The sequence below is a fragment of the Hyaena hyaena genome, unplaced genomic scaffold (assembly GCF_003009895.1).
Source record: "Hyaena hyaena isolate Hyena2069 unplaced genomic scaffold, ASM300989v1 scaffold_220, whole genome shotgun sequence".
In the NCBI taxonomy this organism is placed as follows: Eukaryota; Metazoa; Chordata; class Mammalia; order Carnivora; family Hyaenidae; genus Hyaena; species Hyaena hyaena.
The window spans coordinates 1,719,990-1,792,078 of NW_024080852.1; the positions used below are offsets into that span (position 1 = coordinate 1,719,990).

General features: G+C 44.9%; 1 protein-coding gene across 1 annotated transcript; it reads left to right on the forward strand.

The window, feature by feature from the left end:
- Positions 1-1,575: 1,575 nt before the first annotated feature.
- TCAF2 (TRPM8 channel associated factor 2) lies at positions 1,576-29,792 on the forward strand. The gene is made up of 8 exons (XM_039243068.1): positions 1,576-1,740; positions 4,368-5,036; positions 20,762-21,753; positions 21,970-22,067; positions 22,995-23,208; positions 23,533-23,772; positions 24,621-24,958; positions 27,793-29,792. Exons 2-8 carry the CDS (start codon positions 4,414-4,416, stop codon positions 28,045-28,047), a joined length of 2,760 nt encoding a protein of 919 aa, XP_039098999.1. The 5' UTR covers positions 1,576-1,740; positions 4,368-4,413; the 3' UTR covers positions 28,048-29,792.
- The last annotated feature ends 42,297 nt before the right edge of the window (positions 29,793-72,089 follow it).

The window sequence follows — 72,089 nt, forward strand, 5'->3', positions numbered from 1 at the left end:
CAAATCGCCTTCCTTGTATAGGTTTCTCCTTGTGGCTTCTTTCTGAAACCTGATTGCATTTGGTCCTCTGCCAAACAGATTTCTGCTAGTCCTCCAAATCTCGGTTATTTACTAATTCAGCACACATTTCTTGAACATTCCCTATATGCTTATTGATTTATTTAATCACACACTTTTACGTGATTACTAAGAAACAATAAGCCTACTACGCGACAGGAATGAACCCTGGCAGTGAGGATGCAAGGATGGACACGACGGAGACAGACGGCACTCACAGCAGGAGAGGCTATGGGAGGAACCAGCGGTAATCAGTGGTCATACAAGCGAGTGTGGAATTGCAGCCTGGGAAAGAAGAGGTGTCTAGTGTAGTCGGGAGGAGGATTTGGTGTAATCTGGAGGTTAGGAAATTCTTTCCGAGGCAAGTGACGGCCGCGCTAAGGTAAGAAAAAGCGTCGCTTTCTAAGAGAAGAAAATTTTGTCTTGCTAGCAAGGAGTGCTGCACACGGAATACACATAATAAAACTCCTGACACAAGAATATCTCTGGCACCGATCTCTCTTCGACTCCCAGACCTAGTTCCCTAGCTGGAGTGCCCTGGACAGCCTGGAAAACTCCACGAGCACGGGCTGCATGGGCGGGTGAAGACCACCAGGGGGCAGCCTTTCAACGCAGAGCCTCTATTCTCTGGCGCTGCAGCCCACCACCCGAGGGGAGGGACGCGCTTCCACGCCGTGACCCCTCGGCCCTGGGTTTCGCTGTCGTCGGGCGTTGCTTGCCCCGAACCTGGTTTCCTGGAGACCTGGAGTTTGCTTTCCGGCAAAGCTCCCTCTCGTACCCCGGAACTCTCGGAGGGCCTGAGAGAGCCGCTCTCCGCCCCGCCCCCCGCAGATCGAGGAAACCCGCCTCCTGGGAGGAACGCACCCAATAGAGCCCCGCAAGCGGCAACGCCACCCCAAGTGCAGCGGACCGGGAGGGGCTTCTCGGAGGCGACTCCGGGGACACAGTGCCTCGCCTCCCTCCCTGTCTGTCCCGCCCACGAACCGCCCCAGCCGCGCCGCGCCCCGCCTCGGACCGCCCACCGAGCCCCGCCCCCCCATCCCCAGCCCGCTTCAACCCCGCGGCGCCCCGCCACACCCGCCCCCTAACCGCTCGCCACGCCTGCCGCGCCACGCCAGCTCCGCCCCCTGACCGCCTGCCACGCCCCTCCAGCTCCGCCCCCTGATAGCCTGCCACGCCCCTCTGGCCCCGCCCCTGACCGGCCGCCACGCCCCGCCAGCTCCGCCCCCTGACCGGCCGCCACGCCTCCCGCGCCCCGCTAGCTCCGCCCCCTGACCGGCCGCCACGCCTCCCGCGCCCCGATAGCTCCGCCCCCTGACCGGCCGCCACGCCTCCCGCACCCCGATAGCTCCGCCCCCTGACAGGCCGCCACGCCAGCCGCGCCCCGCCAGCTGCGCCCCGCCAGCTCTGCCCCTGGACCGCCCCCTGCGCCCCGCCCGCCCGTCCCAGGTTCGCCAGCCGCGCCCCCTCCACTAGGCGCCCTTCCTCCGGGACGCCCCACCCATGCCACGCCTCACCACGGCCGCCTCTGGGTCCCACTCCGCTCCTTCTCCACCGGACCCCAAGACCGCCCATCGGCGCCCCGCCCCGCCTGCCTCCTCCCTCAGGCCCCCAGACCGCCCGCTGCGCCACTGCTCCCGTGCCCCACGCCCGGAGCTAGCGCCGTGGACCCGACTACTGATCGTGAGTTTACCAACCCGAGAGGGTTGCGAGGGGGGGTCGGGGGCGGAGGATCTGGGCTCGCCGCGGCGCCGCTTGGTGCCAGAAGCAGGGCCAGGAACGTTGCTTCGGTTGGCGAGTTTCTCCCTGCTTCGGTCCCGGGTTTCGTTTCGTGTACTCAGTCTGGTGCTATTTGCTGTTTTTCTCTCAACACCTTTCTCTCGCCTCTTTGAACCTGTGAATCGAGAATTTGACGAAGATGGATACCTGTGTGTGTGCGCGTCTGCACGCGCGCGCGCACCTACTTCTAGGGAGTTGAGATCAGAGTTTGGAGTAACTCTTATTACTCATCTCTTGGGGGTTTTGTCTGCTTTTCTTGTTAAACTAGAGAGGCCCAGAGTAGTGAAAGACTTCCCTTTCCAAGGTAGTTAATTAACATCATCTTGACCTCAGGCTTCCTTCTTTCGCTTTTTCCCTAGTCCTGAACCAGAAAGCTGAGATCACTCGCCCAGCCTGCCCACGATGCTCGATGTGGGTACTGACTCACTAGTGTGAATTTACTTTCCTGGGAGCATAACTGAGAAAGAGGTGGTTAGGTGGGACGGGGAGTCAAGGGGTGAGCAGGAGCTTGACTTCTACAGGAAATACGGGGCATGCTCAGGGATGCCACGCCTGCTGGTGGTTTGCAGAGAGTGCAGCAGGGAAAAAGTCTGGAACACGGGAGAGCCCAGACCATGGAGGCCTTAAAATCCAGGGCGAGGCACTCAGCTTTTACCTTATGGAGACTGGGTGAAATCGGAGGGTTTTTATTACAGAGAGAAGTGGGTAGGATGGCTTGAGACGATCGTAGGTGAGAATCCATCCTGGGGCTAAAGCCGGATCGGTTTAGTCTGGATGTGAACACAAACGGAAGGCGCTCACTCATGTGTGAGAGGTGGCCGGCTGTCCCTGGAAACAGGAGAGAGGAAGGAAGGAGGCAAAGGGAGAGGAAAGCTTTGGCGACTTAGTTTCAATTCTTCCCCAAAGTGAAGCCTGCTACAAGGACGTAAGTCGGGTAGTCTATCTGGGAAGTGAGCCCCAGTGCCAGTGAGGGAGTGGGGAGGGGGAGGCCAGGAAGGAGGGAAAGGCAGCGAAGGGCAGGGGGCTGGGCTGCTCACCGCTGTGGGCAGCTGGAGCTCAGGTCCTCGGGTGCCTGCTGAGGAGCTCCGGGACGCACCTAGGGACAGCCACTGGGGCACGCAGCCCCGACGCCCTCCACGTCCCCCTGTGCACCTGCCGAGGTGAGAAGGCGTCTGGGTGCTCAGCTGAGGAAGTCGGCGGTGGGGCCAGGGGAAGGGACAGGCACCCAGAACATGGCCCTTGTCACTTAGGGAAGTTAGAAAGGTCAGCATAGGGACAGACCCTCATGTTTTCTCAGCACTCACGCACTGTGTACCCAGAACGAGGTGTTTTAATATGTTTTCTCTTAATCTCCACCATCAATCCTCCAAGGAATGTATATTCTTTTTATAAGTGAGTAAACTGAGGCTTAAGTAATATATCCAAGAAAGCTGCTTTAAGGATAAGAACAGCTCAATTTTAGGCGCACTGTTTTTTTTTTTTAATGTTTATTCATATTTGAGAGAGAGAAAATGCATGAATGGAAGAGGGGCAGAGAGACAGAGGGAGACACAGAATCAGAAGCAGGCTCCAGGCTCATAGAGCCCGAAAGAGAGCTCGAACCCTCAAACCATGAGATCATGACCTGAGCCGAAGTCGGATGCTTAACAGACTGAGCCACCCAGGCGCCCCCGGCATACTGAATTTTAAATGACGCCTGGATGGGGCGCCTGGGTGGATCAGTCAGGTAAGCATCCGACTTCGGCTCAGGTCATGATCACACGGTTTGTGGGTTTGAGCCCCGCGTCCGGCTCTGTGCTGACTGCTAGCTCAGAGCCTGGTGCATGTTTCAGATTCTGTACCTCCCTCTCTCTCTGACCCTCCCCTGCTCATGCTGTCTCTCTCTCAGAAATAAACAAAACATTAAACGTAAAAAATAAAAAAAATAATAAAAGATGCCTGGAAAAAGAAAGCTACCCACACAGAGATAGGGAACTCTTAGGGCAGATATGATAAATGGGGGAGGCGTTTCAACTCACTTAGTCAAAACTGTCCCCAAAAATGCAGTTTTCTGCAAGGTCACATGACCGTTTTACCCACAGAGATGCAGCACAACACTAAGTCAGCTCGTGCACACTGGCTGTCACCCTGTACCAGGCCGTGCAGGACCCAGCTGCCCCTCAACCCCCACCCCGGCCACTCAGGTCCTGTTTGGCCCTGCCCGGGGCTGCTCTGGGCTAGCATGCTCTCCCATGTCTCAGCTGAAACGTCAGCTTCCAGCTTGAAGGGCACGTCCTCATTGAGGCCTTTCTTACCAAACAATTTCAAGTGACTTTCCAGTTGCTTGATGCCACGTCACTGTCTTAAGTTTCATCCTAATGGTTATGAATTGCTTTGTTTCTCTACCTGTCTATTTACTGTCCTTCCCCTGCTGAGGTGGGAGATTCATGAACGGGAGGGTCTTGTTGGCACGTGCCTTGCTGTGCCCCCCCCCCCCCCGGTTTTCATTCGAATGCATTTAGTCGCCGTGTTTTCACTTGATCCTTCCCCAGTTCTGACCCAGTGGAGTCGTTCATCTCTGCCGCAGCTGGTTCAACCATGGCGACAACTCCGGCCGGTGCTTTCGAGGCCCTCATGGATGGAGTGACAAGCTGGAATGTCCCCAAAGACCCCATCCCGAGTGAACTTCTTTTGATTGGAGAGGCCGCCTTCCCAGTGATGGTGAATGACAAGGGCCAGGTCCTCATTGCCGCCTCCTTCTATGGCCGAGGCCGCCTGGTGGTGGTGTCGCACGAGGGCTACCTGCTGGATGCCGGCTTGGCTCCATTCCTTCTCAATGCCGTGGGCTGGCTCTGTCCCTCGCCTGGGGCTCCCGTTGGAGTGCACCCCTCCCTGGCATCACTAGTAAGTATCCTGCAGGGCCGTGGGGTTCAGGCACACATTCAGCCAGAACTGGGGGCCCCCTCGGGGGTTTACTGCATCAATGCCTACCAGGACAAGATGACTGCAGAGCTGATCCAGTTTGTGAAATGTGGAGGCGGCTTGCTCAATGGGGGCCAAGCCTGGTACTGGGCCAGTCAGCACGGTCGTGACGACCTGCTGTCTAGGTTCCCTGGGAACCAGGTGACAAGTGTGGCCGGAGTGTACTTCACCGACATCTATGGGGACAGAGGACGGTTCAAGGTCTCTAAGAAGGTGCCCAAGATCCCACTCCAGGTCAGGTGAGTGGTGTTTCCCTACGGGGAGTCTGGCACGTGGTGATGAGAGACTTGATCTCCCTCTTCGAGGGGCTTCCATTCCCACACACGTGGTTCTGCACCCCGTTCTGGAAGCACCACAGGCGAACACAGGGAGGGCGGCTGGGTTCTCACCACCACCCTGTCCTGTGTCCAGATAGAAACGTTGGCCTTGTTCATCTCTCTGGCTCCCGTGTCCAGTGCCGGGCTGGGGAGAGTGCGTCTCAAGATCTCTTAAACAAATGAAAGAACACTGGCTCGTTAACGTGAGCTCTGCGCTGTGCCAGGCCCCACACAGCACACCGTCCGGCTACCTGCTCATTTATATGCCGGTGGAGAGTTAGGCAATTCAGGAAACAAATAAGTATAAACTCTAGCAGGTGTTGATAGGAGCCACAAGGGAAGTAAAGCAGGAGAAGTGGACGGTGACAGGGAAGGGAGTGAGGGCATTTAGGGTCATCAGGGAAGGCTGCCCAGTCAGGCCCAGTCGGGCCCAGTTGGTGTTTGAAACAGAGGGACTTAATACGAGGACTTGACTACGCAGGTGAAGGAAGAGCTGGAAAGCCACACAAGCCCCAGCATGGCCAACAGAGGGAGGTAGTTCTGTCACTGGAGCCCAGGTGCTGAGTCACCTGGTGGGAGCCTGTGTAGCAGGATGGGGACCCCAGATGGAGGGGCTGTCTGAGGACCCAGGGTCCCAGAGTCGACACGGTGAGTGCCAGAGACACAGCCTGAAGAGAGAGACAAACAGCTGGGCTCCTTCCTGTTGCCTGCCTGCCTTCAGCCTTCTTCCTGCCTCTGCGTCCCGTGGGCACAGCCACCAGAAGCCGGGGACGAGGAAGCCAGGGAAATGCGGTTCCCCGAAATGCGGAGCATGTCCGAGGAGCGTGGGGAGGGGACAGGAGTGCAAACAAGAAAACGGCCAGCTCAGAAGGCTTCTCTGGCCTGGTCAGGTGACAGCTACGAGATCTGAAAGAATTTCAGGAATGAGCCGCATGGACATTCGTGAAATGAGAACCTGGGGGGCACCTGGGGGGCTCAGTCTGTTAAGCGTCCTACATCTCTTGATTTCAGCTCAGGTTAAGATCTCATGGTTAGTGGGATCAAGCCCCACATCGGGCTCTGTGCTGACAAGCATGGAGCCTGCTTGAGATTCCCTCTCTCTCCTCTCTCTGCCCCTCCCCAACCTGCAGGCTCACACACACACACACTCTCTCTCTCTCTCTCTCTCAAAATAAATACGCTTTAAAAAAGAAAAGAGAACTCAGGCGGAGGGGGGAGCAAAGGTGAAAGCCTGAAGCAGAAGCCCGCCTGGTTCGCTGCAGGATCACCGAGGAAGCCGGTGGGGCCGGAGCCGGGTGGAGGAGGGCTGTGTGCCAGGACGCGAGGTCATCCATGGCAGCGCTTCAGGCCCAAAGGGAAGTGAGAGGATTTGGGTCGGAGGACAGCAAGTACTTGTATTTCAAAAGGAACCCCCTGGTGGTGGAGAATAGGCTGTAGGAGGCAGGGCTGCAGCAGACCAGTCAGGGGCTCGTGACACAGACCCCCTTAGAGGTGCCGGTGGCTCACACTAGGGTGATCGCCGTGGAGCTAGGGGTGAGACTGGGGACCCAGCGGGCATGGCTGATGGATGAATGTGGAGCGAGAGGGAAAAACAGAGTCAGGAGTTTGGGTCTGAGTGCCTTAAAGACCAAAGATGCCATTTATGGAGCTGAGGAAGATCGAGAAGGCAGCTCAGAGGAGACCAGGAGGTTAATTTTGGATACTTGGGGGTGGGGCGGTGATTAAATCAGTGACAGGTAACAGAAGCCTTACCACCGTGGATTAACCACACAGGAGTTAATTTTTCTTGTGTGGCACAAAGTTCAGGTAGATAAGCCTGTGGCAATGACTCCATGATGTTCCAGGTTCATTCATTCTCTCTCTCTCTCTCTCTCTCCCTCCCCCCCCCACCATCGTGGAGTATCACCTTTATCTTTATGGTCACAATGCTGCCCCTACTACTTCAGGCACTGAGTATACCTAGGATAAGCTGGGATATCCACACCTGCTGAGTAGATCCCTTTTAATTCAGAAAATAAAGTAGTTTTGGAAGCCCTGACTTCCGGTTATAGGTCAGCAGCCAAATCAGCGGCCAAAACCAGCTTGGCTGGCCAGCTCTGCTGCCACAGGGGCTGAGTATCTGTTAAATGGGTACTGGCAACCCTGAAGAAATCCCGCTGCTGATGCCAGGGAGGGTGTACACCTGTTGGGTGAGCAGCTAGCAGTGCCCTGGGCCGTCAGCCCCAAGCCCGGGAGCCCTTGGACCTGTCTCCCTCTGAGACAGACAGGAGGGGATGGTCACTCAGAAACATCAGGTGGATGTGATCCACTCTGGCTTGTCTTTGATTCTAAGGGACAAACAGGAAATCCCATGAGCCTGATTCCACTTAATTGTTCCAAAGGCTCTTGACCAGCAAACTAAAGCTATTTTTCTTCACCTGCGTGTACGTTTGTCATCTCTCTTGCTGAATCTATGTTTTGTGTTTCTTTCAACTTTTAATTTTTTTTTTTTAACATCCATTCATTTTTGAGAGAGAGAGAGAGAGCATGAGCAGGGGAGAGAGGCAAAGAGGGAGGAAGGCACAGAATCTGAAGCAGGCTCCAGGCTCTGAGCTGTCAGCACAGAGCCTGATGTGGGGCTTGAACTCACGAACCATAAGATCATGACCTGAGCCGAAATCAGATGCTTAACCTACTGAGCCACCCAGGCGCCCCTGTTCCAACTTTTAATTTGGGAAAACTTCAAACATGGAAAAGACTGGTCCAGTGAGCCCCCATGTAGCCATGACCTGACCTTCCTAAGAGCCAACGCACAGTTTTACCTAGAGCCCTACCCATTACTTGGAAGTAAATTACAGATATCATATCTTTTTTTTTTTTTTAAGAGAGAGAAAGAGGTCACAGGCGGGAGGAGAAAGGACATGGGGGACAAAGGATCCAAAGCAGGCTCTGCTCTGATAGCAGTGAGCCTCACGTGGGGCTTGAATTCACAAACCACAAGATCATGATCCGAGCCAAAGCCTGCTGCTCAACCGAGCTACCCACATGCCCCCATCATAGCACGTTTCAACGTGTATGTCTAAACATATAAACTCTTTCAAAAACAATCACGAGGCACCACTGTCATTCCTTAATGGCATCATTTATTTCCATGGTTATCTTCTTTTTTTCAAAGTTTGTTGGAACTGGTATTTACTAAAGCCCAAATATTTTGACTGATTGATATGACTTTTATGTCTAAAATATGAATTTCCTTTCCCATTCTTTGTATCTCTTGCTTTTTTTTGGTTCTGTTTTGTTGTTGTTGTTGTTGAAGAAACTAGGCACTTTGTCCTGAACAGTTTCCTTCAGTCTGAATTTTGTAGGCTGCATTTTTATGGTGTCATGTAATATATTCCTTTGTTCTCTGTATTTCCTGTACACCATAAGTTAGATCTAGATTCTGGGGCAGGGACTGGCAAACCATGGCCTGTGTGCCAGCCTGTTTTTGTGAATAACGTTTCAGCAGAACACAGTATGCCTGTCGTGTATGTGTGGCCTGTGGCTGCTTCTGAGCTACAATGGCAGAGTTGAGTAGGACCTGTGGAGACCAGGTGGCCCACAGACCTCATGTCTAGTATCTACCCTGCTGGAAAAGTTTCCCACCCCCTGATTTAGAGGCTTGATTAGACTCGTGTTTGAGTTTTTGGCCTGACCACTCTAAAGGTGGTAATGTGTTATGTCCACAGGATGGAACATATACTGTCTGTTTCTGTCACTGTGATATTATAAGTCATTAATAATCATTGCCTACTCCTAGATCCATTAATTCATTAGTGGCTATAAAGTGGCAGATTTAGGGGCACCTGGGCAGCTCAGTTGGTTAAGTGTATGACTCCTGATTTTGGCTCAGGTCATGATCTCACCATTCGTGAGCTCGAGCCCTAAGTCGGGCTCTGCACTGATAGACCAGAGCCTGCTTGAGATTCTGTTTCCCTCTCTGTCCCTCCCCCACCTGCTCTCTCTCTCTCAATAAAAAAGAAACTTTAAAAAATAAATAAAATGGTATATTTCAAATTCCAGCATTTATTTGGTATTTAGAACACTTCTATAAAAACGTAACTCCCTTCATCTACTATTTGCTTTACCCTGGCACACAGTCTCCTTAGGGAAGGCAGGATAAATGCCAGATTTTCTGAAGCACTGATCTGGACCCCCTAGAATCTTCCAAAGGTCTCCACTATGTCTTATTTTTTTAAATTGTCATTATGAACTCATGGACTGAAACACTCACAGAATAAATGTTTTCCACTTATTCCCTGTATTGGTGCTACTATACAGTAGTTTTGTCGGCCATCTTGTGTTTGGCCATTGTGAGCCTATTCAAGTCGAACTGGAACTTTCTGACCCAGCCTTAACGGACTTCCTTGTTTCAGCCCCATGTTACACATTTCCTGCCCCAGACCCAACGTCAGCCATTTCTCCAAAGGGCCCTTATTCCTTTGAGTGGGAAATGGTGTTTAGGGGCCAGACACTGGGGTGCTCACTGCTCTTGGGTTGATTATTGTTTCCAGGCCTTTGGTGGGCAGAGCTAAGAATAAGTATTTTGAAAAGACAAATACGTCAAGAGTTCATTCTGATGCTTCAAATTCAGCTCCAGGGCTACAGGGTTTTACTTCCTTTCAGTGATCTTAATCTGTCTCCTTTTTGCCCCATGAGGAAATACCTAGTTCTGAAAGAAAGCACCCTAATGACACGTTTGCTTTATCCCACAAGACACACATAACAGTTGCAAAATGACAGTACTACCAGCACAGTTAAAGATTATTCTCAGTTCCTTTCATCCTTATGACATATTTTATGAGGTATATAAAGTCAAATTACCATCCTTTAAAGTCCCTTAGACTAGTTCTTCTCTTTGTGGTTATACCACTAAGTGGATACACATGTAGATTCATTTGGGTATTTTACTTTTGCTGTTTGGAATTGCTTTTGTGAATTAATTTTACTGTATAATAACGTAGCATAGCTTTTTGGATCTAAAGTAAAATCATAAGAAGCCAAAATCCTATACCTGTTCCTTTATATAATTTTCTTTTCTCCCTTTTTAGAAAAATCACTTTTACTCCATTGTTAGTTTATGTATGAACACACACCCCCACCCTACCCCCCCCCCCCACGTATCCTTCTTTTTCTTGAAAAAGCAGTCGTATACAATACATACTTTTCTCCACCTTGCTTTTTTGACTTAACATTGTTTTCTGGACATGGCTCTATAATAGCCTATAGATATGCACTGTATGTTTTATTACACTGAAATGTATGGATGCAATATAGTTTATTCGGTTAGTTTTTTACTGACAGACATTTGAGTTTGTAGTACTGTAAAATTTTTTCCAGTACTCTTACTATTTCATCTATATTGCAATAAATACCCATGTACATATATCTTCATATTTTTGCCACATCACTGGAAAAAGGATTGCTGAGTCAAAGAACACACATGTAATTTTTGCTAAACATTCCAACTTTCCCGGAATTGGGTTCCCCAGGAGCCCAACCCAGAGACCGAGACAGTAAGCAGAAAGTTTACCAGGAGGGACTCTCCAAATCAGCACCTATGGGGGAAGGGAAGATGGAAGAATTGGAAAGGGGAAATTGGACTATCAGGCAAATATTTAGTAGCAAATTTTTAAAAAATTTTTTCAATTTTTTTTTGTTTTTTTTTTTTTAATTTTTAAGAGAGGAACACAGTGAGAGCAGGGCAGGGGCAGGGAGAGAGGGAGACAAAGAATCCGAGACAGGCTCCAGGCTCCAAACTGTCAGTACAGAGCCTGATGCGGGGCACGAACTCGGAATGGTGAGATCATGACCGGGGCCGGAGTTGGATGGTTAACTGACTGAGCCACCCAGGTGCCCCAGTAGCAAAATTTTTAATGGCATTTTCACTAGTAAGTAAAACACTGGGAAAACTCTAAGTGTTTAATAAATGGAATATTGCTTAAATAATTATGGTATATCTTACTCTTCAGCTTCTTAAAGATTTATTAAAGGAGTAAGAAAATACTGATACAATAGACAAAATGAATATATAAACTATATTCAGATGATGCCAAATTTGTCAAGACATGTGTATACAGAAAATGAAGTATTAATAGTGTATCTCTAAAGATAAGTTGATAGGTGATTATTATTTTCTTCTTCATCTTTTTTTAACATTCATTTATTTTTGAGAGACAGACAGAGCTTAAGCAGGAAAGGGCAGAGAGAGAGGGAGACACAGAATCTGAAACAGGCTCCAGGCTCTGAGCTGTCAGCACAGCCCGACACGGAGCTTGAACCCATGAACCACGAGATCATGATCTGAGCAGAAGTTGGCCGCTTAACTGACTAAGCCACCCAGGTGCCCCTATTATTTTCTTCTTTAAACATTTATTTCCAAATTGTGTATAAGTGTAACCTGAAAAAAAATTTTATATCACTTCTCTGCCTTTTTATAAACCCTTACACAAAAGGAAAGTTTCCCTCAAATTATACTAAGATTCTTTGATCTTGTGTTTTATAGTTTTATTAATGTGGCAACAAAATGGGTAAAGAAGCAAATCTCTTTACCATATCAGACTCTTTCGAGAGCCTGTCAATCCATTCTTTCACTCAACTAAAATGTGCTGAGAGCCTGTGAAATTGTAGACACAATTTTGGGCTCTGCGCCTACAGCAGTGCTTAACTGAAATCTATATACTTGACTGACCAGCAGAAGTGTTGGGAACATTCAGGTGATGTACGAAAATAAGTGTTCCATGTTATCAGTTTTCCTTACTTGTGAAACTTTTACTGAAATAACAGCATGACAGTGAAATATCTGAATATTTTTAGTTTCTCTTTGTGTCCCCAACAAAATTTTGACCTTTACATATCTTCTGTCATCATGTATCGTTTTTGCTAGTTTGTTGTCATGTGCTACTATTTTGTATTTGCTTAAAAACATTTTCCTATTTTTAAAAATAATCTTAATGAGAATTTTTAGTCACAACATATGTGCTACAGCTTGTTTAAGTGTGTCCTTCTGTTGAGTACTTAGACATTTTTAAATTTAGGTATTTTGAGGAGGGGCTGTAGCTGATAACATCAGCCACACACATCTTTAAAGTATTTTAGAATCCCCCCCCCCAAATTCAAAGACCTCAAGGTGTAACATTGTAACACAAGGTTTCTTGTGTTACAAAGCTTCAAGACATTTGTGGGGGCGCCTGGATGGCTCAGTCGGTTAAGCATCTGACTCTTGGTTGAGGGTAATGATCTCATAGTTCGTGAAATTAAGCCCCGCATCCGGCTCTTTGCTGACAGGACACTGCGGAGCCTGCTTGGGATTCTCTCTCTCTCTCTCTCTCTCTCTTCCCCTATCTCGCTCTTTCAAGATAAATAAATGAACTTAAAAAAAAAGTTTTTTCAAGACATCTGCAAATCCAGTATTCAAAAAAATAACACTAGTAGTTCATTGGCAAAGTTAATTTTAAGACCTGGTTCTCAAATTTCTCTTCCTACTCTGGGAAGTTCTTGAAAAGCCAGTTTATTCTTCTTATTCAGTTTCAAGCTCAAACCTCCTCCTCAGAGGCGGCTTCCCTGATGACCCTACTGAATCTAGGGGTAACCCCCCAGTGTCACTCTTCTGCATTTATGGCCTCGACATCAGTGATCACAACCTGCACACCCCCGGCCCGTGCACTTGCCGGTGCGTGTCCAGCCAGCCAGAACATTAAGATGCACAAATGCCTTGACCTTGCCTGTCCTGTTTGCTGCTTGCTTCTCAGCGCCTGCCGTGTAAAACACATAGAGCGACAAATACTTGTACCCAATTTAAATTAATGGATACATACGTGAATACACACCCAAAACACTGAAAGAGAAAGGGTGGCTAGTATGCTAGTGTTAACCCCACAGAGAAGTTCACGTTAAGGAATATTCTGCCAGGGGAGCTCAGCCAAAGACTGGGTTGAAGCTGGCTGACAGGGTCAGGTCTATCTGAAGTCTAAGAAGACCCGACTGTTTTGAGCCCAGGCCCTCCGCTCAGATTCCTGCCTCCTTTACCTGACGTCCCCTTAGAGGTTTTTAGGGAACTTTCCTGTGCAAACCTTGGTTTCAAAGGCTCCTGGACTGCCCCAGCAGGTTTGCTGACTTCAAATTCCTGCCGGAGGCCCTGGAGCATCTTCAGGGAAATGCCCTGCCTGCCAAGGGGAGGGGCATTCTCCAAAAACCAACAGAAGATACTCTCGGTGTCCCGTCCCCAAGGGCAAGTGCTGACTGCACACGCATGCTTAATAACTGAGGGGGGACACTGCAGTCATTTTAATCTGCAAAGTCAGGGAGTGCCTGGGAGGCTCATTTGGTTAAGGGTCCAACTCTTAATCTCAGCACAGATCATGATCTCATGGTTCGTGAGCTGGAGCCCTGCATCAGCTCTCTGCTGTCAGCACAGAGCCCACTTTGGATCCTCTGTCCCCTCTTCTCTCTCTGCCCCTCCCCCCTCACTAAAAAAAAAAAAAAAACAACAACAACAAAGTCAGATCCAAAGGCACTCACTACTTTTATAGGAAGACACAGAAGAGTCTAGGAAAAATACTGCTCCCGGAACAAGAGCTCATGACATTTACACGTGGCATAACCTACAAGGCCTAGAACATATTAGGATTTGCTCACATGAAAGTAAACACATGCCAGAAGTTTACGCATCTTCTGAAGATTTCGTGTTCTCTCATTTGATCCTCCCCACAGTCCAGAGAATTTCCAGGTAAAGACTGTATGAAATGGGGCTAGTTCCCAGAACTGCCCCCGCCACCAAATCTGACCAAATGAATGAAAAACGCTAAACAGAGAGCTGAACGTGGAGGTTTTGAGGCTCAGGTGACTGATGTGCAGCACAGTATGTACCATCTCCTGACACCACCCCCACCCCAGACACGAGAAAAAAGCTAACACCCCAAATCCAAGAATTATCATTTATGCCTTCTCGTATCCTAGGAGAATGAATCCACTGGGTGAGTTTATAAAGGACACAGAGCTGCTTCGGGACTTGGTGGGGGCAGAAAGGGATGCTGGAGCTGTCATCTTCCATGCACAGTGGTGGCGGAACCCCTCAGGTGCGTTCCACGCCTGCCTGGGTGGAGCAGGCATAGCCTTAGGTCCCCAAAAGTGCAGGGACTAGCCCCCAGCAAGGACAGCAGTAGGCCCATGTGACTACTCTGCCCTTCGGTTCATGCTACAAACCTCAGGCGACAAGAAAGTAGAAAGCAGCACTATACCAACTCCCATATAATCTGGGAAGGTGGATAGACATGGGGTGTGAGTACAGACAAACGGGTCCCAGAGCATATGAAGAACTGAACCAAACTATTTCAGAAAATGCAAGAGATCTGTCACAGCTAATGGGGGGCTGGGGTGGAATTCATACAATAACTCTATGAAAACACTAATAAATTTAGAAGGGAAATACAGAAGAGAGAGAAATTTAGTATGGAAAGATGACAGAATCAATCAGGCATGGAAGAAAAATGCGACCTAGTGAACAGAAGCAGATTCCCTGAGAATGTTTCAGGCTATAAAAGTTCTATTTAGAACTTTCCAAAAATACATGTTAAATCAAACAAGTAAAAGACTGAGATGAAAAGCAGGATGTCAGAGCAAAGAAAACAAAAACCAAACACCTCAGGAAAAATAAGTCAGTTAGGCACCATGAGGAATAGGATAGGGAAGGCCAATGTATGGTTAAGGGACAGAGTGGCTCACTTCCCAATGAGCCCTCTCTTCATAGCTGTCATTATTGTGAGGTTCTTTAAGCTGCATTCAGAAAACCATTACATGGGTGGGGTGCCTGGGTGGCTCAGTCAGTTGAGCAACTGATTTTTTTTTTTAATAGTTTATTGTCAAGTTGGTTTCCATATAACACCCAGTGCTCATCCCCACAAGTGCCCTCCTCCTTGCCCATCACCCCCCTCCCCCTCCCTCCACCCCATCTGCCCTCAGTTTGTTCTCGGCATTCAAGAGTCTCTCATGGTTTGCCTCCCTCCCTCTCCGCAACTATTTTTACCCTTCTTCTCCCCCATGGTCCTTCATTAAGTTCCTCCTAATCCTCCTATACATACAAACATATGGTATTTGTCCTCTGCCTGACTTATTTTGCTCAGCATAACGCCCTCAAGGTCCATCCATGTTGCTACACATGGCCAGATTTCCTTCTTTCTCATTGCCACGTAGTATTCCATCGTATAGATAAACCACATCTTCTTGATCCATTCGTCCGTTGATGGACACTTCGGCTCTTTCCATGTTTTGGCTATGGTTGAGAGTGCTGCTATGAACACTGGGGTACATGTGCCCCTATGCATCAGCACTCCTGTGTCCCTTGGGTAAATTCCTAGCAGTGCTATTGCTGGGTCATAGGGGAGTTCTACTGTTAATTTTTTAAGGAATCTCCACACTGTTTTCCAGAGGGGCTGAACCAGTTTACATTCCCACCAACAGTGTAGGAGGGTGCCCATTTCTCCACATCCTCGCCAGCATCTAGAGTACTCTGATTTGCTCATTTTAGCCACTCTGACAGGAGTGAGGTGGTATCTCAGAGTGGATTTGATTTGTATTTCCCTGATGAGGAGGGATACTGAGCATCATTTCATGTGTCTGTTGGCCATCTGGATGACCTCTTTGGAGAAGTGTCTGTTCATGTCTTCTGCCCATTTCTTCACTGGATTATTTGTTTTTCGGGTGTGGAGTTTGGTGAGTTCCTTATAGATTTTAGATACTAGCCCTTTATCTGATATGTCATTTGCAACTATCTTTTCCCATTCTGTCGGTTGTCTATTAGTTTCATGGGTTGTTTCCATTGCTGTGCAGAAGCTTTTAATCTTGACGAGGTCCCAATAGTTCATTTTTGCTCTTGATCCCCTTGCCTTTGGGGATGTGTCAAGTAAGAAATTGCTGAGGTGGAGGTCAAGGAGGTTGTTTCCTGCTTTCTCCTCTAGGGTTTTGGTGGTTTCCTGTCTCACATTCGGGTGCTTTATCCATTTTGAGTTTATTTTTGTGTACGGTGTGAAAAAATGATGTAGTTTCATTCTTCTGCATGTTGCTGTCCACTTCTCCCAGCACCATGTGTTAAAGAGGTTGTCTTTTTTCCATTGGATACTCTTTCCTGCTTTGTCAAAGATGAGTTGGCCATACATTTGTGGGTCCAATTCTGAGTTGTCTATTCTATTCCATTGGTCTATGTGTCTGTTTTTGTGCCAATACCATACTGTCTTGATGATGACAGCTTTGTAGTAGAGGCTAAAGTCTGGGATGGTGATGCCTCCCGTTTTGGTTTTCTTCTTCAATATTACTTTGGCTATTCGGGATCTTTTGTGGTTCCATTAAAATTTTAGGATAGTCTGTTCTAGTTTTGAGAAGAATGCTGGTGCAATTTTAATTGGGATTGCATGGAGTGTGTAGATTGCTTTGGGTAGTAATGACATTTTAACCATATTTATTCTTCCAATCCATGAGCAAGGAATGTTTTTCCATTTCTTTGTGTCTTCTTTAATTTCCTTCATAAGTTTTCTATAGTTTTCATCATACAGATCTCTTGTATCATTGGTTAGGTTTATTCCGAGGTATTTTATGGTTTTTTGTGCAATTGTGAATGGGATCAGTTTCTTGATTTCTCTTTCTGTTGCTTCATTGTGTGTAGAAATGCAACCGATTTCTGTACGTTGATTTTGTATCCTGCAACTTTGCTGAATTCATGAATCAGCTCTAATAGGCTAATGGTGGAGTCTGAAGGGTATTCTAAATAGAATATCAAGTCATCTGCAAAAAGTGAGAGTTTGACTTCTTCTTTGCCAATTCTGATGCCTTTATTTCCTTTTGTTGTCTGATGGCTGATGCTAGGACTTCCAGCACTATGTTAAACCACAGTGGTGAGGGTGGACATCCCTGTCCTGTTCCTGATCTCAGGGGGAAAGCTCTCGGCTTTTCCCCACTGAGGATAATGTTAGCTGAGGGCTTCTCATAGACGGCTTTTATGAGCATCTGATTCTTGATCTCAACTTGGGTCTAGATCTCAGGGTGGGTCCAAGCCCTGCATTGAGCTCCACACTGGGTGTGAAGCCTACCTATACACACACACACACACACACACACACAGCCACTGCATGTATCACCTGTCTGCTTAGGTGTGGCCTGGTGAATTACCTAACACCATCACCTTCTTCTTCCCTCCTTCCTCAGTGCCTCTTGCACTGTCAGCTCTAAAGGAACACATGTTTCATTTTTCATAAATTAAGTATTATTTGCACCTTCACATCTATTTAAAGCCTCCTTTGCACAAACTATATGTGTTCATTGCCATATACCCACTTGTGGGCTTAATCCAAAGACTCAAGCAATTGAAGGAGAGTTTCTACTGCTGTGTGGACACAATGGCTAGAGGCAAACCACCCTGGATTTGCTTCCTGTCCCTGCCAGTTACTAGCTAAGAACCATGGAACAAACTGCATAACTTTTTAAGCCTCATTTGTGATGTGAGTATATTTCAGGGTTATCATAATAATTAAAAGATATAAGGGTGCCTGGGTGACTCAGTTGGTTAAGTGTCCGACTTCAGCTCAGGTCATGATCTTGCAGTTTGTGGGTTTGAGCCCCACATCGGGCTCTGTGCTGACAGCTCAGAGCCTGGAGCCTGCTTTGGATTCTGTGTCTCCCTCTCTCTCGGCCCCTCCCCTACTCATGCTCTCTCTGTCTTTCAAAAATAAATAAATGTTAAAAAAAAAAAAAAGAGTAAGAGAGATAGTCCTTATGTGTGAGTGCCTAGTATATATTAAGCCCGTTAAGCAAAAGCTACTTTCATTATTTTCCAGACTTCAATACTATTGATAGTATACAAGAAGATTTAAATATTGGTAAAAAGATATCCGAGACCATTAATACTGCCTTTATAACACTGTCAAACCATCTGTTGAGAATTACGTGGTTTCCCATCTACTGTGCTTGCTCTTCCTGCCTTCATTCGTCTTTTGAGAGACATCCCATCTTTTTACAAAACTACTTGAAAAGGAATTCAAGCTTATTGTCAAAAACATACAGAGAACAAAGAAATATATATAGGATAGGAGGCTGTCTTTCATCCCACACTGCCGTCCCCATCCTCACGCGTCTGGACTGAGGTTGCTACTGCTCTTAAAAGCTTGATGCAGGGGCGCCTGGGTGGCTTAGTCGGTTAAGCATCCAACTTTTGCTTAGGTCATGATCTTGCGGTTCGTGGGTTCAAGCCCCGCGTCGGGCTCTGTGCTAACTGCCAGCTCAGAGCCTGGAGCCTGTTTCAGTCTGTGACTCCCTCTCTCTCTGACCCTCCCCTGCTCATGCTGTCTCTCTCTCTCTCTCTCTACTAGAAATAAATAAAACATTAAAAAAAAAAGCTTGATGCAGATCATCTAATCTGCTCATCTGTGCATGTGCTTGTGTGCTGAAAACTGGTATGTTCTTTAATGCATCACGTTTAAGAAAGTCTACTTTTTTCCTTATATTTATGCCACAAATTGGTGGAATGCGGCATCCTAGGCTCTCTCTCCACCATCCTCAGCGTCTGGGAGATATTTCACCAGTGTTCTCTGCTTCTGATCAAGCGTGGTTTTTCTTCTGCTCAAATCATCTCTCTCTCTCTTTTTAAATGTAACTGACCGATTGGATGCTGACAGATCCACTACCATCCTAAATGCAATTATGAGTTCATAAAATTTAACTCTGCTTTGTGGAAGTTTTTGCTCTCCGCACTTCGTCTTTAGGACCCTAAAAATTGATGAGAATTGTATCTTTGGTAAAGTGTAACATTCACCCATGGAAAGTACTCATTTGGTGTATTTTAACTCTTTCCTCTTTGAATTTAGCTGTGTCTCATATTAATACCAGCACTTCTGCTTTCTTTTTGTTGTTTTTTCGATATAGCTTTGTTGGTATGCAGATTTCCTCATTTTCAGCCCTTCTCTGTCAGTTGAGTATGTCTTTTACAAGCAGCTTATACCTAGATGTTTTTAACCCAAGCTACGAGGCTCTATCTTTTCATACAGAAATTTGACCCATTTATATAGAGTGATAATTTCAGTGTACCTCTTCTTCGTGCCTTATTTTGTCGTTATGCTTTGTTTCTTTTCTGCATTCCTTTTTTGACTAGGTTTTCTCTATTCCTTAAATTCCTGAACACATTTGTAGATTATGCATTTTATTTCTATTTATCCAGCAGTTACATTAGCATTTTAAATTTAATTTTTAATTACCAGAGAAAATACATTCGTACATTCTCCTTATTTGAAAAGGAAAAACTAACAATGAGGCAAAAGCCCCTTTGACCATCTCTTTCAACACCAGCCTTTCTCTCTATTCCATGATCCAAAAGTTTATTGTGGTTTTATCCTGACTTTTTTGACACATATATTGAGATTTATTAACTTTGTTTTATTTTTGTCTTACATAAGTACATCCCTAAGTTCTGCTATTTTGCAAATATTTTTGCTCCGCAGAACGTTCCGGACATCGGTCCGTGTTAAATCTCATGGATTTGCCTGTTGTTTTTAACTAATAAATAGCAAGCCGTGGTATGATTAATGCGTTTTTTTTTTTTATCTCTCCTCCTTTATGCTGAAGAGAAATTAAGGGAGAAACTGTGCAAGAGGTGCTCTTTTCATCAATAAAGTTTTGTGAAGATCATTAAAATCGCCTATAAGCCCACTAGCCAAGATGGTCACTGAAGATGTGAGAAATATGCTCTAGATTCTGCCTCTTTGTCTGGTTTTGTGTTTTCTATTTGCTTTTTCATTTTTGGTGGTTTGTTTCACAAAATTTGGTTTATTTAGGGCACAGTATCTTGGAATCTGATTTCTAAATTTTTTCCATTTTTTCCAATATTAATACTTATTTTAATTACCATATGGTATGCCATCTACAGTTAACCTCAACTTATTTAACCAGTGTCCCATTGTTTGACACTTACAGTATCTACAAATTGGTTTAAAAAAATCTTGACATACAAGTTTTTTTTTACTTTATTACATTTAGACCATTTCTCAATAAAAAGTGATACTCTCATCATATTTGAGAATTTTTTAAGTGTGTATAAATTTTTAAGTGTAGTATTAAACAATTTACTTCTGTTTCTAGCTCAGAGCTTTTTTTCTAGAAGAAATGTAGCTCTCAGAAATACAGTAGGACTATTTTGTCTAGAAACAATGGACTATTTTTTTCTAACTTCTATATGTTTAATTATTTAAAAAGACATGAAATTCAAGCCAGAATATTCAACACCCAGTTGACTAGCATGGGAAGAATTCCTGGAAGTGTTTATGTGGACTTTAGGATGTACAGATAAGGCCACTACCTCACTCCTCAGTATTTCCATGACAACTTTGGTTATAAGATAAGCGCCATTTTTGTGTCACTACGTAAGAGTCAACACTGTCACTTCAGCAGTGATGTGCCCTAAGTTAGTTGTTCAGAGGTGAAAAACTATGCCGTGGGTTCGATAGGGTGAATGGTATTCCATACTCGAGCCTAGCAGTTGTTGGGCAGACGCAGGAGGCGGGCAGGAACTGTGCACACGGATGGCCCCATCTAGGAGCTCGCTTCCGTGCTGTGACTGACTGGAGCCCCTCTGTCCCCGTGTCACTCTCCAGGTTCGGGGAGGACCTCAGGCGGGATCAGCAGCAGCTCCTGGAAGGGATCTCAGAGCTGGACATCAAGACGGGGGGCGTCCCCTCGCAGCTGCTGGTGCACGGGGCCCTGGCCTTCCCGCTGGGCCTAGACGCCGCGCTAGGCTGCTTCCTGGCGGCCGCCCGCTATGGCCGGGGCCGGGTGGTCCTCGCCGCCCACGAGGGCATGCTCTGTGCTCCCAAGATGGGGCCCTTCTTGCTCAACGCTGCGCGCTGGCTGGCCGGAGGCCGGACGGGCAAATTTGGGGTGAACACGCACCTGAAAAACCTGTGCGCCCTGCTGTCGGGGCACGGCCTGGAGTGCGCTCTGCAGCCCCGCCTGACGCACGGCTTGCGTGTCTACTGCTGCGTGGCTTACAGTGACAAGGAGGCCAAGCAGCTCCAGGAGTTCGTGGCCGAGGGCGGGGGCCTGCTGATCGGGGGCCAGGCCTGGTGGTGGGCCTCCCAGAACCCAGGCCGCTCCCCTTTGGCCGGTTTCCCCGGTAACATCATCCTCAACCCCTTTGGCCTCAGCATCCTGGCTCAGACCCTGGACCCCGGCTGCTTCCCCGTCCCCCCCGCCGAGATGCGCGGCTACCACCTCCGCGAGGCGCTGTGCGAGTTCGAGGCCGCGCTGCGCCGCGGGGCTGGGGGCGCGGAAAAGCGCTGGCTGGCAAAGCTGGGCGCAGACGGCGCAGCGTTCCTCCAGATCCCCGCCGACGGCGTCCCGGCTTACGCGTCCTTGCACCGGCTCCTGAGGAAGACGCTGCACCTGTCGGGGCTCCCAGCCGTGAGCCGGGAGCACCCGGTGGCCGGCGATTCCTGCGAGGCGGCGGCGCTCCGCCTGGCCACGGAGCTGGCGTGCGCCGGGACCGACTGCTCCCGGCTGCTGCGGGGCGCCGGCGCGTGGCCCTGCGGCTCCCCCGCGCCCCCCTCGGAGCTCCCCGTCACTGTGAAGATCGACGGCAGCAACCCAGGTACGGAGTGGGGGCGGTGCCTGCGGGCTCCGGAGCGCCGGTGGGCCCGCGGCATTCTCCGTCACGTACCTCGGGGAAGCCGGGGTGGGGGCTCCGCCGAGGGTCCGGGGGGCGTGCCGGACGCGTGGGTGAGCTAAGGCGGCGGGGCCGGGGCTGTGCCCTGGGAGGCGCCCCGAGGCTCCGGGGGCTCAGCCCTTCTCCTGTGGCTTTCGTCAGGCGACGGGGATTGCTGGGTGAGTACTGGGCTCTACCTCCCGGGCGGGCAAAGCGCAGAGGTCTCGCTGTCGGAAGCCGCGGCCTGTGCCGGCCTGAAGGTAAGACCCCGGGCCGCTCGGTTTCCCTCAGCTCCCAGCGGCGTTCCCGGGAGGCCAGGAAGGGAGGATTGTGCCCATTTCACAGATTGCATAGACGAAGCAGCTCTATTTCGGCCTAAAGGAGCAACTGAGACGCCAGAGCTACTATCGGGTCTAGGACGCAAACCTAAGCCCTCGCGTTTCCACGTGCGGCGACTTTACGTCCCCCCAGGAGCCCCACGGCAGCCTCCGAACCTCACGCACCTCGCCCACTGCGCACGGCCTTCCTGTGTTTTAGGTCGTTGCCTGGACCCCCGAGGGCACGCACACTAGCAGGCCCCACAGGCAGGGCTGGCCCGGTCCTGCCTCAGCCCCGAGGGTCACCTCCTACCACCGTCAGGAGCCTCCCCTGCGCCTCCTTCCTGGCGCTCGCTTCTGTTCCACCCAAGAGAAGCAACCCCAGGCCCCTGGACGGAACCACCCTGCACCCACGTGACCGGCAGGGCCCTGGTCAAGGGGGGGAGCGAGAGCCAGCCCTCCCGCCTTGGGCCAGATCCCACGGCCTCTGGACGGCTGGCCCCCGTGTGCACCCTGGGTGGCCCAGGACCCCGTGGGGCTCATCGTGGGTCGGAATCACCACGCGGCGCAGGCCCTGAACGAGAGCCCGGCTCCACCTGGCAGACACACCGCAGGGCCCCAGCCTGTGTCTGCCTCGGGGTCGGCGTGCCTGCCTGTCTGGGGACACCCCGCTGTCGGGGTGTTTGAACCGAATGGCCCCGCGCAGCATTCGGTCCCAAGGACTGCAACCTCGTAGGTTTCAGGCGTGGCTCGCAGAAGGGGGAGGCTGGTGTTTGCCGGGTGCCTGCCACCAGCCGGCACACACAGCCCCCCCCACCACGCACCACACAGACCTAGTGTCTGCTACACACAGTGGACTCACCTCCCCAGGTACAGGTCGGCTGCCACACCGATAACCTGAGCAAGGCCGAAGAGCTGTGCCGAGCCCCGGTGGTGACGCACCAGTGCTGCATGGACAGGACCACGCGGTCGGTCTCCTGCCTCTGGGGCGGCCTCCTCTATGTCATCGTGCCCAAGGGCAGCAGACTGGGCCCCGTTCCTGTCACCATCAAGAGGGCTGTGCCTGCCCCATACTACAAGCTGGGTGAGGAGACAACGCCCAGGGGCAGAGGGGGCGCTGTGGGGGGGGGGGCGCCAGCACCTGGGGCTCGTTGCTAAGTTGGGCTGGGGCGGCGGCTGCCAGACAGAGGGGAAGGGGTGTTTGAGATGCAAGCGGGGCTGGATGGGGCTGTGGAACACCCGATGTCTGTGGAGACTTCTGGGCCGAGCCAAGGGGAGGGTCCCGAGGCCCGTTCTTCCCTTCTCAGCACAGGGATCCACACGTTTAGTTCAGTATTTCAGTGGCCTCCTCCTGGAGTTCAAGGTAAGTTGAGGAGGTGGGGAGACAGGCCCATGTGTTTGTTCCCAGGTACGACAGCGGTGGAGGAGTGGAAGAACTGTGTCCAGGAGAGCCCGGCTCCCTGGGGAGAGCTGGCAACGGATAATATCATCTTGACGGTGCCGACCGCAGACCTGCGCACCCTGGAGAACCCCGAGCCTGCGCTCCGCCTCTGGGACGAGATGATGCGGGCGACAGCCCAGCTGGCGGCCAAGCCTTTCCCTCTCTGCCGTCCCGAGAGGATTGTGGCCGACGTGCAGATCTCAGCCGGTGGGTGCTCCGGGGCTGGGCTCCTCCCGCTCAGTGCACACCGTTTATTCAGTATTTTGCCTTTTTTAACGTGCGGTATGTGCAAGGCATAATCTCACCAGTAAAGGAGAAAAGGCCTTGATAGGGATGCAGAGACGTTCACATCTGAAAAGGTGAATCATTTACCTCTACAAGGTGAGATTTCACAGGATGGCAGGACAATCTCAGAAAAAAAATATTGCTACTGAGAGTTCACAGATAGCGATGAGCCATTCGTTTGTTGTCTGAAGGAGAGGTTCAACAGAAATAGCCCCCCAAACAGAAGTGAGTTGGCAGTGGGACAAAGGAGCAGTTTACGTTCACTATTGAGTGGCTGACATGAAAGAAAAATGAGATCTGGTTCTGACATACTGAAATTTCCTTTGGACCTCAGTTTGCTTCTCTTTAAAAAAGGAGAAATGGCCTCTGCTAATGAGTAGAAATCTGTACGACAGTGGTTTACATGGCAGAGGTAGACATGACACTGTTCTCCAGTCCAGACACAGGACACTGTACCAGACTCACAAGGCAGGGAAATCACACAAAATGAAGTGCTGAATTATAGCAGGAATGGCTGCATAAAGTGCATTCAGATTCTTCAGGGCCAGAGCGAGGAGGAGGGCATACCTCCGGCGTGAAGGGCTGGGCAGGGGGCCGGGGGCTCTGCAGTTTCTGACCAGGTAAAGGAAGTCATCTACTTTCCGATCAGCACAGATCTGGCGTCGTGGAGGGCAACCAGGATGGTGAGGAAAAGTCACCCGGCAGAGAGGAATGAAGGGCGATGGGCTTGGGTCCTCCCTGTCCCTCATCTCTTGCTTCTGCGTCCCCAGGCTGGATGCACTCGGGGTACCCCATCATGTGCCACCTGGAGTCAGTGCAGGAGCTCATCAACGAGGCAGGCATGAGGAGCAGGGGTCTGTGGGGACCCATCCATGAGCTGGGTCACAACCAGCAGCGACAAGAGTGGGAGTTCCCCCCGCACACCACTGAGGCTACCTGCAACCTCTGGTCAGTCTACGTGCATGAGACGGTCCTGGGCATCCCCAGGGCTCGGGCCCATCCTGCTCTGAGCCCTCCAGAACGAGAGAGGAGAATCAAAACACACCTCGGAAAGGGAGCCCCACTGCATGACTGGGACGTGTGGACAGCTCTGGAAACATACCTACAGGTACGGAGAAAGTCAGGGAGATGAGAGCCACCAGACCCCTCCATCATGTATCATCCCGGGTCCCCTTCACTGCCCCCTCCACACATGGTGGGGCTTCCCAGGTTACATGTCTCTAAGGTAGAGAAAATGACACTGTCCCAGTCATCTCCTGTACTTTGTGATGTTAAATAAGAGGAAAAGAAAAGTACTACGGAAAAGAAAGTAAGCAGACAAAATACAGCCTACTGGTCTACTGGTCATGAGCAGAAGTTCGGAGTTAGGCATTCCTGAGATTGGAGCCAAGTACTTCCACTTACTGGTTTTGACCATGGTTGCCTAATAAGTGTTCCAGAAATGGGTGTTGTTCTGTTTTTCTTGGTTTTTCCTGACCCTAGTTCTGAAAATTAAGCGGCTATTACATCCCTTCATCCACCCATTTGTAGTAACAGTGGTATGTCTCAGGGACAATTGCAGCACAAGAGCTTTCTAGGAGATAACTGTTATCAAGGTTCTCTGACTTCAATCACACTTGAACCTGAAATGTCTTTACAATGAATAAACGAATAACCAGCCAAGCCCACTTTATGAGAACACCCAAGTCCTGAAGCAGGTAGACTTCCTGTGAAATAAGCACAAAGCCCTGTCCCCTCCCCAACTTGCTCTGAATATTAATTAATGTTTCGGAGTCCTCAAGGCTGTTCCCCAGAGCAGGTCTCCATTGCTGCCTGCCGCATCCCTATCTGGCTGTGGGATGGCCAGCTGTTTAGAGAGGGAAATACCAGATTAAAGAATTTCAGCAGTCTGTTCCATATCACTCATTTAAATGATGGGCCTAGAGCCTAAAATCAGAAGTTAATGAAAAGCCTCAGGCTTTGGCACCGCCTCTCAATCATTTCTCTTCCCCCTACATTTTTTTTTTTTTGCATTTACTTACTTATTTTTGGGAGAGTGCAAGCAGAGGAGGGGCAGAGAGGGGGGAACAGAGGATCCGAAGCAGGCTCTGCGCTGACAATCTGACAGCAGCAAGCCCGATGTGGGTTTTGAACACACAAACCGAGAGATCATGACCTGAGCTGAAGTCGGACACTCAACCGACTGAGCCACCAAGGCGCCCCTCTTCCCCTTATTTTCTAAGAGTGAATGGAGACAGCCCCACTCAGTGAGATGACTTTGCACTGCCTCAGTTCTGTATTCTTACACAGCCGGTGTGAGGGTCTATAGGGAGACAGACCTTAAACAGTAGCTTGCCGCCAAAATTTAAGTTCAAGCCCTAAGGATGCCTAACCCACCTACCCACTCACCGTGGAGCCCTGAAGATCATTTTGCAGAAGTTATGGAAAGACCCATCATCCTGGGGTCCGGGACTTGGCCTCAGGATGGGCAGACGCCTTCTGACTGTCCTTCCTGCTCGCCACCCTTCCTCCCGCTGCTGCCCTGGTGCAGGCGCTCACGGCTCTCCTCTCGTCTATGACAACAGCCTCCCTGCCTCTAGTGTCCATCATCCACTTTACTTCCAAAATACTTTTAATATTCCATGACTAAAACTCATAATCTCTTCTACATCCAGAGAGAAGTCGAAGCCGCCTAGCAGGGTGTACAAGACCCTGCCTGCTTCAGACTTTTGCCAGCTTCATCTCCCAGCTCCCTGGCCCTGAGTCCCCCCCCCGCCGCCCACCCCCCCCGGGACTCCAAGCTCCTTCCCGCCATGAACACATCTTGCTGCCTCAGCGTCTTGTCCCCCAGCCCCCAGGGTTCCTTTCTCCCTGTGGCTGAAACGTGCCGTGAATGTCGTATCTATTGTCCATCAAGTTAGGCCATGTGTCAAAATTCAGCTCTATTGCCCTCCTCTCCTGACATTATCTCCTTGATAAGCCTCCTTTTTTGGTCATTGATTTACATGTCTGTGTCTCCCACTGACCCGTGACCTCTGGAAAGACAGGAGCTGCTATCACTTTTGTTTAGTGCAGTACCCGGCACACTATAGATAGTTAATAACTGCTGAGTGTGTAAGAAGTGTCTGTTGATGCATTAATTAGCAGTGATGAGCAGGACTGTCAGAGGCCAGGCCAGTAAGATCAGAGGGAGGTGTGACTTCAGGATGTCATCTGTCCTTGGGTTCCCCCGGGTCAGAATTCTCCTCCACAAAAGAGGGGTGGTCTGGGACACCCCAGGATTCCTGCTCATTCTACACCTCTGTAGTCTTAGCCAACGAGGGCCTCCTGCCTGTGGCCTTTAGGTGGGCTGCCCCTCCATGGACATGGGTCACTCTCATTTTGAGACTCTTGTGATGTGCCTGCTTCTAATTTGTTTTGCCCCAATGGCTACATCCCACAGAGCAAAATAGGAGCCTTGAAAATAGTTAGAGATTTGAGATGGCTATATAAAAACAGGGATTTTATTATGTCTGGAAAGTGCTGGAAGTTCCCAGCATTAAGAGTCCCACGGGCCAAACATGTAAGATATGAGGGTTTCCCAACTCAATCAGGCACAAGCATGTCTGATGCCTAGGAAAACATTTAGGATCTGGGGATATAATTTTTTTAATTAGAGATAATTACAGTCACTGTCATTTATTGAGTGTTTATCTCTTTTCAGGATTTAGGTTCCCCGTGAATTTAGAAGCCCCCTACTAAATTCAAGAGGTACAAGTTTTGTGGCCAAGAGGTGAAATGAGCCAATAGGATTGTATTTATGTGCAAGGGTAGGGTGGTGAGACAGGGGCAGATCGCAGGAGGGAAGCTCACGAACGCTGAAGGGGAAGAAACCACTGCAACTGAAATATACTTCTGAACATGTGTGTTGCAGGTACTTTCACAAACTTGGTACCTCATTCTGCCCCTTCCTTCTCTTCTCAGCTCCAGGAGGCCTTTGGGTGGGAGCCATTCACCCAGCTCTTTGCTGAGTACCAGACGCTCTCTGGCATCCCCGAAGACAAGGCGGGCAAGATGAATCTATGGGTGAAGAAGTTCTCGGAAAAGGTGCAGAAGAATCTGGCTCCATTCTTTGAGGCCTGGGGCTGGCCTGTCCAGAAGGAGGTGGCTAGCAGCCTGTCCTGTCTGCCTGCGTGGCAGGAAAACCCCATGCAGGGGTACATGCATCCCCAGGTGTAAAGGCTGTGCACGAAGTGGGGCTCAGGCTCACTCGCCAAGGCCACCACCCATGTTTCCAGCTTAGCTTCTTGAGCCTGAGCCCCACCTTCCATCCCTGTCTTCAGGAAGCTGGCTAAGGTCAAAGACCTTAATGACATAAGACAAAATGACACCAGCTTTCTCAGGAAAACACCCTTGTTACTATTTCCCTGTTCAACCGACCTGCTTCACCATCCTCATCCTCCAGCAGAGGATCATCTGCGCATCTTGAGGTCTTGGCTCTTGGCCTCTACTTCTGGCCAACAGTTCTAACAACTATGGGTTACCATAATAATCTGACATCAGTCCCTCACACCTGCCGGCCCTGAACATGACTGTTAATTTCTTCTGCTTTGGGAAGTTTTCTAGCAGCAAGAGAGACAGGCTGGTATAGAGAGCCCTGAATCTGGTTGGTCCTGTGGAAAATCTCTTCACCTCCCTGTGCTTCTATATTCTCACCCATGACTTGGGGATGAAAGTCTACTGTTTGATAATGGTGAACATGTTTGTCCACTGCAAAATGCATAAACATATAAGGGTATTCTTTGGGTTTTGCCAGGTCCCAATGGGGGCCTGTCTGTCCAGTCTTGTGTGGACAACCTGAAAACTGAACCCCACTTCAGAGTTGGCCACCTGAGGTGGGCGTGCAGTCCCTGTGTCAGAGTATTTAGTGAGTATCAGTGTTTTTCCAGACGCAGTACTGAGGATGGTTATTGAGACTCTAGCTTATCTTATGTCCTTTCTCCCACCTCTAGAAGGACTCCTAGGTATGATGTAACCCAAAGAACGGTATAAACTCACAAAAGACGGTGTAGACTCAAAGTGAATGTTACAAAGCCACTTGGTCTTCTTGGTTAGTTTCATCTTCTACTACTTTTGTTTCAACCAAAAGTAACTGTCACGGTAGTAATGCCTACCAGGCCCACCAGCCTATTTGTTCTTAGCACAAAACAGGCGACTCGCTCCTCCAGTCACCACATTATCTTTGTGCGTGACAGGCTTCACTCAGAAGCAGGATTACTGGGTGCAGCCGTGGACCAAATTAACCCTGAGCTTTCTAATAATCCATTCCAGCCCATCCCAGCTCTTTGGCGAGGTAGAGTTCTAATTGGAGCTTCGTCTCCAGGATTAATGGGGTGTGGTCATTTTTCTCCAGCTTACTTTTAAACCATATTTTTGTTGTTTTCAGTATCATTCCATGAGCTGTGTTCAGAGTAGAGTGGCTCCTCTGAAGAGCTGACCTAGAAAATGTCTTTCCTGAATCCCATCCACCTCCTCCTGATTCTAGGATAATTTCCTTTTCTTTCACTACCATCTTTTCTCAGGTGCTTTTCACATGAAAGGTGCTCAGGAAACATTTGTGAGTTGAGAGAACAGTAATGACACGCAGCACACAATGTGCAATCAATACGTCCCAAGCATTGCGTGGGGTGCTTCATGTGAGTTATCTCATGGAATTTTCACAATGGACCTTTGAAGTGGGTACTATTATTATTCCCATGTCATAGATGAGGAGACAGATACTGAGGGACATTAAATAACTTCTGAAGTCACCAAGCTAATAAAAGGAAAAGTCAGGGCTTGAGTGAAACCTCTAGCAATGAAAAACTCCTCCATGAAGGATTTACAATTTAAACAAAAATTCACCTAGAAAATGGAAGTTCAACAAACTTCTGACTTACCTCGTGTGAAGTACTTACTACATTTTTATTAAACATCAAGTTTAACCTCCAAGAAGTATTGGTACCTGATTTTCTGGCTGTCTCAGCATGTGATTAGCCTCCCTACAGATAGAGAAAGGAGTTGAACCCAAGAAATTCAACTCCAGAACTGGTATTCTCAACCATGATGTTAAGGAGGAGAACATGGGGGGTAATACTGGGTTTAAGAGGTTGCCATAGAGGGGCGCCTGGGTGGCTTAGTCGGTTAAGCGTCCGACTTTCGCTTAGGTCATGATCTCGCGGTTCATGGGTTCGAGCCCCGCGTCGGGCTCTGTGCTGACTGCCAGCTCGGAGCCTGGAGCCTGTTTCAGTCTGTGACTCCCTCTCTCTCTGACCCTCCCCTGCTCATGCTGTCTCTCTCTCTCTCCTAGAAATAAATAAAAACATTAAAAAAAAAAAGAGGTTGCCATAGAGACGAAGACAAACCCTGACTCTTCCCCACACACTCTGCAGTGGAAACTAGAGCCCTTCTCTCTCTTACAAATGACTCTAAGTTGTTTCTAAGTTCACAAGTAACGTCAGGGTATTCTGTATGCAAGTACATTTGCTCACAAGGATGATAATGCAGGCCTCAACATCAAAAAATGCTGTTTTCCAGGGACTTGTATAAATGCTTTTATTTTTTATGTTCACAACAGTCCTACACAGTAAGTACTGTTACTATCTCCATTTTGGAGAGAAGGAAGTAGAGATACAGAGCTAAATGGTAAAGCCCAAGCTGGACTCCAGAGCCCAAACTTTCAGACAACATACGGTATGCTCACTGGGTCTGCACAACCTGCAGCTCCTCTTGCATGAAACTTACATGTGTGGGGGCGCCTGGGTGGCTCAGTGGGTTGAGCGTCTGACTTCAATTCTGGTCATGATCTCACAGTTTGTGAGTTAGAGTCCTGCATTGGGCTCTGTGCTGCTAGCTCAGAACCTGAAGCCTGCTTCAAATTCTGCACCTCCCTTTCTCTCTGCCCCTCTCCCATTCACGTTCTCTCTCTCTCAAACATAAACATTAAAAAAAAAACAAAAAACAACCCGTGTGTGTAGCTAATGAACCACAAATGACCAGATCCAAACTGCTAAAAACCAAAATGTTATTTCTATTTACTCAAAAGGAACTACTTAATGATAAAGGTCACTGATCCAAGGTACACAGTCTTTAATACAATGACCCTGCCCTATCTAGTCTGGAAGATTTTAAAGATCTGATGCTTCAAAATAACAGCCTGGTGGAGTCCTAGAAGCTTGTCTTAAACACAGGACTTGCATCCACATGTCCTTTGCTCATTCTTAAGGGTACCCAACTTCCATTCTTCATGTCTCAGAGCACGGGACACAGAACCACATATGTTCTTATAGGGCCTGTTAGATCCAATATCTTAAATACCCAAATTCCTAGGATATTGGAATTTCAAAGGAAAGACATCACCCTAGGGTAATTTAGGGAAGTAACAATGGCTGCTTTATAGTTTTTGAGGTGATAAAAAGGACTCTACCTATATCTTCTCCCCTTAGCACGGACTTATTAGGATGGGCAATTAATTTCAAAACCATTAAAACACTAACAGTTGGTCACACTGAATAGAACCATAAAACATCCTACTTCCCTAGCAAATGTTGTTAAAAAGAAATAACAAGCCCTGCTAAAGGAAACTGAAGTAATGTCTATCTTGAATAAACTTAGGCACTGTAGATTCTGGGGTCAACTATGCTGTTCTCTGTCTCCTCCTTGTGGCCACTCAGAAACATCACAACTCCTCACCATCAACAGTATTGTTCCCATAGTGGCAAATGGTTTAGTCTACAAGAGCTATCCATGTGACTCTTCCCATAAAGTAACTGCTAGTCACTTTTTAAAAAAATATTCTAAGTGAATTTTTTAAGGCAAAGAAATATGACTTTTGGGAAAGGACAAATACACAAATTCCCTGAAGGGGTAAGTTAAACCTACTATCCAAACCTTTCTTTAAGGTTTCAAAGGGCTTGTCTTTATTATGAAGGCAAATATCTCACCAAAGACACCATGGCTTTTGATCTTTGAATAGAGATACACAGAAGAGGCCACGTTTCACTTGTACCATCCATGAACAATCTCCCAAATCAATTTGCTTTTACTTGAATAGAAACAAATTCATCTACTGTTTACCTCATAATATCGTTAAAACGGATTTAGATTCTTGGGATACAATAGAGTCATTGCCTTTATTAATTACACATGTGAAATTCTGGTTAATACCTCTTGTTAAATGTATAACTTTCCTCTTGATTCATACCACACAGAGCAAGAAACTTGGCCACTTGGTTAAAAAAAAAAATGTACCTACTCACAGAAGGACATCAAGTACCACAAACTATTTATTGAAAATTGAGTAGTGACAGGATAGCCAGCCATGAGATGGTTAAGGCTAGTAAGGGACCTGCCAAAATAAAAATGTAAAAAGCATATTAGGAAATAAAAAAAATTCAATTTACCAGGGGTTTCACCCATACCTGGGTCAATAATCACCTCACCAAATGGGACCCATGATCAGGGAATTCTGACTCTACTCGGACCTCATGAGTCTTTTCTCCTTTTGGATCTCTGTTCTCAAACTTCTGTCAAGGACTCTGGCACTGCTGTCAGACTAGAAGATGAGGGCTTTAGAAGCAGCAACTATGTCAGGCCCCAAGATCTTGAAAGGTAGCAGAATCAAATACTTAGGTACACAGAGAATTCCTGCACCATCTCCAATAACTTGGCTGGGGTCAAGCCCTGGGGCATGCGACAACTGGTATATTAGATCCAAAGTAATACAGAGTAAACCAATCTGAAACCAGGGCCGAATATACAGATAAGAGTAAAATTTTAGTCTCACATATTGATACCAACTAAATATGTCTGCGCATGCACGTGTGCGTGTGCGTGTGTGTGTGTGTGTGTGTACATTCAGTAGTTAAGACTCTAAGAAGAATTATAAAGTAGTTACCTTATTTAGAATGGATGTTCCATTGGGAGCTCAAGCTACTCCTGCAATAGCAGGAAACTGGTTTATGAATGTGGATAGGTGGTTGCCCTTAAAAGGATTTGAGCCAATGTGTCCCTTTAATTACACCCACATCCTAAATGTAGCTGAAAAAGACAAAACAAAAACAGATAGCGTTGAGGGATATTCTACCCTATTTTTCTTTGCCTTTACTTAAAGCAAGATTCCTTGGTGTAGGCAGTTCTGAATTGAACGTTAACAAATGCTTTAAATGAATGTGACTAGGATATTATGATTTTCTATCAAAAAGATTCCTTCCTCTTGGACCCGTGCAGAAATAATGAGATTCTGAGATAGGTGCTGGAATATCATTTTAAGGCTTTTAAAGAACAAATTAAAAGGAAACATGGAAATTGTTGGAATCTATGCAAAAGCCAGACAATCTGAAGGAAGAAGCAATATATTCCAAATTAGAAACAGGCAGAGCTTTGAACTTTACTGACCATAATCCATTTGTTATAATACAGACTTTAAAATTTTTTAAAAAATGTATCTTTAAGAACACTGTCAGAGGGGCCAAGATGGCGGAGGAGCATGGAAGTTTTTTTGCATCTCTTGTCCCTGAAATGCAGCCAGATCAACACCAAACCAAGCTGCACACCTAGAAAATTGACCTGAAGATTAATTCAACAATCTGCATAACTTGAACCACAGAACTCGTTTGTGGTATGGAGAGGTGAACTGGGGTAGAAAGAAGCCATAGGGAGCTGTTTTTGCCTGCAGAGAGAGAATAGAGATGGGGGGGGGGGTACAGGAAAAGCACTTCCCCCAAAAGCAGCTGGAGAGAAAGAGAAAGAGTGGAAACACCCATAAGGGAATTAACAAGAAAAGAAGAGAGGAGAAAGAAGTGGGCTTGGATACCATTAAGACTCTATGAACAGGGGAGCAGAGTCTGAAACTCCACAGTTCATTACCTGGTGGAACTCTGGTGAGAAGGGTGAATACCCAGGAGCAGAAGGCGAGGTCTGAGGGGTTCTTGCCCCACACGTGGAGAAGCAGTTCCCCCACTAAGAGGACATTTGGTAGAGGCTGTGCAGACTCCCCACAGGCAAAGGTCTCAGTGGACCCAGAGTACAGCCATGCTTACTGGTGTTGGAACAAGGATGTTAAGAGACAAGAACAAAGTGCCAGAAGTGTGTTGTGATTTACCATACTCCTGAAACTGCTGCTACATGATCACACAAACTTTTTCTGGGGCGGGCTGGCACCCAGCCGCAGTCTCTGAGCATCTGCAGTGGTGTGGTTGCGTCAGAGTTCCTGGGCGGGTGGGGAGGGGGGGCTGCACCTAGCCATTGCTTGGCGAGACCCTCCCCCAGAGGGGTGGAGCAGATTGAAGCTGCAGGGCCCTCAGAAGTGAGGGGTTTGTAAATACAGCCCCGTCTGAGATAAAACTCAGAAGGGAGGTGTCACCTGGCAGGCTGATGACTTGGTGGCAGACAGGGCAGAAGAAGGGAGTGGATGGAGGCCAGAGACAAAGAGGGGTGCTTGACTGCCAGTTGGTGAAAGCACCGAGTTTTGATAATAGAGACTGGGTAGCTGAATGATGCCATTTTCACCTTTCCTGTGCATGTGCATACACATGCCACAATGATCCACTCCAGTAAGCTAACCACCACCATCTAGTGGAGAAGGGAGCCGTTACACCAAACCCTGGCCAACTGTGCCAACCATGCTCTAGAGGAACATAAGTCTCTCTGCCTGCTTAGTTTAAGGACTATAAAGTGCTTCACAGTTTGACTTCTAGGGGAAAACAATGTAATTTCAATCATATTCCAATCTGTCTGTCAGTCCATCTATTCAATTTTGTTATTTTTCTTTTCTTATTCTTGAATACAGAAAGAGGAAAAAATTTATTTTTATTTTCATTTTTACAAAAATGATTTTCTTGAAATTTTCTACTATATTTTTTACTTTTGTAAATTTTTAATTCTATTTCACTTTTGTCATTTCATTTTATTCTATTTTATTGTATGCATTTTATTATTTTAAAACGTTTTCCTTTTTTCCCGATTTTAATTCCTTTCTCTTTTTCCTCTATTCTACCAAGTTTCTTTTAACAAACAGACCAAAACACGACTATGATCTAGCATTCTATATTTGATTTTTTTGTGTTGTTTTTATTTTTTTATCAATTCTTCTTCTTCCTCCAAAATGATGAAACAAAAGAATTCACCTGAAAAGAAAGAAAAGGAAGAAATGACAGCCAAGGACTTAGTCAACAAAGATTCAAGCAAGATGTCTGAACCAGAATGTAGAATCACGATAATAAGAATACTAGCTAGGGCTAAAAGCAAACAAATAAACAAAAAAAAAAAAACAAAAAAAACAAACAAAAAAAACCCCACAGAATCCCTTCCTATAAAGATAAAAGGAGTAAAATCCAGTCAGGACAAATTAGAAATGCTATAAATGAGAATCAATCCCAAATGGCCGCCACAGTGCCAAAGATGGATGAAGCAGAGCAGCAAATCAGTGACATCCAGGGCAAATTATGGAGTCTGATGAAGCAGAAAAAAAGAGGGAAGCTAAGTCAAAAGAGTATGATATAAGAATTAAAGAACTCAGTGACCCATGAAAAAGGAGTAACGTCCGCATCAAAGGGGTCCCAGAAGATGAAGAGAGAGAAAAAGGTGTAGAAGATATATGTGAACAAATCATAGAGGAAAATTTCCCTAACCTGGGGAAAGACACAGACCTCAAAATCCAGGAAGCACAGAGGACTCTCATTAGATTCAACAAAAAACAACTATCAACAAGGCATATCATAGTCAAATTACAAAACACACAGACAAGGAAAGATCATGAAAGCAGCAAGGGGGAAAAAAAAGTCCTTAATGTACAATGGAAGACAGATCAGGTTCGCAGAAGACCGATCCCTGGAAACTTGGGAGACCAGAAAGGAGTGGCAGGATATATTCAACGTGCTGAATCAGAAAAATATGCAAACAAGAATTCTTTATCAAGCAAGGTTGTCATTCAAAACAGAAGGAGAGATAAACAGTATCCCAGACAAACAAAAACTAAAGGAGTTTGCGACCACTAAACCAGCCTTGCAAGAAATTTTAAGGGGGATACATTGATGGGAGAAAAGATGAAACAAAACAAAAAAGACCAAAAGCAACAAAGGCTAGAAAGGACCAGAGAATACCACCAGAAATCCAACTCTACAGGCAAAACAATGGCAAAAATTCTTATCTTTCAGTACTCACTCTAAATGTCAATGGACTAAATGCTCCAATCAAAAGACATAGGGTAACAGAGTGGATAAAAAAGCAAGATCCATCTATATGCTGTTTACATGAGACCCATTTTAGACCTAAAGACACTTTCAGACTGAAAGTAAGGGGATGGAGAACTATGTATCATGCTAGTGCATGTCAAAAGAAAGCCACAGTAGCCATACTTATATCAGACAATCTAGACATTAAAATAAAGACTGTAACAAGAGATGAAGAAGCACATTATATCATAATTATGGGGTTTATCCACCAAGAGGACCTAACAATTGTAAACATCTATGTGGAAGCACCCAATATATAAATCAATTAATCACCAACATACAGAAACTCATTGATAATAATACCATAACAGGAGATTTCAATACCCTACTTACAGAAATGGACAGATCAGCTAAACATAAAACCAACAAGGAAACAATGGCTTTGAATGACACACTGGATTAGATGGACTTAACAGATATATTTAAAACGTATCATTCAAAATCAACAGAATACACATTCTTTAGGGCACATGCAACATTCTCCAGAACAGATCACATACTGGAACCCAAATCAGCCCTCAACAAGTACAAAAAGACAGAGATCATACAGTGCATATTTTCAGACCACAACACTACGAAACTTGAAATCAACCACAAGAAAAAATTTCGAAAAACAACAAATACTTGGAGACTAAAGAACATCCTACTAAAGAATGAATGGGAAAACCAAAAAATTAAAGAGGAAATTAAAAAGTACATGGAAGCCAATGGAAATGATAACACCACAGCCAAAATCCTCTGGGACAGGGCAAAGTTGGTCAAAAGAGGGAAGTATATAGCAATCCAGGCCTTCCTAAAGAAGGTTCTCAGATACACAACCTAACCCCACTCCTGAAAGATCTGGAAAAAGAAAAGCAAATAAAGCCCCAAACCAGAAGATGGGAAATAAATATAAGAGTAGAAATCAATATTGAAATTAAAAAAAAACAAAACAGTAGAACAGATCAATGAAACCAGGAGCTAGTTCTTTCAAAGAATTAACAAAATTGACACACCCCTACCCAGTTTGAGGAAAAAGAAAAAGGAAACAACCCAAATAAATAAAATCAAGAATGAAAGAGGAGAGATCACAACCAATACTGCAGAAATATAAACAATAATAAGAGAATATTATGAGCAATTATATGACAATAAGTTGGGCGATCTGGAAGAAATGGACAAATGCCTAGAAACAAACTACCAAAACTAAAATAAGAAGAAATATAAAACTTGAACAGGCCCATAACCAGTAAAGAAATCAGATTAGTAATCAAAAATCTCCCAAAAAACAAAAGTCCAGGGCTGGATGGCTTTACAGGGGATTTCTATGAAACATCTAAAGAATCTTTCTTTTGAAGCTGTTCCAAAAAATGGAAGGAAAACTTCCAAACTCCCTCTATGAAGTCAGCATTACCTTGATTCCCAAACCAAAGACCCCCAATAAGAAGGAGAACTACAGACCAATTTCCCTGATGAATGTGGAAGCAAAAATCCTCAACAAGATACTAGCCAACAGATCCAATAACACATCAAAATATTCACCACAATCAAATGAGATTTATACCTGGGATGCAGGGCTGGTTCAATATCTGCAAAACAATCAGTGTGATATATCACAGCAATTAAAGAAAGGAAAAGAACCAAATGATCCTCTCAATAGAGGCAGAGAAAGCATTTGACAAAATACAGCATCCTTCCTTGACAAAAACCCTCAAGAAAGTATGGACAGAAAGATCATACCTCAAGATCATAAAAGCCATATATGAAAGACCCACCACTAATGTCATCCTAAATGGGGAGAAACTGAGAGCTTTCCCGATAAGGTCAGGAACACAACAGGGATATCCACTCTCACCAGTTATTCAAAATAATATTGGAAGTCATAGCCTCAGCAATCAGACAACACAAAAGAATACAACACAAATCAGCAAGGAGGAAGTCAAAATTTCACTCCTCACAGATGACATGATACTCTATATGGAAAACCCAAAAGATTGCACCAAAAAAGTATTAGAACTGATCCATCAATTCAGCGAAGTCACAGGATATAAAATCAAAGCACAGAAATAAGGTGCATTTCTATAAACCAATAATAAGCAACAGAAAGAGAAATCAAGAATCGATTCCATTTACAACTGCACAAAAAAACATACAATACCTCGTAATAAACGTAATCAAAGAGAAGAGAAATCTATACACTGAAAACTATAGAAAGCTTATGGAAGAAACTGAAGAAAACACAAATAAATGAAAAAACATTCCATGCTCCTGGATTGGAAGAACAAATATTGTTAAAATGTCAATACTACCCAAAGCGATCTACACTTTCACTGCAATCCCTATCAAAATACCACCAGCATTCTTTACAGAGCTAGAACAAACCATCCTAAAATTTGTATGGAACCAGCAAAGATCCCGAACAGCCAAAGCAATCCTGAAAAAAAACATGACGGCTGGAGGCATCAGAATTCTGGACTTCAAAATATACTACAAAGATATAATCATCAAGACAGTATGGTACTGCCACAAAAACAGACACATAGATGAATGGAACAGAAAAGAGAACCCAGAAATGAACCCACAAACATATGGCCAACTAATCTTTAACAAAGCAGGAAAGAATATCCAATGGAATAAAGAGAGTCTCTTCAGCAAATGGTGTTGAGGAAATTGGACAACAACATGCAAAAGAATGAACCTGGACCACTTTCTTATGCCATACACAAAAATAAACTTAAAATGAATGAAAGACCTCAGACACAGCAACTTCTTACTTGACGGGTCTCTGGAGGCGAGGGAAACAAAAGCAAAAATGAACTACTGGGACCTTATCAAGATAAAAAGTGAAGGAAACAATCAGCAAAACTGAAAAGCAACTGATGAAATGGGAGAAGATATTTGCAAATGACATACCAGATAAAGAGTTAGTATCCAAAATCTGTAAAGAACTTATCAAACGCAACACCCAAAAAACAAATAATCCAGTGAAGAAATGGGCAAAAGGCTTTTCCAAAGAAGACATCCAGATGGCTAACCAACACATGAAAAATCCTCAACATCACTCATCATCAGGGAAATAGAAATCAAAACCACAATGAGATACCACCTCACACCTGTCAGAACAGCTAACATTAACAACCCAGGCAACAACAGATGTTGGCGAGGATGTGGAGAATGAGGATCTTTTGCACTGCTGGGGGGAATGCAAACTGGTGCAGCCATTCTGGAAAACAGAATGGAGGTTCCTCAAAAAACTAAAAATAGAAATACCCTATAACCCAGCAATTGCACTACTAGGTATTTATCCAAAGGATACAGGTGTGCTGTTTCAAAGGGGCACACGCACCCCAATGTTTATAGCCGTGCTATCCACAACAGCCAAAGTATGGAAAGAGCCTGAATGTCCATTGACAGATGAATGGATAAAGAAGATGTGGTGTATAAATATACAACGGAGTATTACTCAGCAGTCAAAAAGAATGAAATCTTGCCAACTGCAACTATGTGAATATAACTAGAGGGTATTATGCTAAGTGAAATTAGTCAGAGAAAGACAGATATTGTATGACTTCACTCATATGTGGAATTTAAGAGACAAAACAGATGAACATAAAAGAAGGGAAGCAAAAATAATATAAAAACAGGGAGGGGGACAAAACATCAGAGACTTTTAAATACAGAGAACTGAGGGTTGCTGGAGTAGTTTTGGGTGGGGGGATGGGCTAAATGGGCAAGGGGCATTAAGCAGGACACTTTTTGGGATGAGCCCTAGGCGTTATATGTAGGGGATGAATCACTGGATTCTACTCCTGAAATCATCATTGCACTATATGCTAACTACCTTGAATGTAAATTTTTAAAAAAATAACAAATTTTTAAAAATAAAAAATAAAATATGCACAGCTCAACTTTACTAGATAAAAACAAATTGTAGACAACAGCACGTTAAAGTTGTACCACTTTGAGTATATGAGGAGTTTCCATTGCTCTAGATCCTGTGGACACTTAATATTGCTGGCTTTTTTTTTCCTTTTGGCCAAAATGATGGGTGCAGAAGACTGTATTATTGTGGTTTAAATTTATGCTGTCCCGGTTATTAACGAGGTTAGGCAGCTTTTCAGATATTAACTTGACATTTAAATTGTGTTTTATTCTCGGTGCATTTTTCTGTATGTCGTGATTTTTCTGTTTATATAACCGTGGTTGGTTATGGGTTTTCTGATAGCTTCTCCCACTCTGGGTGACCTTTCTTTTTCTGGTATCATTTGATAAACATTACTTCTTCTGATAAACATTACAAGTCCAAGTTGTTAACCTTTTCCTTATGGGTAATGCTAATTGCATCTTGATTAAAAATTACTTTGCTTACCCAAATTCCATGACGATACTTTTCTGTACTATCTTCTAAGAGTTGTGCAATTTTCCTTTCAAGTGAAAATCTTTAAATGAGTTTTTTGTGTCATGGGAGGTAGGAACACGATTTCAGGGTCTAAAAACATGGCTTCCCAGTTATTGTAAGACCGCTCATTGAAAAGTCTACTCCTTCCCCTCATCTGCTGGGCCAACTGCCTATATATATATACGTCTTTTGGAAGCTCTCTGGGGTTTTTTTTCTATTAATTTATTTTTCTATCTCTGTGCAAATGGTTCAATAGTGTAATACTTTTATATTTGTTCTTCTTTATTTTTCTACCAGAGCACTCAACTATTCTCGGCTCTTTGCTGATTCCATTTAAATTTAAAAATCAGCTCATTGTGTTCCACCAAAACAAATAAGCAAACAACTACCACCACCACAAGCCCTGCTGCAGTTTGATTCGAAACATCTCTTTAGGTACCCCCCTCCCGCCATGATTCTCTGTCTACATTTTTTTATTATTATTATTATTATTTATTTATTTATTTTGAGAGAGAGAGAGGGAGCACAAGCAGGGGAGGGGCAGAGAGAGGGAGAGAGAAGGAGAGAGAGGGAGAGGAGAGAGAATGAATGAATGAATGATTCCCAAGCAGGCTCCACACTGTCAGTGCAGAGCCCAACACGGGCTTAATCCCACACACTGCAAGACCACAACCTGAGCCAAAATCAAGAGTCCAACACTCAACTGACTGAGCCATCCAGATGCCCCAAACTTTGAGAATCTAAATATTTTCCGCGTACACACTCATATCACTTATAAGTGTGAAAGTCTTAAAAATTTATTTCCAGTCATTCTTAACACTTTTCATCTCTTTACTCTTTGTGTACTTTCACTTTAGCATTCTATACCGGCTAGGACATTTAGTGTTGAATAAAAATGGTACCAGTGCACATCCTTATTTTATTCTAATCTCTCAGGGAAATGTTCGAATGTTTCATCATGTAACTGATATCTAACAATAGGCTTTGTACATATCCATGATCAGTTTGGGAAAGTTCATTTTTATTCTTTATTTTCTCAGAGATTTTACTGGACAAACTTTGAATTTCATAAAAAGTATTTCTTCAACTGCTAAAATGGTTGTATGCTTTTTGTTTTCTCACCTGTTAACATAGGTGGGTTCATGAATTGAATTTCTAATGTTAAACCAATATGGCACTCTGGTAACAACATAACTAGTCATGTGCATTATGAGACATGTAAGTTATTATTTATAAGTTTAATATTGTTCTTAGGAGTCTCACATCCACATTTACAGGTTAGATTGGACTACAATTCTCCTTCTTAAGTGTCTTTGCATGTTTTCATATCAAAGTCACATCCTTCTTCATAAAATTGGTTACTGAACATTCCCTCTTTTGCTCTCTTTGGAAAGGTTTCATAAGATTAAAATTATTTTTTAAAGAACTCAGTAGACACTACATCTGGCATTTTATTTATAAGAAATTTTTACCTACTGATAAAATTTCCTTGATGGTTACAGAATTATTAACTTCCTTCCCAATTCAGTTTTGAAAGTTATGCTTTTCAATAATTTGTGTATCTAATTTTTCCAATGTGTTGGCTTCAAGGTGTTTAGAACATCCTTGTATGATTATTCAATCTCTATATCATCTGTCCTTCCCCCCTCCCTTTTCATTCCTGACGTTATCATTTATGCTTTTCTCATCTCTTTAATCTTTGATCAGTCTCACGGGGGACTCATCTTTTCAGACTTTTGAGTTTGGCTATTTCCACTTTCTTTCTTTTTAAATAATGTCTACTCTTAGTTTCATTATTTCCTTTTTTCTGCTTCTTGGGGGAGGCATTATTTTGCTATCACTTTCTAACTTTTTAAGTAGATGTTTAGTTCACTTTACTTTCGGTCTTTCTTATACTGACATTTAAGAACATACATTTTTCAATGGTCATTTTACATTCCATCTTTCCCAAGCAGAGAATTAATTCTTTTTTTTTTTAATATTTTTTATTTATTTCTATGAGAGAGAGAGCGAGACAGCATGAGCAGGGGAGGGTCAGAGAGAGGGAGACACAGAATCTGAAATAGGCTCCAGGCTCTGAGCTGGCCATCAGCACAGAGCCTGACGCGGGGCTCGAACCCACGAACCGTGAGATCATGACCTAAGCGAAAGTCGGACGCTTAACCAAGCCACCCAGGCGCCCCCCAAGCAGAGAATTAATTCTGTCTGCCCTGTCTCCTTCTGCATACAGTAGCAAAGCTCTGGTAAAAAGGACACATGAAAATTCTTTCAGACAGTGTCAGAAACAAAAATTTAAAAACTGAACTAAACCTTAATTAGACAGATTTCTTCATAATCCATTAAAACCCACTCCCATCTGGTACAAAATGCTGTACCCTATACAAATAGCTACAAGGAACAAATAAATTCTGCAAACTCATCACCAGGCACCCTGGTTTCCAGTGAATGTACATTTCAAACATTAGCTTTTGGTGAATCAGCTTTCAGCACTCTGGCTCTTCCCAAATCAATGGCACTGAGCCCAAATATCCTGTGAGGCCTCATAGCAGCAGCAGACTGCGCCCTGCCTCAGGGTGCACTGCCTTGTCTCTCACCAGAGCAAAGCTGCCCAACACAGAATGTCCGGTCTGGCTCCATATGGTCAGTAGTGATGTTCCTGTATGCCAACCCAAGATCAAAGAGCAAAGATGAAAACTCAGGCTCTAAGGAGGTCTCTAACGGGACATCCCCGAGTAGTTGCTGACCTCTGCTTTTACTCCTTTTGTTTTCCTCAGCCCGTTACCAGCTGCTGTCCTCCTGAGTCATGTTTTTCACTAAAGGTAACAGCAGTTTTGCAGAGACCCCTCTGCTCAGCACAGGGAAACACCTTCGTGCGGAGTGTGATGGTGATGAGTGGAGAATACTGAGACAGGGACGGTCTCAGCCTAAATCCTTTCGGTCTCAGTTCCAGATCCATATCCAGAGAGAAGTGACCGCGAGCTTGCAAGAAGCACCACTTGAGTGTCGCTCAGGTGTTCAGGGAAGTCATCCAGCCAAGCACCATATCCCCAGAAAGGATATTCTGAAAGGTAATCCCACCTTCTTCCTTATATATAGCATCTCCCACTTCTCCACTCTCCACTTCTCCACAGACGACTCTTCTCCCTCACGCTAGACCTGAGCTGTAGTCACAAGATGACCAGGTGAGCTTTGGCCGTTTCTGGAATGTGACTGTCCTGGGCGTGGAGGAGGGAGGTGTTCCCGAGCTTCCTTCCTGGTGCACCGGAGCTGGAGTTGGGTGCCTGGAGCTATAACAGCAACAATGAGGGTACGTGGCCGTTGGGATCTTGTGCTGATGAAAGACATAAACGTGTATGGTTCAACAGGAGCCTTCAGGGACCCGAAGCACACGAGAGAAGTTTCCTTGCCGTTGGTCTGTTTTCTGTTTCTGATTTTTCTTTGTACTCCAATTCTTTCTTTTGTATACCCTTCAGGGTCAAGGGAGGATGGGAGTATCAAACTCTAAGGAACCTGGAAGGAGACCAATTAGGTTGCAAATAAGCTTGGACAAGGAGATAGGGTCAAACATTTGTCTGATTAATTTGAGATTACTCCTGAGATGGTGGGGGAGAGGTATTCTAAAAGAATATTGGACATCATGTCATCTCTTCTTTCCGACTGCCTTCTTTAGGTTGGATGCATTCAGGATACTCCATCATGTGCCACGAGCAGTCAGTGCCTATGTTCCTGGATGAGGTGATCATAAGGTCCAAAGGCATCTGGGTTCCCTTCCACCAGTTGGGCCACAACCATCAATGAGGCCACTTGCAACCTCTGGCCAGTCTATGTGCATGAGATGGTCCTGGACATCCCCAGCTCAGGCCCACTCTGCTCTGACAACTAAGTTGGGAGCCGAGGATCAACATCCACATGGACAAGGGAGACCCCTGCATGACTGGAACATATGGAAAGCTCTGGAAACATATCTTCAGGTATTGAGTGGAAATGGGGGGGATGGGGACCATCAGACCTCCCCTCAAGTTGTATAACATCCTGGTGACCCCAGAAGTCCCATGACTCGTTACTCCATCATCCACAGCAACCATGGATGCACCACCTTCCCTGGATGAGGGGGACTGGGCTGCATGGTGGGGTCTCTCTGTGGCTCAGGTTTTAGGTGTCGAAAATGAATAATGACACACATCCTGCTCCTCTCTTCTCCTTCGCAACTTTGTGGAAATAAATGAAAGTGGGTGGAGTCATTGTGAAAATATACCATAATAACACAACTCTGTCTAGACAACCTTGAGGTAGACCCTCAGCTTTGCCAAATACAAGATCAACGGTTTCTCCTGCGTTATCTTTACAGCTCAGAGATGACGACTTCGCTTCCTTATAGCAATGCATTTCAAGTGGAAAGTGACCTGGTAGCAAGTTTCTCAAAATGGTACCTTCTTACTCAAATTTCAAATCCTGATGTCAGTATAAAATAACTAATATGTGCACAGTGTTTTATAGCATTTTGAAACCCTTCCCTTCCATTCTGCCATGCAGTCCTTGTCAGGTGCGGAAAATACAAGGCTCATTTTTAGATGCAGGTGCAGGAACTGAAGGCTACGGGCATAAGCAGTTTGCCATCAATCTTCTAACTAACCAGGAAGGGTCAGATCTACTCACGTTCAGTGTTCTGACTCCTGATGCCCATGCCTTTGGCCTGACAGCATACTGTCTCTGGATTTTCGCTGCTTCACAATTTCAGAGTCTGAGATGACTTCAGGCAGCATGGTAACTTCGAACTATATGATCTCCCCTGGCGGTGATAAATCTGTCAGAGCTTCTGCGAGTCCCAGTCCCAGCCAGAAGCTTGCCGGGCAAGTTCAATTCCAAGCCGCTGGGGGGCAGACTTGCTTCACTGCCCTCTACCTAGACTTCCATGGCTCTGGGCTCCACCTCTCTGACTCCTCACCTTGCATTCCCACCACCAAGGTCAAAAGTCCAGTCCCACCATGTCTCATCCAAACTACTCCATTAGCCTCTTCACTGGGCTCCCCACCTCTAGGCATGATTCCAACTGACGGGTCTTCCAAAGTCGTGCCAAATAAACCACACCTTTCAGAGAAAAGGCCCTCAGTGACTCTACCTGTTACCTTCAGGTGGAATGCCAGACTCTTCGTTTTCTGGCCCTACCTCACCCCTTCCCCTTCCTCCAGTTCCAGCTCCCACGCTCTGACTCACTCTCCAACAAATCCAAACTGCTTCTCGTCTTCAGAACGCATCTCCGTGGTTCACGTGTCTGCATTTACAGATATTGCTCCTTCCCCTTGAAATAGTGTTGCCTTCTTTATCCACCAGGAAAACTCCTGTTCATCCTTCAGGAGGAGCTCATTTGGTGCCTTCTCCAAGAAGCTTTCCCTGAATGTGTACCTTTGAGATATTATTTGCCTGCTCCCCCATGTTACTTCTGTGTCCTAGTGACACCATGTTGTTAGTTTTAAGCAGATGTCTCTCTTATCAGGCAGCAGAACAGAGTCTTCTTGTCCATCTGGGACCCTGGTGCTCAGCACCATGCCTGGTGCCCTGTGGACGTTCAACGAATGCTCAGTTATAATTAGGATGAGATAGCTCCTAATGACACAGACTGGGATCACAGCTGAAGAACGACAGTGACACTGGTCAAACCATTCTACTTTCACCTGTCATAAGGTTGTCATTCTCCAAGGACCCTAAGGACCTCGCTCAACAGTCTAGAGCTCATAGTGCCTTCAGGCTCCACAGAAACTCTCATACTTTACTGTTTCCTAAACCAATAAATTGCTTCCTTGTGTATCTACCAGTTTGAGTTCCAATCACCTGTCATCAGAAAAGTCCAACTGAAATATTCTCCCTTTCCTCCAGCTTGCTGTCAGAGCAGTGTGACTCCTGCCTTTCCTCACTGGGGATCTGCTCTGGTGTCACATCTCTTCCCTCCACTCACAGTGGATGGACTCCAGCACGAGTCAGTGCACTGAAAACACAAGCCAGTCTTCCATGATCGCCAAGGACTCCACCTCCAGAAGTCCATGATTCTGAAACCATATATTCTTGATCTTAAAGGTACCCTTGAATAGAGAGATTCTTCGGACAGACAAAGAATTTGGTTTTTTCCAGCTTTAGAAAGACAGGAGTCTTGGGGCGCCTGGGTGGCTTAGTTGGTTAAGCGTCCGACTTTCGCTTAGGTCATGATCTCGCGGTTCGTGGGTTCGAGCCCCGCGTCGGGCTCTGTGCTGACTGCCAGCTCAGAGCCTGGAGCCTGTTTCAGTCTATGACTCCCTCTCTCTCTGACCCTCCCCTGCTCACGCTGTCTCTCTCTCTCTCTCTCCTAGAAATAATAAAATTTAAAAAAAAAAAAAAAAAAGAAAGAAAGACAGGAGTCTGGTCAGAAGGGCTGACCAATAGTTCTGTGCCCTCCTGTAGGCCTGTGTTTAAAGACTGTTTCTTAGAGGAAGCTCTGCCCCCGGCTGTGTCCTGACCATGCACATGCTACCGCCAGTCCTACCGCATGATTCCTTTCCTACTTCTTATCATATGTGCAGTAATGTCTGGGCGATGTTCTCTTCCCTAACTGGAATATACATGGCATGAAGGTGGAGCTGAGATCTGCATTTCTCAGACCTTTACCCCCACTACACAGCACAAGACCTGGCTTACCAAAGGGTATTTGTGGACTAGATCAAGACAAACAAGACTGAGCTTCCCAACCAAATATCCTATACTGGCCTCTGATTTTTACTGAAATCAAAAAGACATTCTTCCATTCTTTCAGAAGGAAGCTACAATACGACTTTAGTCTTTGCTCTATTTTTTTCTACCTCATCCCTAGCTACCTGAATTTTGGTCATGTTGGTAGTCAGACTGGATGAGAGGTTAACTTTCCACTGGTTTCCTTCCTCACCTCCTTTTATATATTCAAGATTCAGTACCAGTGGGAATGTTTTCAGCAAAAATTTTGTAGGAGATGGTGATGGAAACTTTCAAGGGAGATAAACAGGCTTTTTTTTTTTAAGTTTATATATTTCGAGAGAGAGCATGAGCTGGGGAGGGGCAGGGAGAGAGGGAGAGAGAGAATCCCAAGCAGGCTCTGAGCTTTAGAACTCACTGAAATGTGAGATTGTGCCCTGAGCGGAAATCAAGAGTCAGACACTTAACCAACGGAGTTACCCTGGCGCCCTGGCAATAATCAGTTTTTAGTTAAATTCCTTAGGCCTTGACATTTTTATGGTCTCGGTCTTTAATTCTTCCCACACCTATTTCTTTTCTCTCCTCACTTGAACTTCAAACAGCGTTAACTTTGGAGAGGGTTTTCATTTTTCTGAGTTGTCACCTCCCTTCTATGGTCCTGTTCTATGTCATTACATTCTGGATCAGAGGCACTCTTCTAAATCAGGATGATCCCCCAATCTCTTTACATCATCAACCAAAATAACTCCAGTCCTTTCCTGTCTGTCCTCAAGATGGCACACTTAGCACAGACTCCAGCCTCTCCGAAACCCGGACCCTAAATTACTCGAAAGACAAGATCTGTTCTAGAACTCTAATGCCGCACTGGAAAGCCACAAGGCCAGCTCCCCCTAAAAGATCCAGCAAGATGGTATCACACAGTAAAAGAAAACCAAGAACCTGCCCAGTGCAAAGTGCTTCACAGAGCAGGAGTGGCCATGGGAACTCGCCAAGCCCAGAGGAAGTAGATTGGGGGAACAGATCAATCTCAAGAATGCAGGATGATGCAATTCTAGTATAACTGATGTGTTCATGGACTTCACAGATTATAAAGAGAAACATTTCATGATCATGACAGAAAATAGTTTGAAAAATCCAAGACCCAGTCAGGGTTAAACATTTGCAGCACAGTGAGGTAGAAAGAAAGAAAGAATATAATGAATAGTATATCTACCAGAAACCTCTGGCAAAGCACTATACTCAGAAGGAAAAAGTTAGAAGATTCACATTAAATTCCAGAACATGAGAAGAGGGGCCCCTGGGTGGCTCGGTCAGTTGAGCATCTGACTTTTAATTTTGGCTCAGGTCATGATCTCAGGGTCGTGAGATAGACAGAGCCCTGCACTGGGACTCTGCGCTGAGGGTGAAGCCTGCTTAGGGTGCTCTCGCTCGCTCGCTTTCTCTCTCTCCCTCCCTCCCTCCCTCTCCTTCCCCTTCTTGTGCTTGCTCTCTCTCTCTCTCTCTCTCTCAAAAAAAAAAGGGGGGGGGGAGGTGGCGCCTGGGTGGCTCAGTAGGTTGGGCGTCCAACTTCTGCTCAGGTCATGTTCTCATGGTTCGTGGGTTTGAGCTCTATGTTGGGCTCTGTGCTGACAGCTCAGAGCCTGGAGCCTGCTTCTGATTCTGTGTCTCCCTCTCTCTCTCTGCTCCTCCCCCACTTGCACTCTGTCTCTCTCCCACCCCCCAAAAAAAGAACATGAGAAGATTGTTCACTCTTGGTACTACCTTTAGCATATCCCTGGAGATCCTAATTAATGCATGAAGAAAAATAGATTGGAAGGGAAGAAACAAAACAGTCACTATTTTCAGAAAACAGACCCTCTATATTTTGGGGGTGGATCTAACGGACTTAACTGATGAATGGATGTGACGAGGACAAGTAAAGAGAGAGCAAGGATGATTGATACCTGGGCTCTTGGCTTGAGCCCTTAGTGATTTTCATACCTTTAGCTGATAACAGTGGGAAATGAGAGCATGGGATTAAGAGAAAATATCACAAGTAGCAGTTTGACTGAGGAGTCTAGACTTCAGAGCAGAGATCAGGTCTGAAATATAAACTTAGAACTCATCAGAATAGAGATGGCATTCATAGCTTTAGACCACACTGAATTCCTTGAGAAACATGGAGAATGCTGCCAGCCAACACTGTGAGACAAGCAAATGAGACTGGGAAAGACTAGCCTGGTGACGTAAGAGAAAAGCCAAACTTCTGACAGTATCACAGCACTACAGGAAAGAAAATATTTTTTTAAGAAGTGGAGGAGGGAGATGTCCAGGGTCAGAGGTTGCTGACTGCTCATGAAAAACTCCTATAAAAGGAGGGCAGGGATGCAACTTGCCATGGTTCTGATTTGCATTTCCCTGCTAGTGAGGTGGAACATTTTTTCATGTGTCTAAAGAGTTTATTTTTTTAAGAAAATGAAATACTAGAGAATATTGGCATACAGATGTTAACTAATCCAGTATGGAGTGAGACAGCAGTACATAATCATGAAGAGAGAGTTGAACTAGCGGTCAGCAAAGTCAGCATTCTTTTCCTCTCTCTACAACCTTGAGGTGCTCTCTGGCATCATTTTCCTTATTTGTAAGGTGAGGCAAAGTAGTGGGGTTAACTTTTGGTTCAGAAACTCTTTGATCTGGCAGGAAATCTACTTAAGACTGGGTACTAGGATTCGGAGCTCTGTGGGGCAAATTTTAAAAAACGAAAACAAAAACAATTCTTGCTCTGGTGAGAAGACAAGGGGGTTGTGTCTCATTTGTCTCTCCCAGCACTCAGCCGGGTAAACGCGGGCTCCGTTAATTAGGATGCGCTCATGCCGCTCACATGCGTTCCCACCGGAAGGTGCCAGTCCCCGCTGTACCGCAATGTCTACTAAATGTCACCTCCTCTGCGGGGCCCAGCGTGCCCACAGCCCCACTTCCGAAGGCTGGCCTGGCGCTCTCGGGGTTAAATTCGCTGGTGCAAATTGCCCCGCTGGGTTTTAATTAAAGCTCTGCTCCCACTTTGCCTGTGCTTCTAGCATATACCCTTCTCTGCCCTCTAACTCCCTTCTTACCTCTCTCCTCTCCCCTAACTGCCTCCACACAGGCCCAGGGTGGAGAGAGCTGACGGTAATGAGGCCCCAGGAACTGGTTCAAAGCCTGCTGTAAAACTTTTTAAATTAAACCCTCGAGATTTTAAGAGTTGCAATTAGAACGCATGATTGGAAGTGAACGAACTTCTGGCTGCCATAAGCCCGTGCCCACGGGTCTGCGGGGCTCTGGGCCCTAAAACCCTGGCAGAGGGCTATTTCCCACCACTGGCCATCCTTCCCCGAAAGCGGGCAAGGTCTTCCTCGCACCTTTGAGGAGGGGTGCCAAATTCTCGTCCTGTTGAGCGGTTAGAATGTGTTTCATCTTCCACTAGTAGAATCCGTTGCTTTGATGAATGTCTGTGGAGATTTGCATTGGCGCAAATTTCCTCAAAACAGGTTCCTAGAAGTGGAACTGGAAAGTGGAAGGGCAGAAGTATATCAAGGGTTCAAATACACATGCCAAATTCCTTTCTTCTCCCTCATTCATAGAAGCAAATGTCTCCGGAGCATCTGTACGCGCCTGGCACCCTTCCAGATGCCGGAGGACGGCTGTGAACAAGATGGACAAGTCTCTGATCGCACGGAGTGTCTGCTCTAGTGCTTAAGGAAGACAATGAACAAGTAAGAGCAATATCTGTAATATAATCAGAAATGGTAACAAGTGCCATAACTATACATAACATGGGATGATGGAGAGCAGGGATTGGGTTCCTCCCATCTTTCACACCCTCGCAATTATCAGCAGATTTGGTCGCCTTTATCTTCTAGACATAGCAACAATTCAATTGCTGTCACCACCTTCTTGCTACCTCCTGAATGTAAGTCATCACCACCTTCTACCTAGACTTTCTCAATGCCTTCCTTTGGCTTCTCTTACCTCCCTATGTTCTATACTCCCTCACAGCAGTCTGACGCAGTCTTTTATGGGGTCAGTCAGAGCTTATAACTTAGCTACAAACATACTTCAAATAGCTTCCCTTTCCTCAGAGTAAAATCCAGTCATGGCCAGCGACCCAGCAGGGACACTGGCATCTCCACTGCGGTCTCTACCACTTCCCGTCCTTTATGCACCCTCTCCAGTTCCAAGTGTGATCCTGCCCCAGGGCTTTTGCACCTGTTCTTTCTTTTGTTTGGAAGGCTCTTTCCCCAGCTATTTCTCATTTGTTAGTCCTTTGTTCAAGTATTATCTTTTAAGAAGAACAATCACCGCCCATCCCAAATAACATAGCAAGGCAGAGGCACCTGGTTGGCTCAGTTGGTAGACCATGCAACTCTTGATCTCAGGATCATGAGTTCAAGCCCCACATTAGGTGCAGAGCTTACTTTATTTCTTTTTAGAGTTTATTTACTTATTTATTTTGAGAGAGAGAGAGCACAAGCCGGGGAGGGGCCTAGAGAAGGAGAGACAGAATCTCAAGCAGGCTCCACACCATCAGCACAGAGTCCAATGTGGGGCTCAAACTCACAAACTGTGAGATCATGACCTGAGCAAAGATGAAGAGTCCGATGTGCTTAACCAACTGTACCACCCAGGTGTCCCTAGAGTTTACTTTAAAAAAAAAAAAAAAAAAAAAAAAAAAAAAAACGATAGAGGTGTCTGGGTGGCTCACTCAGTTAAGCATCCAACTCTTGGTTCTGACTCAGATCATGATCTCACTATTCATGTGATCAAGCCCCAGGTCAGGCTCTGTGCTGACCATGTGAAGCCTGCTTGGGATTCTTTCTCCCCCTCTCTCCTGCACGCATGCTGTCTCTCAAAATAAATATTTTCTAAGAAAAAAACAAGACTTAAGAAAAATATATAACACTTCCCAATAAAATAGCATAGAATCCCTATGTCTTTCTTCAGCATCTTGCTTTACTCTTTGTCATTGTACTTACCATCACTTGACACACTTATTTGTATATTTTGTTTATTGACTATTTTTACCCACAAAAATGGAAATTTCACAGATCAAGGGCTTTATCTGTTTTATTCACTGCTGTATCCACCGCGCCTAAATTGATACCTGGGTTCAATATTCGCTGAATGGACAAACCACCATATGCGCATTATGTTCTTTAAGGGCTCTGTTTCAGCCTACTGAGAGATTTTTAGGGGTATTCTGTAGGACTAGATGATGTGCCTTATCTTGTTTTTCATTTTTACCAATGACGTGGATCAAGAAATAGTACAGGGTTTCACAAAGTGGTGTAAAAAGTGACTTGCTATCAGAACCATCCTCAGGAGTGTTTATCAAACTGCACATCACTAACCATTATTAGTAGGCAGTAAATACAGCTTAGCAGGCTATGAACAGCTTTTTCTTAACACACGAGAATATGGCCATGGCTGGAACATAGTGGAAGTGAATGGGGAAACAATAAAACATATCACATGTAATACACTGAAGTGTTATTTTGTGAAAGTTTAATTATATGTATGTGGGCTTTTGTGCATAAAAAGCGATATGATGTACAACGTACTTATGTTAAGTCATAATTTTTTTAAAGTTTCAAACATAATGACCTAGAGTGTTGATCTTTGGAAATTGATTTAGAATTCCCAGGAAATAGTAAAAATAACAGCCAAGAGCAATGAAATGGAAAAGCAGCAAAAGAGAGAGAGAGAGAGAGAATCAATAAACTGAAGAGCTGGTCCTTTTAAAAACATCAATAACTTAATAACTGACCAGCTATACTGGCCATGATAAGAAAACAGAAGACATAAATTACAATTTCAGGAATGAAGGAGGGGATGTCACAGCAGAGCCTAAAGATATTTATTACCATAAAGATTAAACAGACAGGTTCTTTGAAAGACATAGTGGCAAAACTCACTGAAGAAAAAACAGACATCTTAAATAATCCCCTTTTTTTTTTTTAATAAAATTGAATTTGTGGTTAAAAACCTTCCAAGAAAACAAAACCCTTCAGGTTCAGATGGCTCCACTGGCAAGTTTTCTCAAACATTTCAGAAAAATAATACCAATTCTATGCAAAGCTTTCCAGAAAATAAAAGAGGGAATTGCCAAGATCATTTTCTGATTACTAGCATTACCTTATATTAAAAACAAAGACATTAAAATAAAACTACAGTCCAAATATCCCTCATGAGCATAGATACAAACATCTTTAATAAAACAGTAGCGACTGCAATCCACCAATATGTAAAAAAGTAATACCTCATGACCAAGTCAGGTTTACCTCAGCATGCAAGGGCAGTTCAGCATTCAAAATAATTCACCTCATCAGTGGACAAAAGAAAATACCATACGCTTATCCCTAGAGATACAGAAAATCACTGGACAAAACCCAGCATCTATTCATGATAAAAGCTCTCAAGAGGCTAATAATGGAAGGGCACTCCTCAAATTGAGGAGGAACGCCTACGAAAGCAGCCTGCTAACATCACAGTCATGGTGGAAGACTGAATGTTTTCTCTAAGGTCAGAAACCAGGCTGGAGGGCGATGCTCACTACCCTTATGTGACCTCACACTAGAAGCCCTACTGGTTCCAATAAGAGAAGAAATAGAAGTGAAAGACACAGGGGCGCCAGGGTGTCTCAGTTACGCATCCAACTCTTGATTTCGGCTCAGGTCATGATCGCATGGCTCATGGAATCAAGCCCCATGTTGGGCTCTGTGCTGACAACTCAGAGCCTGCTTGGGATTCATTTTCTCTGCCCCTCACTCTCCCACTCGCACATGTGTGCTCACTCTCTTTCTCAAAATAAACACATAAACAATTAAAAAAAAAAAAAGAAATGAAGACATAATGACATACTGATTGGAATGAAACCAATAAAAATGTTTCTCTTCACGGAGCAGAGACATTCTATATATTTAGAAAATTCCAATCTATGAAAAATTTATTAGAATTAAAAAGTAAGTTTAATAATGGATAGAAGGCCAGTATAAGTTCAATTTACGAAAGCAACCGTGTTTCTGTATATATTCTTTATATTACCAACGGAAATTGAAAAATTTCAAGCAGCATCATCGTAAGAGCACCAAAAAATACAAAATATTTTGGAGTATTTTAACAACAAATTGTTAACAAAATGTGATGATTGGTGTACTGAAAACTCCAAAACACTGATTAGAAAAAAAAAAGGTCAAAGACTTCAAAAAATTTAAGATCTATCATGTTCTGAGTTGAAAGTCTCAGTGTTATTATGATGCCAACCCTCCTGCAACTGTTCTATGCAATCTTAATATGATAGCAGGAAGTTTTGAGACGCTGATTCCAAACTCTCTAAGGAAAAATCAAAGGCACTGTAAGAGCTGAAACAATTTTGAAAGACACAAACTTGAGGGACTTAAACTACCGCAGTTTCAGAGTTACCATACACCTACATGAATCAAGAGGGTGCAGTACTGGCGAAAGCATAGACATGTAAGTCAGTGTGAAAGAGCGGAGTCCAGGTACAGATACAGATTCCAACCCATACATAAGTATCAACAAATTTTTCACAAACACATAAAGGGAGGGGCGCCTTGGTGGCTCAGTCGGTTAAGGGTCCGACCTCAACTCAGGTCGTGATCTTGCAGTTCACATGTTCAAGCCCCATGTCAGGCTCTGTGCTGACAGCTCAGAGCCAGAAGCCTGCTTTGGATTCTGTGCCTCCCTCTCTCTCTGCCCCTCTCCCACTAATGCTTTGTCTCTTTCTCTCAAAAATAAACAAACATTTAAAAAGACATTTAAAAACATGTAAAGGGAATTCACTGGAGAAAGAATACTCTTGTCATAGGACACTGAGATTTGTGGTTGTTTGTTACACAGCAAGAGCCAACTAGAACACAAACTGGTTCAGAGATGTAGGGTAGTGCCACAACACAGCAAACACTTGAAATATGTGGTAATGGCTCTGGGCTGCAAAGGGACTGTTAATGGAAGCTGGAAAAAACTTCTGGCATTATTACAGAGAGGCGAAACATGGAGCATAAATGTTGTCTGTGATAACTTGTAAAACAGAAACTGTAGCACATGGCAAAGAGGTTTTGAAGAGTGTTGACAGATGAGCTGCCTCCCCCCACACTGCTAAGGCACTGCCTGAAAGAGTTGAACTGAGGGAGGAACTCATCAGTTCATAAGAATTAAGAGGGAATTTAGTGAGTTGTGAATGTGCAGGGTTGAATAATGAAGTAATTTCTCCCTATATCAGAGTTATGGCAGTTATTACACAGTCTCAGACTAAAGACCCAATCAGGAGTGAAACTGGGTGAGACATTATCCAAAGCTAACAGAATTGACTGGAAGCCCATGGAATCAGCTTTGAAGTCAGAAGGTAGTTTTTGGAGTTGAGAAGGCAAGCAAGCAAATCAGGAATTTTTAACAGATGAAGGGACCTAGTTATGCATGGATGGGATGAAGGAATGTCATATATCTTCAGACTTGTTTTACCTCTTCTGAAGACTTGAATCGCAAGGAGGAAGACTCAAGCTGGCTCAGCATGGCTCACATGCCCACCGCCTGGTAGGAGAGTCCAGGACCTGTGGTTACATCTGACTACGGAAGAGTTACTTACTAAAACCAAACATGGCTACTGTCAGGAGGAAAATACATGAAAAGAAGAAAACATCTCCTGGAGGTGGTAACCACACACGCCTTGCAAAAGATGGTAAAGAAGTACCTTCCACGAATCTTCCTTTTACCACATGAGTTCACTTCTCCTTTCTCTCAAACCTCACTAAAATGACAAGGAAGGGATTTAAAAGATATACATTTTGAAGGATCAAGCCACTAAGAGTAACAAAATTTTAGATTTTGCATGGATGGACGTCGCAGACCAAGGAAACAAAAACCTAAACTAGAAATATAGGACCCTGAAGCCCAGGTTTATACTGCAGATTACTAAGAAGTCTCCAGAGTTAGGAAGGGTTGGGGTTTGAGGCTTCACTTAAAAGTCTGCACAGAAGCATGAGATCCCTACAGTCAGTGAGCTGCCCTGACTCCACCTGAGGGATCAGGAGCTAGCAGAGGCTGTACTGGCATTGCTCTGGACTCGAGGACGCCACACACACACCCCAGAACAGGGGTGGTGATCTGAAAACAGGGGCACTGGGTGAGGCTTCTTTGCTATCTCACCCTCAGATCACTTTCCCTATCAGATTCCCAGGATGCTGGCAGCCAGGCTTAAACCCCACAGGCTAGAGATTAGTGAATTCCTTCCCGAGCATACTGACAAGTCAGCAGAACAGACTCACAGATCCTGACACGTAGAGGTCCCCCACTGAGGAAACCAAGGCCTCCCTAGGTTACTGACTCCCACCCATCAACAAGCTTCGTCTGTACATACTGTGATTCCAGAAAGTTTTTACAGGCATCATGAATACGAGGGAAAAGTTAGGAAGCACCAATCATTTTAAAAACCTCTACTATTAGAGAAAACATACACACAAAAAGAAATCTCAGGAGAAAACAGACATTACCAAAAAAATTACAAAATATACCTAAGAAGTATTACAAAATATTATTTCCTCAGAGAAATTAGAAAAGATTGCATCTACCAAATAAGAAGAAATAGAACATTACATCACACACAAAAAAGGAACACCAGAGAATAAAACTGTCCTTTAAAATCTGAAATCTGACGGTAGAAATGAAACATTCAATGAAAGAACTAGAAAACAGTTAAGAAAATCTCCCATAACTAAAGCAAAAAGAGTGGGAAAACCAGAGAAAATACATACTTTAAAAAAGAGAGAACGCAAGAACAGTTGAGAAGGTACCTGAATTCAGTACCAGAATAGGAGTTCCAAGAAGGAACAAAGAACATGGAGGGAACATTATCCAAAACATAATGAATAATATTTCCCAGAACGAAGACCATGGGTGTTAAGATTAAATGGACCCACCAAAGCACTCATGATTCATTTTAAAAAATGCCCCAACACCATGCCACAGTGTCACAGTTCAGGTTACTCTGGACAAAGAGAAGCTACTAAATATTTTCAGAACATTTTCTTTTTCTTCAGAAAGAAAAAGAAAGATAGGTTATATGAAAAAGACTGAAAATCAAAATAAGACCATACTTATTTTGGCAATGCTGGCAGCCAGTAACACTGGAAGTGATCCTTCACAAGTCTAAGGAATAAGGTTTTTCAGCAGAAAATTTTAGATCCACCTCCAGTAGTAATCCATTGTTTCCGCAGATAAAGACATTAACAGGCGATAAAGGCTTCAGCGACTTTATTTTCCCACATTCCCTATTTCAAGTAAGTTTCTAGGGGAGTAATTGCCAACCAGTTGGAGAGTAAAGGAGAGAGAGAGAAAGATCCAGCATCCAGGCAACAGGGATCCAGCAGAAAACGAAGGGAGTGCTCAGGATGGGGCTAAAGGAAGATGCCGAGAAAACAGGTGTGCAGCGGGCACAGTCAAGCCAGTCCACACTGAAGCAGAGCTGGGCTCCCGGAGAGAGGTCTCCGTGACAGTGGCAAATCGACACAATGCTGATATGTTCAAATGCACTCCGAGATTCACACCACTGGCTTGGTGTTCCAGGGGGAAGCAGTGATAGCTACAGAGAAAGCTAAGTCAACAAAAAGATGAGGTAATTATTGACTCTAGGGGAAACAAAAGTTTTACAAGAAAGGAAATGTAATCATTGGTGATAATTGTATAATCTATAGCTCATCCATGAATAATATTCACATAATTACAATAATGTACACAGCAAATACTCTATGCCAAAATGATGATGTAACCTATTACATAGGGAAAGGAAGTACTTGCGTTTGTCTCTGTGTTTGTATAGGGGAGGAGTATTAAAAAAACCAAATTCCCATCTTCCACAGTGGAAAGTTGAGAAATAGCATGTGAAACAAAACAAAACAAAACAAAAACAAAAAACCCATCAACCAATAATAGATTGAGGGGGTTTTTAAGTACGCCGCCAGAAGAAATAATTACAAGAGTTGACACTGAGGAGAAGTGAGAGGGAGGCAGCGGTATGTAGGAGATTGGTATTTTTTCCGTCTTACATAATTATTTTTAAAAGTTTCTTAAATGTTTGTTTATTTTTGAGAGAGAGAGACAGAGCATGAGCAGGGAGGGGCAGAGAGAGAGGGAAACACAGAATCCAAAGCAGGCTCCAGGCTCCGAGCTGTCAGCACACAGCCTGCCATGGGCTCAAACCCATGAACCGCGAGATCATGACCTGAGCTGAAGTCGGACGCTCAACGGACTGAGCCACCCAGGCGCTCCTCTTCCACAGTTATTTTTAAACTGATCAGAATAAAAACTTCAACTACAAAAGAAGAGTCTTTTCCTGCCAGGGGCTTGAGGACGAAGCAGGGCAGTGGTGAGGTTCGCGGCACACGCTGACCGGGAATCATACGGCCAACAGCTGGGAGAAGCGTCTGGCCGACTCAGCACCCACACAGGCCACCAGGGCCGCGCCCCGCCCGGCTCGTCCTGGGGGACTGTGCTGCCCTCTGAGAAGGCTTCACAGAGCTCCAAAGGGCAGGAGGACCCTGCAGATGGGACTGCAGACAAAAGTGGGAAGACACTGTCCCGCAGCCAGTTGCCCTAAGACAAAAACTTCTCTCGGCATCAGGGAGTCGGTAACGAGACTGACCTTCAGATTCGAACCTACCTGAAGGCCTCCTGAACTTAGGAGAGAGGCCCCTGGGTGAGCACGGAGGGTCCATTCCACAGGGCAAGCCCGGGCACTGCTGCCGTTCTGTGGCAAACGCATCAGGAGGCGTCAGAAAATAAGAACAGCACATGACATTTAGTGAGGACTTATCGGTGCCATGTGCCGTAGTCACGCTGTACAGAACTGTCCCATGCCGTCACGGCAGCCCTGTACACCGGCACAGAGAGAACACTGGCTGCGCGCTCGCCACGTCCCAGGTAGCATGCTGAATTCCATTCAGTCCTCATAACAGCTCTCTGGTCGAGGCAGAGTTGCTATTTTGCCTACTTGGTAGAAAGGGAAACTGAGAAACAGAACATCATTTCCCCAACGGCACACAGCCAGTAAAAGTCCACACCAGGATTCAAAGCGTGTGGATTCCCAAGACGGTATGTGGGATGGCATGTGAGCGCCAGCCCACAGCAGTGCTGGCCTACAGCAACAGAAGACAAACTGGGGCTCAGAGAATCCAAGAAACAAGCCAAGGGCTCACAGCCACCAAGGAGTGGAGCCAGCCTCAAATCCAGCCTTCCCTGAACCCAAAGCCCACCAGGCATTGCTACGTTATTCCGCCTCCATAATAGAGAATCCAACAGAATACAGAAAGCCAGCCACTCTGTGCTCAGATTAACACCCACAGTGATGGTGAACACACCGACCGACAGTGTAAAGGGTATGGAGTGTACAGAGATGGCAAGTATGGGCGTCAGCCGTGAAGTCCTCAGACCCTGGGAGCGTGTGGTGGACGGGTCACCTGCCCTGTGGTGGAACGGGCTGCCTATGCTGTACCTGCCCCTCTCCGAACACCAGCAGTACGTGTTCAAGAGGTAAGGACGACTGTAGCTCTTTCACTGAAGGATGTCCTTACGTATGGCCTGCTCCCTTGCTGTTGCTTGGCTGGCATCGCCAGGCTCGCGCTGGTTTCTGCTCCGCTCTTGGCATTCCAGGCTTCAGGAGCTGGCGTCCTTATTCTCTGCCCCTGGCCAGCTGACTTGGATTTCTTACCTCCTACGGAGTACCTGTGGCCTGCCCCTCACGCCCAGATTCCCAATGCGTCAATCTCCGCTGACTGCTATCAGAACCCTTTGCTGCAAAATGCCCACATTGATGCTACCTGACTTCCTCCACCCTGGCTCAATCCCACAGACCCAGGCCTTTGTGTAGACGTGAACTCGGTGGTCTTCACTTCCTACGCACTTACTCTGGGACTGATCTCTGGGACTGAGGTTTCTATTTCAGGTTCCTCTCTCCATAGACCTATCACTCACAGTAGCAACTAAAGTTGGCACAGCACTTTACGGTTTATACTGCACAAATATTATCTGATTCAACCTCCACAAACAACAATCCTTTGAGATAGGCATTTGTATATATATTCAGGCAAGAGAGATAATCTGCCAAAGTTGCAAAGACTTAGGGGCAGAGATAAAAACTAGAAACTAGGTTTTCTGACTCTAGACACTGTATTCTTCCCAGCATACACACTGCCCATAAAGCTTACATAGACTCAAAACCCAGTTATAAAAGTTTCCAAGACTCGGGGCACCTGGGTGGCTCAGGCAGTTAAGCATCCGACTTTGGCTCAGGTCATGATCTCATGATTCACGGGTTCAAGCCCCATGTCAGGTTCTGTGCTGACAGCTCAGAGCTGGGAGACTGCCTCGAATTCTGTGTCTCCCTCTCTCTCTGCCCCTCCCTGACTCGTGCTCCTCTCTCTCTCTCTCAAAAAATGAATAAACATTTAAAAAAAATTTTTTTTAATTTCCAAGCCTCATTCAAAGGCTTGGAGTTATATGTGAAAATCAAAGCAATCAGCTGAGTGAATTTAGAAGTTGATGACAATGTAGGAACGCCTGGGTGGCTCAGTCAGTAGAGCATTCAACTCTTGATTTGGGCTCATGTCATGATCCCAGGGTCGTGGGATGGAGCCCTGCGTCAAGCCCCACAATGAACTTGGAAGTCTCTCTCTCTCTCTCTCTCTCTCTCTCTCCCCATCTGCCCTTCTCCCCAGCTCACTCTCTCTCCCTCTCTCAAAAATAAAAAGAGAGAGAGAAGTTAATGACAATGTTAATCAATCAACTGTTACAATCAAGCTCCATGATACAACGTAAGATAAAAGAGAACAGATTAGAATAATGAAATAAAGGGGCGCCTGGGTGGCTCTGTTGGTTAAGCATCCAACTTCAGCTCAAGTCATGATCTCCCAGTCCGTGAGTTCAAGCCCCGCATCGGGCTCTGTGCTGACAGCTCAGAGCCTGGAGCCTGCTTCAGATTCTGTGTCTCCCTCTCTCTCTGCCCCTCCCCGATTTGTGCTCTGTCTCTCTCTAAAAATAAATAAACATTAAGAATAATAAAGTAAAATAAATAATAATAATAATAATAATAATAATAACAAAATAAATTCCAAGCCTCCAGTCTGGCCCTGCCCTCTCGCTCCTGAGGTTTCACACCTGCCTCGGCAGCTGGTATGCATAACTGCCTGGCCACGTGTAGCTCAGTATGCCCAGTTCTGACCTCAGCATCCTTTCCAAATCACTAGCTCTCTCCATGTACGTGGCTCCATTTCTGTAAAAGGCCTCAAGTATTCTCTATATGCAAAACCTCAGAATCCCATTTGGCCCACCCCTCACCCTTACCTGTCCCATTCAGTTATCTACTGACACCGAACATTCTCTCTGCGATTACTCCCCCACCCCACCCCCCACCTCCCTGTATGCGAGCTTTCTCTTCCTCTCTTACACCCACTGCTCAGATCCAGACTCTCCTAACTACCATCACACCCCCCACTGTAACCCCCCCCACCACCTTCAACTACTAGTCTTCTCCTTTACGTTTTCTGCTTTTTCGTTCCATCTTAAACTTACACCAGATGAATCTCAGTAACATGTGCCACTTTTTCTCTTTCAGAAAACCTTTTTGTGGCTCTTCATATACTTTAAGAGAAGATCAGTTCCTTCATCTGTGCTTCCTAAACTGTGAGCTGTGAAACACCAGTGTTCTGTGGACATGAATATGTCCTTCATTGGAAAAAGAAAAGAAACGACTGCTATCTATTATCATCTCATTTACATGCACTTTAGCTAAGAGCCCGTGTCTGTGACAAAGAGACCTGAAATTTTTGCTTAAAACTAACATTTTGGGGATGCCTGGCTGGCTCAACAGATGGTGTATGCGACTCCTGATCTTCAGGTTGTAAGTTCAAGTCCCATGGTGGGTGTAGAGATTAAAAATAAAATCTTAAAAAAAAAAAGAAAACAGCTAACATTTTCAAGATGCATCTTGACTACTGAACACTTTTTCCAATGAAAACGTATGAATATCTGATTGACACTAATGTTCCTCAGACACAGTTAAGACAGTCAGCACCTCACCACCACATCCCTTTCCGGACCTATCTTCCACCAACCCCTACCCTGTATGAATCCCTTTTGGCTCCTGACGAAGTCAGACCAAGTTCTACCTTTGAGTTCAACGCTATTCTTCCCTGACCACCCGAGAAGCCTGTTGAGAGCTCTAGACTCCACTCACTGCACTGGGAACTCCATTTCCAGGTTTTTGACACGGTTCTTCTGGCTTTATGAGATGTATCCCTCTTAATAAAAGATTCAAATATAGCATGAAAAATAACTTGATTTTATTTTGAGGGATTCTTACTGTAAATAAATGTATACATTAGAAAAAATCCTTTATTAAGTCACCCACCCTGATTTCTGATTTATATAGTTGGTTTGCTATAACTGTTGAACACTCCTATTTTTTGCACTGTTTACTGAAGGTACTGTCTGCAGTTCTGTGTGATTAATTATGTTTTATATCCCTTAATTATGTTTTATATCCCTTCAGATCTCTCCTACCAGGTTGGTCCATTTACCTCCAGTATTTATTTATCTTCTAGAGTCTTATGCTCAATAACTTAGGTTGATAACGATGATTCTTTTTTTTTTTAAAATATTTTTTAAGTAATCGCTACACCCAACATGGGGCTCAAACTCACAACCCCAAGATCAAGAAGCACGTGCTCTACTGACTGAGTGAGACAGATGTCCCTGATTATGAGGATTCTAAGGTTGCTCCAAGACTCGCTCAGAGACTTTCAAATGGCAAAGTCCTTATTACCCAAAATACAGATTTCACGTATAAGACCAAGAGTGCCTAAGAAAGGAATACTCTGCTTTAATTTAAGGAATAAGGCCTAGTCCTTAGTGGGGTATCTTAAAGCCACAAAGATTAAAGGAAACAAGAAACACCAGTAACAGAGTCCTTATTATATCCCTCTGCGACCACTGCTCCTTTTGAAGACTCACCTGGTACTCAAATATAACTAGAGAAGTACGTAAATCATGGTATAAAAGCAGAAAATATATCAGTGCATGCAGGTGCTTCGACATAAAATACGTGAATGCACTAAATTATTTGTGGGTGAAATTCTGGATTTGCTTTAAAACACTGTAGTGAAAACAAATGTCCAGAAGACATGAGGCAAAGAAAGATGAAACAAGATTGGCAAAATGATGGTTAGCTGTTGAGCTGGATAACTGATCATGATGAGGGCCTGTTCTAATACTCTCTGTTGTTACATGCATGTGAAACTTTCTATAACCGAAAGATATCAACTGTGTGGGTGCCTGGTGTTTATTAAAGAGGGAGGATGATGATGGTCCAAGTGCCTTGTTCATCAGGTCTGTACTAACATCAGCTTCTCTCATCCCACTGCCAGTAATCAGACGGACCCAGGATTCGCAATCACCCAGCCTGCGGTTACGTGCTATCATCACCCACGGGCTTCTGAAAAGGCCAACCCAGAATTAATTTCCATCAGGAGGAAGTATGTAAATGGAGCCAAGTTTCCTTCTCTTTCCTTTTTTTCCCTGACGTTCGTCTGTTCTTCTGCTTACCAGCCTACCTACTTCCCTGTCTTCTCACCCAACTGCTACCTGCACACATTCTGCCCTCTGTCAGTCTCGTGAGCCCTCGTAATATCTCACCTAACACTACAGATATCTCAGCTATGGACTGATACCAGGAATACGAACCTTCCATCTTTCTCTGCCTTTTTATGTCCTCTTGATTTCTCTCTGACAGTGTGACTGCTGACCTTGCTGCTATCCCAGCTCTGACCTTCTTCTGTGCATCTGATTCCAGGACCCTCCCAGATGGTGCCATCACAGGATGCTCACCATGTGGCTGTAAAGAGGCAGGGAGAGGCAGGGGAATGTGCGCAGAAAGGTGTAACAAAACTGAGAAAGTGCCCTATCATAAGCACGAAAGAAGTAAGAATTTCAAGGATATGGTGCTCAAAAGGGACAAAATGCTTAGAAAAAATCTATGGAGAATAAGCAGTTAGAAGGCGGCTTGGGTAACTAGGGAATCATTACCAACTGTGATGAGTTCAAAAATGATAGAAGTTGAGCTCCAGGAGCATAGAATTCAGGCAGGAAGGGGGCATGGGACAGACTGAAAACCTACCTAAGAATATATACAAGGATGAGAAGGAGAGACTTCTATAGAATCTTATACAGAAAAAAGTCCAAACTTGGGAGTTTTCAGGTAACTTTGGCAGACATGGGCATGTTTGAAGGAGACAGAAGCCACTGGAAAGAGAAAGGAGGAGGAATTTAGGGTGTCAGAAACCAAGAAAACACGGTCTGGGGACTGATCGAGAGGGATAAGGACGAACGTACACACATACTGAAGTGTCGGCCTTGTGGAGGAAGACACACCTCTTTTCTGAGACGGGAAGAATAAGCGGAGGAGGGCTCATATTTTAAGGAGATTTACTTTGAAAAAGCTATGATTTCTCTTCAATGGTTTCAAAGTCCTCAGCAAAAAGAAACAAAAAAGATGGTTAAGTGAGAGAGATAACATACGTAAGATACTTGTCCTCTCTCATAACTGTTAGATGTGCGGCAGTCCCTAGGGGACTCAGGAGCGCATGAGTGGTGGTGGCGAAGAACAGCAGCAAATGCTGGGCATCTACCACGTCCCGGGAGCGCCTCTAAGCTACGCAGCAGTGGTGGAAATGGAAGAACAAGAGAAGCAATAGTCAGCGAGGACCATCTGTTTAAGAATAAAATGAGCAGGGCCGCCTGGGCAGCTCCGTTGGTTAAGTACCCGACTCTGGATTTCAGCTCAGGTCATGATCTGCAGTTTGTGAGTTTGAGCCCCACATCAGGCTCTGCACTGACAGCGTGGAGGCTGCTTGGGATTCTGTCTCCCTCTCTCTCTCTGCCCCTCCCCAATCACCCTGTCTCTCTCTCTCTCTCTCTCTCAAAATAAATAAACTTTAAAACAGAATAAAATGAGAAGTAAGCTTGAGAAAAACAGGTCTGGCTGCCAGAGATGCTTAGAGATTTTGTCATCAAATGAGCAAGTTATTGTCAAGCATCTGTAGGAACTCACCTCAAGTTTGGCCAGGCACTGGTACTGGGAAGGGTTGGGAGGGGTCTGGGCAGAAAGGAAGCTGGGGGAATGGATGAACTGGAGTAAGTAGGCCATGAGGCTACACAAAGAAGGGTACAACCAGTCCGAAGGTTTAGTGGATGATATCTTACAGGAGGGCTGGTGAAACTTAAAGCATCTCCTTGCTGCTAGTTAAGCAAAGGGGTGGAAACGGTCAAGGAGGAGAAGTATGGCTAGTATATTAGTACGGACAGGGAAATCCGTAACGGGCTCTGCAGACTCGCCACATTTCAGGAAATATTATGTGACTGCAAGGAAGCTGGAAATATTGCACTCCTCCCCACATTGCTCAGTCTTTAATATGGGAAATCATAAAAGACGGTGAAGGCAATATCGGGAACGTAACAATAGTGACAAACATTTCTGGTGTGAACTGGTGATACCATAGCTCTTACATGTGAAGAGTGGATAATAAGGGAAGCAGCGATCATTACTTCAGAGAGTCAGCTACAGCCAATTGTACTCTTTTCTATTCCAACCGATTTCAGGAAAGGAAGAACAGAAACTAAGTCTTACAGAGTGAGGCAAAAATCAAACTTGACCATAATCACTCTGTGGCACAACAGCATTTGTCAGTCATGCGTGGTCCCACTTTTCATGTTCTTATATTTAATACAGTCTTAATGTTATATTCAAGTACTCACTTGTGTGTTTAATTAGCATACCAGGTATTGAGCTGCATTTATTTTTTCTACTCACCATTATATTTTGAGATTTGTTCATGAAAACATACTTAATTCTAGTTCTTACTTCTAACCCCTGCCCAGTATTCCATTATTTGCATATAGCACATTTTCGATCCTTTTCTTTACTATTGGACATTCATAACATTTCCAACGCTGCCCGTTCACACTATGCTGCAGGGAACTCCTGAGAGCTTGTGTTTCTATATCTCCAGAAGAGGGTGTGCGGGGCATATGCTTCTATGCGAAGACACAGAAAATGAACATTGGTGCAATGCCACCAACACTACTAAGTTCTACCGCAGTGAGTGTGCTCCTTTATCTCGCCATCACAGTCCACGAGGGCTCCCATTTCTCCACAATTTCGCCAGTCCTTTATTATTATCTGGCATTTTAGCTAATGCCAAACTGATAGTTATAAATGAGCTTCTCATATATTCTTGCTGGGTTTTTTTTACACTGAATAGTTTGCTTAGAGTCTCGTGCGAGATGTGGTGCTCAATGTTTTACCACAAGTAGATGGGGTTGGCGGGTATAGCCTCAAAGTCACATGTGGGATAGATGTTGCTTCACGAACTAAGGTATAACGATACTTCCAAAGGGGTCACATATATTTATTATTGAACTTCAGAAAACAAGGGGAGAAAGTTGAATGAATTATGCCTTCCAACAAATTACAACTAGCTGCTGTGAAAAGCATTTGTCTCTGAGCAGCCTAAGGAACACAGAATCAATGCAAGATAAATGTGAGCCAACACATGCTCTCTGAATGTGAGGCCAGCTTGTTACTTTCCAATGGCTTTTCCTGGAGTCCCACCTAGTCTGATTAATGACTTTTATTTAAATCCCTTGAGAAATGGGACAATTTTGCTTTCGTTTCTTGGCAAAAGATAGCTTGATCTTGAAAGGCTAGTGTGAAGACAAGCCTAAAAAGAAAGCCAAGGATCCACATCATAGCAGCGACGATGGAGAAAGTAAAAAGAGATTGCATGATCGTTTAAACATTATTATCTGACAAAAACGATGTTGACAACCTCTTCAATTACTTATTACCCATTCAAACTACTCTCTTTATAAACAGCTCAACCACATCTCTATTTTCCTTGGTTTTTAAAACTTGTGGAATTTCCTTACAGAACCATAACTTTTTGATATTACTGATGCAAGTATCACTTCCTGGACTGTGCTGTCCTTTGTTAGCCAAAATATTTATTTTTATTGTAGTCTACTCTGTCAATCTTTCTCAAGGATTGTGTATTTTATATCTTTTCAGTATATCTGGAGCCTCCACTTGATTTTTCTTCATATCATAAACCTACTTCTCTGAAACATTTGTTTGAAAATTAAAGCATTTTCCACTGATTTATGATGCATCACCACCATTCACCAACTGAGCGTGAAAATACGTATCCGTGTTTGTGGACTGTCAATCTTGTGCTGTTGGTCCATTTATTTTTATACAAATATCAATGCATTTCACTAATTATTGCTTGTCAATCTTGTGCTGTTGGTCCAGTTATTTTTATACAAATATCAATGCATTTCACTAATTATTGCTTTGCAGTGTATTTTAGTATCTAGGAGGGTTCCTCATCTTCTCTCCTCCCCAACTTAGTTCGAATTTTCAAATTTTTACTAGCTATTTTGGAGCCTTTACTTTTTATCTATATTTTTAAATGAATATATCAGTTTGCCTCATGATTCCTGTTGTAATTGTTATTCAAATGCACTTAACACATTCCAAAGTTGGAAAAACTGGCAGTTTTACTAAGTCTTCCTACTCACGAACACAGTATATTTCTATATTTATTTGGATTCTCTTTCTTGTCCTTTACCAGAGTTTTATACTTGTCTTCATAAAGCCGTTGATTTTCTTATATTAATTCCTACTTATTTGATGGCCTGTGTTGCTACTATAATGGTATCCTATTTTTTAAATTATATTTTAAATTGATTATTGAGCCTTATTTACTTTTTTTTACTGAGCCTTATTTACTTTTATATATTGATCTTATATTGGGAAATCTTGCTGAACTTTATTTGTGTGACTAGTTTGCCCATTAATTCTCTTGGATTTTAAATGTAAATTACCATCAGCAAATAATTACAATATATCCTCTTTTATTTATTTTTTTAATACTTTATTGTCACGTTGGTTTACATGTAACACCCAGTGCTTATCCCCACAAGTGCCCTCTTCCATGCCCATCACCCCTCTTCCCTTCCTCCCCCACCCCCATCAGCCCTCAGTTTGTTCTCAGCATTCAAGAGTCTCTCATGGTTTGCCTTCCTCCCTCTCCCCCACCATTTCCCCCCTTCTTCTCCCCCATGGTCCTTTGTTAAGATCCTCCTAATCCTCCTATATGTGCAAACATATGATATTTGTCCTTCTCTGCCTGACTTATTTCGCTCAGCATAACACCCTCAAGTTCCATCCATGTTGCTACACATGGCCAGAGTTCATTCTTTCTCATTGCCATGTAGTATTCCATTGTATAGATGAACCACATCTTCTTGATCCATTCGTCCGTTGATGGACACTTAGGCTCTTTCCATGTTTTGGCTATTGTGGAGAGTGCTGCTGTGAACATTGGGGTACATGTGACCCTATGCATCAGCACTCCTGTATCCCTTGGGCAAATTCCTAGCAGTGCTATTGCTGGGTCATAGGGGAGTTCTAGTGTTAGTTTCCTGAGGAACCTCCACACTGTTTTCCAGAGGGGCTGCACCAGTTTACATTCCCACCAACAGTGTAGGAGGGTGCCCGTTTCTCCACATCCTCGCCAGCATCTAGAGTCTCCTGATTTGTTCATTTTTGCCACTGTGACCGGCGTGACGTGGTATCTCAGTGTGGCTTTCACTTGTATTTCCCTGTATATCCTCTTTTATATCAGTTGCTATTTTCTTTCCTTTTCTATTGGTTAGAATCACCACTACTATTCTGGTAAGCACAATTTACACAAAGTGTATGTCTTGTTCCCAACCTTAGAAGAAGTACCTCATATTTACCCATTAAATACATCTGCTGTAAACTTTTTGTGTATTGGCTGGGTTTCATTAGATTATAAAGTTCCTACTTCTAACTTCAAAGAATTTTCACCATTTTTTTTCACGTATACTGACTCTCTTTTCCTTTGGTCAACTGTTATGACAGTGAATCATAAATTTTCTGAAGCTGAATCATCCCACTCTTCCTGAGAAAATTGTCACTTGGTAAAAATGTTTTTTAAAAAATGTTCAGTATCCTTAGATAACATTAAAAAAAGCTTTCATCTAAAAAATTAGTGTATACATTTCATATAAATGAGAATTATTTTAGTCTAGGTTATGCAAACATAAAATGAGTTGGGCAAGTTTTCTTTTTGTTTAATTTTCTGCAAAAACATTAATATATGGGGATCATATGACCCTTGAAAGTATGGTAATACCCATCTTTAAAACTTTATTAATTTTTTAAAATGTTTACTTATTTGTGAGGAAGAGAGAGACAGAGCATGAGAGGGGAAGAGGCAGAAGAAGGAAACACAGAATCTGAAGCAGGCTCCAGGCTCTGAGATGTCCGCACAGAGCCCAACATGTGGCTCAAAACCACGAGCTGTGAGATCATGACCTGAGCTGAAGTTGGATGCTTAACCAACTAGGCCACACAGGTGCCCCAAAATTCATGATCTCTTTAATAATAATTCAATGTCAGTGATTATAAGTCTATCCAACTCTTCTTTCTTCTTAAGCTGACTAGGCTTTTATTTTCATATACGGGTCCACTGTATCCATAAATGCTTCTTAATAATATGTTTTTACTATCTTTAATCTCTATCTTACCTATTTTATGTTTTTATTTTTTTTAATTCATTTGTATCTTTTCTCATTTTTCATTGGTGAAAATTCCAGAAATTTATCCATCTTCTTAGAATTTTTAGCGAGTTAACTGAAGGTTTGGGTTACATTCTATTTAGTTTCTTTTCTAGGCCTTTGATTTCCATATGTATCATTATAATTTATTTTGTAGGGTTTACTCTACTGCTCTTTTTCTAACGTCAACATTTCTACCAAAAAAAAAAAAAAAAATGCAAAGCCCCATGAGAAATTAACTTCTCTTCCTCAGGGCCACAGATATTCATCAAAGTCAATAATTTCACTAACCTCTTCTCCACTGAAGTCACTGTGGAGACTAAAGGCAGGATTCTCTCACCAGCTGATCTGCAATCGGATGACAAATGGGTGAGGAATGCGGAGATGATGTAAGTATTTCCAGTCTCCGTTCAAACACAGATCCCACATGGTTCCAAGTCTGAGAAAAGTCCCAGCAGCCCTCTGAGAGGAGACAGAGGCACCACCACCCTGAGGAATCCCTAGGCCCAAGGAGAGAATTCCCTGTGTTGACACAACTCTTCAAATCAAGCCAGACTCCGGCCAAAGAAAACACTATGTAAAAACCCCAAACTCCTTTGTCAAGGGTAACCTTTGCTTTAGTGCAGAGTTTACACATCCTGAAAATGACGTCCAAGTTCTTCTTGGCGCCGGTTCCAAAATTCTGAACCATGACCACACTGCTGTTTGCAAATGACATCATCACATCTGCAAGTCCTGATGACCAAGGAGGCCTGTTCAGACGGAGTCCCTTCCCAACTGCCTCGCACCTTACTGGGAAACTGTGCACACAGGAAGAATGGGAAATGGGAAGGCACTCTACATTCTGAAAGCTCAGCGCCAGGGAAGGCAGGGGATTGGGTGCAGAGTTCTATGCTGGAAATTATGTTGATCATGGCTTTTCAATATAATATTCATTGTCAAGTCACATTTACTCAGCACTTGGAGTTTACAAAATGTTTTCATAAGTAAGATCTCATTTAAAATCTCAAGACAGCTTTTCCTGTGTCAACCACAGCTCAGTGTAAAACGGTTTTTTAAAAGAATTAGAGGCACTTAGGTAGCTCAGTTGACTGACTCTTGATTTTGGCTCAGGTTATGATCCCACGGTGGTGGGGCTGAGCCCTGTGTTGGGTTCCGTGCTGGGCTTGAAGCCTGCTTGAGATCGTCTCTCTCCCTCTGCCCCTCCTCCATTCATGCTCACTTCCGTGTATGCACTCTCCCAATAAATAAATAAAGAGGGGAGAGAGAGAGAGAGGAAGCAAGTACAGACAACTGTTGAAGAATTTTTCCGACTACATAAAAATGGGAGTTAGATGAAAAAAATGGGATCAAGAGAGACTTTCTCTAAGACAGGAGAAATATCAGTTTGTTTAAATCCACTTACAGGAGGAATCTGAACAGTCTAAGGCAGAGAAGAGAAAGCAATCGTGGCTGCCAGGGGCTGGAGGGTGGGGGGACTGGGGAGCTGTCATTCAAAGGGCACTGGGTTTCAGTTACGTAAGATGAGTAAGTTCTAGAGATCTGCTGTGCATCATGCCTACAGATTACAATACAGCACTATGCATTTCGATTGTTGTTAAGAGGGTGGATCTCATGTTAAGTGTTCTTACACTTAACAAAAAACAAAAGGGAAACAGGAAACTCTGGGAAGTGCTGGATATGTCTGTTCCCTTCACTCTGGTGATGTATCACGGGTGTTTGCATATGACGCGGATCACCAAATCCGTACGCGTAAAGTGTGGGCAGTTCTTTGCACTCCATTATACCTCAGTGAAGCTGTTAAAGATAAAGTCTTAAAACAATCTACTAATTAGACACAGACTGTGGTACTATTTTTATGTATCAGTCATGTGAACCAAAGCTTGGACAAAGTGAATTCCTTCCTAAAGTATACATGCAAACAAACAGGGTAAATTTGGGGAGTGCCTGGTGGCTCAGTCGGTTGGGCATCCAATTCTTGATTTAAGCTTAGATCATGATCTCACAGTTCATGGGTTCATGAGATCTGATTGGGATTCTTTCCCTCTCTCTGTCTCTCTCTCCCCCCTCTCTGTGCCCCTCCACTGCACTCTCTCCCTCTCCCAAAATAAATGAACTTAAAAAAAATTTTTAAGGTAAGTTTGGGACAAGAACCCAGAATTTTAGAATCCAGAATTTTGTTTCCAAATCTTTCCTTCTCCACTGGGTTT

Bases quoted from the DNA above. Each gene is read 5' to 3' on its own strand.
- TCAF2 (XM_039243068.1), top strand. From the start codon at position 4,414: ATGGCGACAACTCCGGCCGGTGCTTTCGAGGCCCTCATGGATGGAGTG. The intron at 21,754-21,969 runs GTACGGAGTGGG...GGCTTTCGTCAG, and splicing joins GATCGACGGCAGCAACCCAG to GCGACGGGGATTGCTGGGTG. The intron at 22,068-22,994 runs GTAAGACCCCGG...TCACCTCCCCAG, and splicing joins CGGCCTGTGCCGGCCTGAAG to GTACAGGTCGGCTGCCACAC.